Source organism: Pleurodeles waltl, chromosome 10, assembly GCF_031143425.1.
Source record: "Pleurodeles waltl isolate 20211129_DDA chromosome 10, aPleWal1.hap1.20221129, whole genome shotgun sequence".
NCBI classification, from domain to species: Eukaryota; Metazoa; Chordata; class Amphibia; order Caudata; family Salamandridae; genus Pleurodeles; species Pleurodeles waltl.
Genome location: NC_090449.1, coordinates 701,528,170 through 701,600,258, shown reverse-complemented (window position 1 = coordinate 701,600,258; position 72,089 = coordinate 701,528,170). Strand labels below are relative to the sequence as shown.

Below are 72,089 nucleotides of genomic sequence, written 5' to 3'. Positions count from 1 at the left end.
TCATTTCAGTGTCTATTTGGAAGGTTTCAGGATGATCCATCAAGCAGAGGCCAAGAAAAAGGGGGGGAGTCCCCAAAATGCTTTTTCCCCCATGCATTTTTCCATAGGGATTTTGAACAGGAATAGTGCCCGAACCACTGGTCGGAATTACACCAAATTTGTGAGAAAGGTTGCTCTTGGTCCAGAAAATGACCTTGTTGTTATTTGCTGTAAATCTGTTCAGTAGTTTTTGAGTGATTAAAGAAAAAAGAAATGTGAATATATAGAGACGCGAAGGCTCTGCAAACACTCCTGATCTCATGGTGAGATCTGATTGGCTGCCAACACTTCAACAAGAAGCGGGAGCTTTAACAGCTCTGGCCAAGTGAGAGCAAACACTCCAGTTCCAGTAAGTGAGAGCTGTCAAACAGCGCTCATTTGCTGGAAGCTGAGATTTCCTCTGTTTACCTTCCTGAAGACATGTAGGCAGGGAAACAGAAGAAACTTTTGCTCGCACAGAACGGGAGCTGCATCTTTAGAAGCCCCCTCTCTGTGACAGCAATGCTGGCTCCCACCGGAGGTGGGGAGCCAGCTAGGACCTTGTGGGCTTCAGGCTCCCCTCGCAATCCCCAACCATTTTGACTGAATGCCTTGGGGGGGGGCATCCAGATGTCACAACCGGGTCCCAAGGGATGGGGTCCCCCTCCCCCCAAAAAATAAAATGTATAGACTGGACGCTGGAGAATGGGGTCCCCAGGGCGGAAATTGGCCCTGCAATGCCCCTCCCCAGAAAAATTAATATATTAATGCCGGACCATGGGGAATGGGGTCTGTGGGGCCAAAATCAGCCAGGGCAAGGGAGCTGTGTGGCCCCTGTCTCCCTAAGAACAACTTAGAATGCTATGACCTGGGGTCCCCGGGGCCAAGATTGGCCCTGGAAGGGGGTCACCTGGCCCCTCTCCCCAAAACAAAATGTTTAGGTTGGGCCATGGGAGATGGGGTCCTTTGGTCCGAGATCAACCCAGGAAAGGCAGCCACGTGGCTCCTCTCCCCAGAAAAAAAATATATTAATGCTGGGCCCTGTGGGATGGGGTCCCCGGGGCAGAAATCAGCCAGGAGAGGGAGGCTGTGTGGCTCCCCTCCCCCCAAAAAACACATTTTAGAAGACCGGGACCTGGGTGAAGGGGTCTGTGGGGCCGAAATTGGCCAAGGGAGGAGGGCATTCAGACCTGTGGCCAACTCCTGTTACACATGACCCAAGGCCGTAAGGAGCAAACTGCCACTGTGCACGGCCTCTGGGCTGGGTGGTGTGGGGTTTGGCCACCTTGTGGCCAACCCCCACCGCCATGTGCAGCAGAAGGTTGGGTGGTTTTACAGGGTTGGCCATAGGGCCGTGCTCGTGCTGCGCACAGCCAAAGGCAGTGCGTGGCGGTGGTTGGATTTATGTATAGTAATGAAAACCATAGAAATTCACTGAAAAAACCCCCAAAGGTTACAGGGACGTTATATTTACAAAATAGAATTAAAAAGAACATAGAAATTCACTTTAAAAAGAAGGTTACAGGGACGTTATATTTAGGCACACATTTTAAACATGCAAGACCATAGAAATTCACCTGTTGGAGTTATCTCACATAACTATAACTAGTGTATGTGTCTTTCTGTCTTCTCATATGTATTCAATATATTTTGGGTAGATAATTTTGTTTGCCCGTATATGACCTTTCTATTTCAATCAAATGATAATCCCATTTTATCGTGTCAGTGCCCTCATGCATTGATACGGTTTCAGCCCAGATGACTGGTCAGTACCTCATCCAAATTTAACCCCTATAAGGATCACCAGACAGTCCTGACAAAAGGCTCTTGACCTCTATGACAGCTAAGTACACTGAAACATGTAGACTGGATCTAAGATCTTAGGACTCTCATTTCTTTTATCATCCACTTCTTGTTTTTCCATCTGAAGTCACTGAGGGGCATATTTATAATTGTTTTGTGCCGAATAAGTACAGGTAAGTATATATTTTTTTTAAGTGCCATCGGGGGCCCTGAAGTGGGCCCCCCTACATGGCACTGGGTGCAATGGCCATGCCCAGGAGACCCTGGTACCCTGTGCTGGCTACTGGGGGAGGTGGGCATGACTCCTGTCTTTTCTAAGACAGGAGTCATGTGGTATGGATGGTTTTCCATTAGAAAATGATGCTAGTCTGGTTAGAGTTTTTTTTTTTTTTACTCTAAACTGCCTAATGTAATTTTTTGCTGCAAAACCCCCTTCTTCCATACTGCCAGCCCTACCCGGCTAACATAATTTTTTTTTTTTATGCTAGCCTATCCTTTGCACCGGCTTGCACCATTCCATAAAAATGGTGCCTGGCTGGTGCTCAGAAATGGTGCAAGCCTGTGCTAAACGTTTTGGTGCAAAACTGAGTTGGTCCAGTTTTGCACCAAAAGGTATAAATCAGGCCCTGAATTAAGAGGGCCTAACACCACTTTAGCGCCACCTTCATGCCATTTTTTTAATGTTTAGGTTGTGCTAAGGTGACCTTTTCCCCCTAAGGAGGCCTTTTCCCCCCCGCCATCTTTACAAAGTGACGCAATGCATGCATTGTGGCACTTTGTAACCCTTTGCGCTACATTATGCCTGCACCTGGCATAATGTAGCCAAAGGGGGTGTTCCCCTGTGTGGGTGGCCGAAAAAATGGTGCAAAGAAATCTAAGAGATTTCTTTGCGTCATTTTTTTCAGCACTTTTTAATGCATTAAAAGGAGGCACACCATTGTTTACAATGGGCCTCAATGGGTTTGGCAGGATTAACATCAACGTTTTGTATGCTAATCCTGCAAAGCTCCGAACTAGCATCAAATAATTTGAGGCTAGTTCCCTAAGCCATGGAGCACCTTATCTTAGATTTTGCGCACATATGGTTAGGGGGGCACTAAGGGGCAGAAGAAAAGTGACACTGCACTGGGTGCAGAGCCACTTTTCTTAAATCTGGCCTAAGAGACCATAAATCTCTTCTCTAGACAACGTTAATCCACTTCCAAAACAAGTGGTACCTTTGAGTTAATTAAGAAAATCAAGAGCTCCCAATCTTTTTTGGGTTGTGTCCATTCCAAAAGGATTATGTCAGATTGTAGACTGGCTTAACAAAGAAGCATGCCCCAAAATGTGAGGGAGTGTTTTTTTAATAACTAGATTGTGTAATCAGAAATTCATCCTTAGAGCTTCAAATCCCAGCTTTACTATTTTGTGAGTGAGCAAGGGAGGAAGCAAAAACTGACCGTTGGTTCCTTCCTTCTCGCTCCTTCTTAAATGTAACCGCCTGAAATAATTCACTAGCTCTCAGGTGAAATTAATTCAATTTACCCAGAGCAGGCTATAAAACCAAGCACTTGCCTCTGTCGCCAGAGCATCCCCTCACGATTCGGCCCTATATGTTTTTTCTGTTCCATCTAAATGGAAATTTTTAGTATACTTCTATATAAGATGATTGGTACATGTGGAAGATTACAAATCATATACTGGCCATTGAAAAGGAATGTTATTATCCTTGCCTATCCATCTGTTCAAAATTTGGATGAGTAGCAAATCTACACAGGGCAGAGGTGAACCCCTAAAGCCCATACATGTTAAATACGCAATTTAAGGTGTGCCGAAAAAGACAGTCAAACAAAACGCATCTTGACTTGTTTTTCGCGCTAATGGGAAATATATATAATTTCTCTCGAATGAACATGTTTTTGCAGATAGCTCACAATAAGATTATGGGTGCACTGCAAAAAGCTACAAATACCATTCTTCATGGAAACCATGGAAGGAATGAGCTAGTCCTCCTCACAAAAGTATATTGGAAAAGCACGTAAAACTGAGCAAGACGAGCAATAGCCTGTACTGAACAACCAGAGTACCAAACAGACAACGCTGTGCAATTTCAATGCACAACCTGCACTATTTATTTCACAAGAAATACTATAAAAGACCGAAGAGAGTAATCATGTAAATCCTGTAAAGATAAATTCACTAGCAGGACCACTGCCACCAGGAAATTCAGTTGAACAAGTAACATAAAGGCATACAACTTTTTTTGCCTCACACTCGTATTCTACGGATCTACAACGTCCATATTGTGTGAAAGCATTGCTTGTTATAAAGCAAACACAAAAAAATGATTTTGAATGGAAATGGATACATAAGCACAGAACGATGTGCTAAAAAACTGTGGCCCGTATTTATACTTTTTGCCGCTAAACTGCGCTAACGCAGTTTAGCGTCAAAAATTTTTGCGCCGGCTAATGCCATTCTGAAGCGCCATGCGGGCGCCGTATTTATTGAATGGCGTTAGCCGGCGCAAGCATACCGGCGCTGCCTAGTGTGCGTGGAAAAAAACCACGTGCACCAGGCAGCGCCGGCGTAGGGAAAAATGGCGTTAGGGCATCTTAAAAATGGCGCAAGTCAGGTTGACGCTAAAAAATCGTCTTAACCCGATTTGCGCCATTTTAAACGATGCCCAGACGCCATTTACATGACTCCTGTCTTAGTAAAGACAGGAGTCATGCCCCCTTGCCCAATGGCCATGCCCAGGGGACTTCTGTCCCCTGGGCATGGTCATTGGGCATTGTGGCATGTAGGGGGGCACAAATCAGGCCCCCCTATGCCAAAAAAAAAAAAAAAAATGTATACTTACCTGAACTTACCTGAATGTCCCTGGGGTGGGTCCCTCCATCCTTGGGTGTCCTCCTGGGGTGGGCAAGGGTGGCAGGGGGGGTCCCTGGGGGCATGGGAGGGCAGCTGTGGGCTCATTTTGAGCCCACAGTCCCCTTAACGCCTACCCTGACCCAGGCGTTAAAAAGTGGCGCAAATGCAGGTTTTTTTGACCCGACCACTCCCGGGCGTGATTTTTGCCGGGAGTATAAATACGACGCATTTGCGTCGCCGTCATTTTTTTAGACGGGAACGCCTTCCTTGCATCTCATTAACGCAAGGAAGGCGTTCACGCAAAAAAATGACGCTATTTGCCCATACTTTGGCGCTAGACGCGTCTAACGCCAAAGTATAAATATGGCGTTAGTTTTGCGCCGAATTTGCGTCGAAAAAAACGACGCACATTCGGCGCAAATGGAGTATAAATATGCCCCTGTATATTGTATTTAGGGCACACACGAAATTAGTGCAATGTTATGTATGGGTGAACACTGTTAATAAGGAAGCACAGAAGTGTGTGTTGGAAATGGCCCTCTCTACAGGGTCACCACCAACCCCTTTGCCTTTCTCCTCCTAATTGTTGATGGCTTTTGCTTTTTGGCCTAAGCACTGCTTCAGGAATAATATATGCAAGGGGGGCGTTCCCCCGTTAGTAAGGCCTTAACAATGACGCAAAGAAATCTAACAGATTTCTTTGCATCATTTTTTCTGGGATTTTTAACGCCTGCTCAGACCAGGTGTTAAAAGGAGGCTCACATTGTTTTTTTGATGCTAGTCCTGCAAAGCGCCAAACTAGTGTAAAATATTATGACGCTACTTCCGTAACTACCGCCATGGTGCGCCATATTTTAAATACAGTGCACACATGGTAGCGTTAGGGGGACACTAAGGGGCACAAAAAAGTGGCATTGTACTAGGTGCAACACCACTTTTCATAAATCTGCCCCTTAGTGGTTTGGCGAGGAAGTAGAGCCTATTGGAAAGTGGTATTTTTCAAACGGCAACTCTCCTTCGCTGCCGACTGGAAATATCCACAGAAAATCAGTGTGATCAGGGACATCACTAATAGAAAGCCATGCCTAAGAAAACACAGAATACCACAAGTTATGTACAGTATGATACACAGCTGGATTTTCTCACAGAGTCACAAGATATCACAACCATCCCTCTACAAAACACAGGGCCTCATTTATGAGGCCCTTGGTGCAGGGCGGGGCAACAAGTGCCTTGCTGCATCACTGTGCTGCCGGGAAAGGGTCGCAGTGCACCATATCCACAGGATAGTGCAGTCACCCAATGCGCTGGTGCACAAATTGTTGCTTAGTGCAACAAGGCAACCCTTGCACCATGGTGAAAGGATGCCTGCGTTGCAGGAATGATTGTTTTTGTGCAGGGTGGAAAACTTTCCTGCACAAAAACAATCACAAGAGGTGTTTTCCTCTTCTATGTGTGCTGCAAAATGCAGCACACATAGTAAGAGGAAAAACAGGGAGAAATAAGGATATTTCTCTCTGTTGTGTCATTCTCATGCCACCCCTGATGTTGTATAGGAATCTGACACATTCCCAGACTTGTAAATCTGAGAATGCATCAGATTCCTTCGGGTTCCATGAGTGTTGCTTGGGAACACCCGAAGCAACACCCATGAATGCTCCTTTCAGGCAATGTTATGTGCGAAAGGGGTCCATATTTACACAGCCATGAAAAGCTAAGCAAGGTGGCTTTGCATGGTGTTGTAAATATGGGCTCGCACACTGCGCACCGGAGCGTAAAAAATAAATGACACTTCAGTGGCGCAGTGTGCCACTAGGGCCTTGTAGATGAGGCCCATGATGTCAAGTCACGGATGTTGTTTGGCATGCCCTGCCACCATCAACTAGGAGCCACAGCTGACTCAGCAATCAGAACATGACATATATATCTGAGTTCCAAATTTGACTTTTCTCAGTCTTAGGAAGTTTTAATTTAGAACTACATCATCTTCACAGATCTCTCCCCGTGTGCGGATTCTGCTTGTTTTACCTCCTGCTTTGACTATGTGAGTTTATGTAGCCTGGCTCAAAGTCGTGGACGTGTGAGTGGAGTAACTTTTATTTATTTAACTTTATTTTTAGTTTCTTAGTTGATTGTATGCTATGGTTTCAATGTAGCCCCAGGGAGGTGGTGGACCTTGGTCTGGAGGTCTGTGACAGACACTCTGTCTAACTAATTCTATAGCCCTGGGGAGGTGGCAGTCCCAGGGGCATGGGGGGTCCACAGGACCTACTTTCTTGTTTATTTAGAAGTTTGTCCAGGAGAAGTGATGGGCCCTAGGGCACAGGGAGGTTGTGTGGCCCCCTGCATAATTTATATTCATAGCCCCAGAGAGGTGGCAGTCCCTGAGGCTTTTATTAGCCCTAGATAGGGGACCCTGTTCACCACCTCTTTAAAATTATATGCCATGGAGCCTGACCCACCAGTGAGAAAAAATAAAAGCAAGCCCCGAGCTTTTTTTAAATTCACAGCAAAAATCACAAATGTTTGTGATTTTCACTGTCAATTTTAAAAAATGTTTTTCAGCCCATTAAGGGTCCCTAGGGGACCCCTGGACCGAGGGTATGGGGATAGGGTAACCATAACCTTCCCCTTTTTTCTTTTTTTCATATTTTTTAGACTCAGCTGAAGCTGAGTCTCAAAATGGTTTCCAACATTTGCTGGTTGAGCTTTTAGCAGCCAATCAGATCTCTGCACAGGATCGACAGAATTTGTGAATTTGTTGCAACCCTATTTATACAAACTTGGACTTTCTTTAATTTCTTCTGAGCTACTGAACAGATTTACACCAAATAAAAAAAGACTCATCTGCAGACCAAAAGCTAACTTTCTGCCAAATTTGGTGTAATTCTGTCAGCGGTTCTGGCCTCAGGCATGTTTAAAGAGCCTATGGGAATTAACATGGAAAACACCCTTATTTTGACCCCCATTTTTTTCAGCCCCCGCTTGATGGATCATCAAAACTTTCCATGCCCAAAATGACCCAAGAGTGTATTTTTTTGGAAACTTTTATGAAGATTTATCACATGGTGCCAACGATATAGGCAAGTAAAAAAATGCTTTTTCTATGGAAACTAGGTCTTAACTAAAAATACCTACTAGTGACTGCCAGTAGGTAATATATATTGCCTACTATATATATATACACATACATATATATATATATACACAGACAACAGTGGGTAGTTGTAGAAGGACCTAGGTGGTCATTACGACCCTAGTGGATTACTTCCGCCAGGGCCGCAGGACGCGGTGGCACCGCCGACAGGCCGGCGGTGCCCCGCGGGGCATTCTGACCGCGGCGGCTTAGCCGCGGTCAGAGAAGGGAAACCGGCGGTCTCCCGCCGGTTTCCCGCTGCCCCCAAGGAATCCTCCAAGCCGGCGCAGCTTGCTGCGCCGGCTTGGGGATTCCGACTCCCCCTCCCGCCATCCAGTTCCTGGCGGTTCTCCCGCCGGGAACCGGATGGCGGGAGGGGGAGTCGCGGGGCCCCTGGGGGCCCCTGCAGTGCCCATGCCAACGGCATGGGCACTGCAGGGGCCCCCGTAAGAGGGCCCCAAAATGTATTTCACTGTCTGCCTTGCAGACAGTGAAATACGCGACGGGTGCAGTAGCACCCGTCGCACCTTCCCACTCCGCCGGCTCGATTACGAGCCGGCTTCATGGTGGGAAGGTCGTTTTCCCCTGGGCTGGCGGGCGGCCTTTCGCCCGCCAAGGTCCGAATGAGGGCCCTAGTTTCCATTGGAAGAGCATTTTTTGTTTTGCCAATAACTTTGGCGCCGCTTTGCAAATCTTCACGAAACTTTCAAAACGTATACTTCAGTCGGTTCAGTTTCTGTCTGAAATGTTTTGGGGTAATCTATCAAGCAGGAGCTGAGAAAAAGAGGGTGGCCCAAATTGTGTTTTCCCCATTCGTTTTCCCATAGGTTATTTAGACACTCCTACAGCCAGAACTGCTAAAAGGAATTACACCAAATTTGTCAGGAAGCTAGATCCTGGTCTTCAGATTGTGCTTTTTTGTGGGTTGGTGTAAATCTGTTCAGTAGTTTCTGAGATATCAGAGGTCAAAAAATATAAATATCTATGGACGTGGCGGATCTGTGGTTCCAAATGTGCCCGTGCTGATATTTTATTGGCTACCAACATTTCAACAAGGAAGTGTTGGCAGCCATTTTGGGACTTGGCCTCAGCCAAGTCCCACAACAAAAGGTAAAAAAAAGAAGTGGCCAGGTTAGGGACACACTGAGTACCTGGTTTTAATGCAGGAGTCACCCAGGGACCCCGCCAGGGCTAAAAATCGCTTTTGCTTTAAATCTTGGGAAAATACCCAGATGGATCCATGGATTTTCCCCAAATAAAAAAAAAAACGGTCTACCCACGCTTTTCTGTTACTTTGACCCCTCCAGGTGGGCCAGTACCTGTGGCACAGGGGGCTGAAAAAAGGAGGAGAGCCATTATGGGCCCCTTCCTAGTATTTATAATAGCCCCGGAGGCCCCCAACTCCCCAGGGCTAAGGTGGAAAAATATGTGGGGGGCTACTCACCCCGCACCCCGGGGACCACCACCTTCCCGGGGCAAGATACATTATAGTAGGCAGGGTCATGCAGACCCATGTGGTCCCGGGGACTGCCAACTTTACGCTAGTAAATTTCTATATGATATTGGGTGCTGCATGCCCACCTGCACCCTGGGGAGCACCACCTCCCTTGGAGAAAATGCTTGGGGGCTTAAATTAAAGTAAGGCAGAGGGTCCGTCACAGATCCCCAGCCCTGGTGACCACCACCCCCCGGGGCTAACTTCTAAAGATGGAGAGGAGCCACGTGGATCCATGGATGGTCCGTCTCCCAGGGCAGGCTCCAGCTACCACCAGGAGGTAGCTAACATCTCCCACCAAGCAAGAGCAAACATAACTGCACTCACTGCAGTCAAACAGCTCCTCCGGGGAGAGAGAGGAGTTTACATCTGTTTCCCTGCACGCAAGAGTCACCTGTGGACTAGTAGTTAAGGTCTCAGACCCCTACACCAAAGCGTTGTTGAGGGTTCCAATATAGATGTGTCAGTGGTAATTTCCATCCATTAATTTCTTTTCAATTTCAAATATTTAAGGTACATACCAACAGGTGATGTCACTCCTCTTGCCTGACAAATACATTTTATTTTTCAATTTGTCCAGAAATATATCATTATAAGTATATCATTCATCATGGCATAAAAAAAACTCTCAGTGTCTACCTCTCTCTCTCTCTCTCTCTCTCTCTCTCTCTCTCTCTCTCTCTCGTTCTATCTGTCTAAATATCTGTCTCTCAATCACTCACTTTGTGTCACTCTCTCTCTCTCTCTTCCACCTCATAAATTGTTGTTATAAGGGTTTGGCGCAGGACTTGGCCACAGGCCAGGCCCTCAGGGCAAACCCTGCTGCGTATGTCAAAAGGTTGTGCATGGCGGTGGTTGGATTAGTGTATAGTAATTGATATTACTTTCCGTTAAAAAAAAAACAAAGAAATTCACTGAAAAAAACAAAGGTTACTGGGTTAATATTGTTAGGAAACAGAATAAAAAAACAAAGGCTACAGGTGTGCTATAGTTAGGTTCCGAATTTACTTGCAAAAAAACATAGAAATTCAGAAGTTAGAGTTAGAGTTAGAGTTATTTCAAGCGACCATAACTAATGCCCTAAAGGTAACTATAACTCGCGCCCTTGCTATGCACTGCTAATTACCCCAGATATTACAGTACTCATGAGAACTTCTGTAATGTAATTAAAAATATAAGTGAAGCATTAGCAGTCAAAATATTGAAGAAAAAACTGTGCATGGCGAGGCTGTGAGTTCTAGTTATTTTAAATAATTATAACTATAACTCCTGAATTTATATGGTTTTGTGCAAGAAAATTCAGAACCTAACTATAATGTTCTTGTAACCTTTGTACAATGCTGTGTGTGAGACCATATAATCCTCCACTTACCACACTCTCAGCGAGTCCTGGGACAGAGGAGACTACCTCTTTCTTCATTGATCCACTACAATATCATACCTTCCCCTACTAATCACATTTGCAGCAGGTCCAAAGATGAAAAGTGATTTGAAAGAGGAGATCTTGACTACAGGTATTTCCCTAGATGCCCAGGTTTAAGGGAGAAAAGATAGCATAATGTACTGTGTGGGTGCTTGCCATTGGATACTGAGGACCCATTTGCTGGATTTACCCCTTGTGTGCTATGGACTTGTTTTTCACTTCTCTAGTCTTACCTATGCTTTTCATGACTAGCTGCATCTGTGAATATAATGTGACCTTAACCATCAAGGGCTAAGCATGGCAAAGGCTGAAGTACACATTTCAGACATGTTTGGGACTGTTGACAAATGCAAGGCAAAGACTGCTTCCCTTTTCACTCCAGGATTTCTTCAACAATTTCAAGAGAAATGTGGGGGACAGAGGTCATGTGATTTTCAGGCTGCTAAGGCAATAATGGGAGATCCTACATTGGTAGAAAATACACTACTTTGCAAAACATTTAAGGGAAATAATAGGAACTCCTTGTCAATGTAAGTGCTCCAGTCTTGTAGAGTCATGCTTAAATTACAGTTTGAATTGTGCCTGTACATCCATTGAAAGGCACTCCTCTATTGACAACCGAAAATGACATAACTTATCTTTGCCCTAACTCACAAGGCATATTCTGACGGAGACTTTTTTCACCATCCATGAGAACTGCACTGAATTGTACTGAATATCGCATCACCAGTGCTTAGATATTCTTTTGGTCGAGCAATAACCTTTCATTTATATTAGCAGCGTGTATCTTGAACTATCACTCCATGGATTTATAGAGGCACAAATGTCTTAATGGTTTGGGATGTCGGCTATTCTAATGTCCTAGGAAGCTGGGGAGCAATACAAGAAATTATGCTGGACTTTTTTTATTGGCATGGTGAAGAGCCACAACAAGGCCAGGCATGCATTAAAGGCATCACATACATCTGCATGTTGGTGATTGAATGTTAGAGAAATCGGGAATAATATGAATTACCTGGCGAAATATGCCAATTTAGAGAAGGAAACACAGTGCTAAAAGATCTCCTTAGAGAAACATTACAGCTTCTTTTAAGCAGACCAGTTGGGAAATGGAAAGATTTAAGAGAGTATTATATCTGTAATGCTGCCAGGTTTGAAAGGTTCTGATTTAGACCATGAAGTGGTTCTGTAGGCAAACTCTTAGAATTCAGAGCAAGGGTTGATATCACATATACACTTCCCATCTCATATACAGCTAGTAGGACACAGGTATACAAGAAATCCATTTATCATATTACTCCCAACTGCACTAAACACTAGAAGGCAGTTGCATCACAAACTCAACAGAACACACTGACACGTCCAACATAGTTCAGACAATCCACCAGGTAACACTACGTGCATGCTTACTTTAATTGCCAGCTAACAGCCATTTCAACAGATATGTCGGTAAATAGGGAAGCCACATGGCCATGCCTTTCAAAAAGATAAATCACACAATTGCAGCTCAATAAATATGATGCTGCTACCCCGGCATCTAACATAACTTCTGTTGGCCCTTCGGTCACTGTACCCAAAATCACACCTTACTTTGTCATTCACTATGGTATGTCAAGATAACTGGCCAAACACTTGCTTTATGCTGAGAGGACATAGGTTTCTTTGTTTCCTAAAGAAATAAAGATCTCTAGAGTTTTCCTTCTTCAGGAAACAAAGAGTACTAGCTCTTCATTTTTAGGGAGGTGCTCCAAACAACTGAAATTTAGGGCCCAATGTATGATGTATTTTTGTGGTCGCAAAAGGCAAAATTCATTGTTTGCGACCACAAGAACGGCCAGGTACAATGTTCCATCCCTATTTTGTGAGTTGGTACGCAGCTACAGATTTGCAAAATAGGGATTGCGACTTGCAATTAGGAAGGGTCATCCCTTCCTAACTGCGAGTCACAGTGGTATGACTGTTTGTTTTATGATAGTGCATGTGGTCGCAAAACATTTGCAGTTACCACCAATTTCAAATTGGTATTAACCCATTCGCAAACGAGAAGGGATCCTCACAGTACCCAAGCCCCTTTGTGAATGCATTTGAAAATATATTTTCAGAGCAGGTCGTGGTCCCACGGACCTCTGCCAAGTCTGAAAAAATTAAAAGAAAACTTTTCATTTTTCTTTTTGAAATACATCCTGTTTTCCTTTAAGGAAATTGGGCTGCATTTAAAAAAAAACTGCTTTATTGAAAAGCAGTCACAGGCATGGTGGTCTGCTGAGCTTAGCAGGCCACAATCCCTGTGAGTGTGGCCATTCCCAATGGGGTTGCAAATTGCGACCTACCTCATTAATATTAATGAGGTACGACCTATCTCATTAATATTAATGAGGTAGGTTATTTGCAATCCCATTGGGACTCGCTAAATGTGTCTGAGACACATTTGTACATTTCATTTTGCAAGTCTAAAATTGAGTTTCGTACATCTGACCCCTAATTCCCAACATGATCCCAACTAAACACTTTTTTAGGGACATTCGAAAGACTGTTGAAAGACCTTCATTTATAATAATATTTTCAAGAATCATGTATTCCGGTTTCGTAGATCCAAAATAAATATATGTATGTAATTCACATAATGAAAAAGGTACTATAGTTCTGATTTGTAACGTAAGTGTAACTCTCTGTGTAAAGTTATATTATGTTGTAAAGACCTCTGGCACCCCTCGGCTGTGTTATATGCTATGTAAAACCTCAAATCAATAAATAAATCATCACATTACACAATGGGCACAACATACTCTTAGTGGTGCTCAGGAATACAGCACCCTACGCACATTTATAATGATAGGACCTTACTTAGAGTTCGGCAGTCGGCTCCCTCCACATAAGTGTCATAGTCTATAATGCACTTTAAATATAGCTGACGGTACATCCACCATATTTGTGGAGGAGTATTCCACCCACCCTCTAAATAAGGCCTTTAGACGCTTGTTGGTCAAATAAATAGATAAATAAATGCATAAATAAATAAATACAGAACAATGCAGAAGACCATATCCCAGAACCTCCACAGTCCTGCAAGATCCTAATGCAAACTCTGGTAACACAATATAACATATTTGGTCAACCTTACACCACAAGGCAGGATGTAAGGTGTGTTTTCCAGACCCAGAGAGAACTAAGAGAATCCTCACTCTGGGACTGACTATTAGAAAGGTGGGTTACTGGGTGCAAGTGGGGGCATTATTACATTTATTGTTGATTGTAACAAGCACACAGTTACAAGGGGGGCTAGCCTCGTGCCTGGCTGCTAGCCATCGAAGGTAAGTGGAAGAAATCTGCAGGATTTGCTGTTTGCCCTCAGATAAGATTTACTTACAGCATGTGTTCTGTTAAAAAAGTCACTTTGTGGTCATGTACATTGATTTAAATTAACAATATAAAATCCGCAGCCTTTGAGGATGGCTCCGTGAATGAGCAAATATAGCTGGCTTGTCACCGTTTCGTTAATATGTGATTTTAACACCACGGCTCTGTTGTAAAGCAGAACCTACTCCCATGGGTAATTAAACTGTTAAATTTGACCGGTGCTTGTGTGTACAGCTCAGACAGGAACACGACCTCCCTCTGCCTGTTCTTCACATTATAAATTAGGCTGCAGTTTCACATACTGACATTTCAAAAGTGAGCACGGATAAAAATCCACATGATTCCCAGGGATGCTGTTTTAGCATTTTTTTTTTTGCTCTGCGACCCTTTGTGTAGCGGCTCATCCTTTGAATTTAGATGTGTGTGTGCTCCAGGGCTCTAGCACCATGTTTCCCCCGAGGACTGAACAGCTTATCTCTTTGCCATTGAATGAACAGCCTATTATATACTCAATGCCACGGCTGAATCTATCAAGTGACAGAGTGATAAATCCGTCGCTGTACAAATTTGGGACATGATACAACACAATGCAACTTTGTGCCGCATCAAGGAATCGCTAAAGGAGCTTGATAAATCTGTTCCACTTTGTCAGTGCCAAAGCTGAAAGGAAATATTTAGCTGGTGCTGGTTTTCTTCGTGTGTTCTTTGTTTAGGAAGACAGTGAAGATTCAGGGTCTGGCTGGGAATGTGCAGAAAATAAGACGCTGCTCGGGGCATCAGCAGCCGTCTCAGGCCAATGAAAGTTGTTGACCTGCATGAAAGGTAATGTTTGCATTTACTGTGACGGAAAGCTTGAATATTTGGAACATGTGAGAAAAAGTTGTTTATGCCAAGGATACATATTTTTATAGGAGAGATCTTTTAATTAGCTTGCACTCCCATCACGACCTATCTGTGGGTTTAAATGATAAAAGCAAACCTCAACAGTGTGACTTTAGTTCAACCTGTGTGTGTGTGTTTGTGCGCACATAAGTGAGTGTGGGTGAAGCTAAACGCTCTATTTCGCTCCTGTATTTGTTATGTTTGCTCAAGTCGGAAAAATCCCCAACAACTGGAGAAAATATGTGGTGTGATGTGCTTGATGATTTATGAACTGCAGGGAATCAATAATGGAATCAAACGAGAAAGGGCTCTGGAAGCTCAGAGAGTACCTCAAGGCCATATCATGTGTGGGGTTTTTCAAAAGATTTTTTCCACTGTATGTTTTACTTTGTTGTCTTTGGGAGACTAGTATTTTTGGCTTCGCACAACGAATATCACAAGGCAGTGAAGTGACCGGATTTGTAACTTTTAATGAATTGGAAGAGTTCTAGCTGAAGCCGAAAAGCGACTTCACATCCACTCCTGTCTAGGTATATTCCGTCTGGAACAAAATCTTTACTTGCAGACTGGACATCTCGCAAATAATAAACACTGCTTAGAAACTGAGTAGTATGAAAAGTAAGATGCAAGGTTTTTTATCTCTTTAGAAGAAGCAATATGGTAACTGGGCGATGTAACTAGCTGACTGAAAAAAAGAAGTTGAAATAGTTCAGAGAAGGTTAATAAAGGATTGTGACAATGTAGAAGAATCTCCATCTCACCTGTTACAGCCACACACGTGCAAATTAATGGGAAATATGCTCCCAAAGAATTTGGTGGACAAACTCAATATTGTAAGAAGAGCCACGTACTCCTCAACAAATTATTCTGGGAAAAAATCGAAGATATATGAAAACGCTCTTTAATTTGCACAATGTTTAATGGGGTAGCTTGGCTGTATTAGTTTTTATATGGTCTGGTATAGGTATTTATGATCTTACTGTATGATTTTAATGTTTGTTTTGCCTTATAGGCATTCAATCAAACACAAATAAATTAAACTAAACAGTGGGTCGCTTGAGAGGTCCACACATTTATTGGCCTTCTGTTTTACATATCTTTTTTTAAACAGGAGTGCTATCTCATTACCCATAACGATCTTAGTATTGTGAGTGCTGAAAGACCATCAGAATATTACACATAATTAACATAGGAGGGAAAATGCTATAAATAGACTCCAATATTTACATTCTTTAAGACCTCAGAATAAAGTGCAAAACAGTAAAGAAAAGTGTCCTGAAGTGGTTACCGTGCACACATAACGATACAAAAAGAATATTTCCAGGAGCTCAGCCCATATTATCCCACGTGGATCAATTTGTAGTGATACCCAATACGAAAGTACTTAATTTAGCTTTAGTAATTAGCCTGTAACGTTTCATTGGAGAGGGGTCCCTTCAACTTTAGTAATTACCCTGTAAGGTTTAATTGGAGACGGATCCCTTCAACTTAACTGCTGCATTATTTATCACAAGCTAACAATTTCAAGGGGTTTCTTTCCTGGACTGTTTCTAAAATCATTCTCAACATAGAGCATAATTTCACATTTTCACATTTCATGATGTGAGTTAATAGGACTTTAACACAACCATAATGCAATGCTGTAATCATAGGCAGTATAAACAACTGCCTTTCCCGATTAAATGTCTCACAGAATAGTAGCAGGTGCATACGCCGTCCTAAGCTCATGCCTCCTGGTTGTGTTTCCCTGAATAGAAAACCAGGAAAGTGTCTCCACTTAAGCCTCAGCATCCACCTTCTGACTTACTTCGTCTTAATCACTAAAAGTTATACATGCATTTGCCATCCATAATCAGTTTTTCACAAATGATTCAACTGCTTACACCTCAAGCAAACCGCCAGATCATTTCTGACTGTAGCCTCTTTGGTCTGAGTTTTTAATCCTACTTTTCCTATGTGTAGTTGATATATCCGTGTTTTCCAAGAGAGATTTTCCTGTCAAAAGGCCCTATTATTTTATTCATATTATTGACACAAGATAATGATTTCCTGGATTCCAGGAGTAATCTGAGTGTATGATGCGAAGTCACTTCCTCTGCCTTGAGAGAACTGAGAAAACAGTTTATTGAGCACTGATAGTATCTAAACTTACTGTCTATGAAGCCCAATTCAATTCTTATTGAACTACTGACCAATCCCTTAGGAAGGCCTGGCCACCTCTTCTAATGGTGGTTCCCCCTTTTCTGGTACGACCTACAGATTTCTCCTGCATGGTCTCACTATCATGCAGTAGTAGACTGACTATTTTGAAAACCTATGTTTCCTTTAACACTACACCCCAGAGACACATCCAACCTTCTCAGCTCCTCAGCCGTCTTTTTGCCTGTTTGTTCCAGTCGATCAATGTGGCTTTTAAAATTCAAATTGCTCTTGAAATCTATTCCTAAATCCATGTATTCCCCCAGGAGCTCAAGAAGATCACTATCTAATCAGCTTTTCAGGGCCGATTTCTGCTTTTGCCTGCTTGACTAAATTATCACCTTGGTTTAAAATACATTTATTTTAATATCACTGGCAGCTCAGCATTTTCCAAAGTCCATTATTTGTCTTTGTCTATAAGATGGTGTCATCTGCATAAAATAAGTGAGAAATCGATTCTTGTCCTAAATTTGGGGAAAAGAATGGACAGATCGCAGGCCCCACTGGGTATGTTGCCATCTCATGTCTTAGAATCAACTAATGTGGGAGGCTATTAGACATACATATCATATGCTTGGGATAAAGTACCTTCTGCCATACATTATAAGGATATTGCACTAAGGAGTTCCATTAACATATAGAGAAACAAGGTCCAAGACTGAATTTTTTTATTATGTTATTGAACTCTGAGGTGACTGGCAATATCCTTATAATGTGCATCAGGGAGTCCTTTATTCCTTATAAAGCATGGTGATAAGAACAACCTTTACATAAACCTCTTAAATCTCATGTAGTGCTCTTTCGTGTTTTTGCAGACAAGAAGAATAAAAGCAAAATCTGTCCTGTGACATTAAACACACCATAAAGCAGTTAGTATTGTTTTAAAAAGATATTAGAATCAGTTTAATGTAAGTCAAGGTAAAAAATGGTGTGGCACGCTCATTAGAAACATGCAAATATTCTATCAGCAATGACCTACGATGAGGAAAAAATACACACAATGCAATACATATCTACTTTTTGCTGATCACTTTTTTCTTTTCAGAAAAATATGTTCCTGCATACACCTTTCACATTGGCTGATGGGTCTGGTAGCAGGCATTTTAGCATCAGTATTTAACTGTAATAATTCAATGCAATTGAAGAGGTATTCCATTTCTTTGTTAGAGGCATCTAGAGATGTCACAGCAGGCTCCCATCTACTATAATATGATGAATGCACTGCAGCTTGATGGAACCTTACCAAAGGTCAAACAATCAGAATATAATGTTTTTGATTATAAGGCTGCAGATGGAGTTAATTTTGTTTCTGTGAAATGTTGATAAAGACAAGATGAATCCACATTCATTCTGAAAATGACACAATATATCAAATTAATAAAAGGTTAATAAAAACATTTGAAATTGGTAGGATTACTTATATATTTGAGTTTTTTCAGTTGCAAGAGGTCTCCTGGAAATGTATAAACTTCCTAGTTGTCCCTGAGTACATACACATTGTCAGAAAGTTGGTTAACAATTTAGGAAGGTGGAACCCTCACCAACTTTATGAATACATCTGGATAGGTATAAAAACAAGTCTGGGTGAAGCTCTGCTCAAATCCAGGTAGCACACGTGCAGGCAGCTTCTAGACAAATGTGTGTTATGTTCATGCTGTACAAACAATTTTTATAAACAAAAACATAATAAAGTTCCTAAACTAATTTATAAAAGAGAGAAAAATGTAAAAGCAAAAACTACACCAAAGTAATTAATAACAGATAAGGAAAACTAGTCATGTGATTGTTTAAAGTTTCAAGGTAAAAAGCACCTAAAATGTAAAGCATCATCGAAAAATATGTCTACCGTTGATCAGGACATGGGTGCAATTTGAAACCAACATCAATAAAGCAGAAATAGATTACACAAAGTGGGTCATCCTGATCAAAGTTTTTACCTTCTGATTTAGTCTACTTCTTGGAAGTGAGAAACCTCCTGCTGCGGGTAAAGCTGGTGGGAGTATCTTGAAGGCAAATATGCCATTTAAACCTTTAATTGAGGCACCAAAAACACAGAGCGGGACATCACTGGATTCTGAAGCCATCTAGGTTGCTTTGCTGATGGGGATAGATTCATCATTTTGTCCCGGTCCTAGGTTTTACCTTTAGAATTTTTCACTTTTTTGTTTCTCAATTTCTGTCAGTGAGGTAACGCTGGAAGATGTAGCCAGGAAGGGCTTCACAAAGCTGGATTTCTTTGTGCGGTCCTATTCAGCCAGTTTTCAGTGCAGCAAAAATGTTCGACTGGGATCAACCTGATTTTCTTGCCCACTGTGGGTGCATATTCATTGGACAACCTCATCACCTTGTTCCGGTCCTATACGGTGAAAACAAATGTTAGGTTCCACTTTTCATAGATGTCTGGTACAATTCCTCTTGCTCAGATTTTAGGGTTTAGGTAACTTATTAAAAGCAATGGCTATTGTCACCCAATACTGATGTGCATTTTAATAACAATTCGCACACTCCTTTAACTGAAAACACAGAGCCCTCTTACTGAAACGGAAGAAGTGTTTTACCATGAACAGACTTACACATATGAAGACATATATGGTGAAGGTGTTCCATTCTTTTTTCTTTAAAAATAAAAAACTTTGTCAAGCAAACAAATGAAACAAATGAAACATGGTGCCACCTCAGCACATTTTCACAAGAAGGGCGAGCTCAATAAAGTCATAGAGTTCTCTATCCATTGGCTGGAGAGCTCTGATTTTGGTGGACAATCTTCAACCACGCTATCACCTCTGCCGACCGGTTGGCCATGCAAACCATCTGCCATCCTTTCAATGACAGCACTTGCAGATTTCTGTGCTCAGAGTAAAAACTCTGTAAACTTAAGTTGCCCCAAGGTGTGCAAAACCAATTAGCCAGTGTCACAAACATAACTATCACAAAAATACAAAATAAAACTTATTGAAAATAATATAACTCAGTTTAACTTAGCCAATCCTCTTGATTGCCACAGATCAATCAAGTCTATTACTTTAGTAAATTAATCCTGCATCTGCCAAACCATCCCAGACATTATCATCAATATCATCTAGATAAATATACTGAATTATATGCCCTCATAGTTTTAAAAGCAAGTTGGTTTGCCAGCACTTCACCATTCTTAGGGTACTGGACAGTGCTGCTCTTTAACAGGAAGATATCATTTAAACTTACAGTATATCATGCATGTAATGTTTCCTTTCATTTTTTTTCTACAGTGAACATAATACAGAAACCAAAAACATTTGAAATGCTCAAACGGCCATCAACTGTAGGTCCATGGCTAGCAAAATAACTGGAGGAAGATATTCCATCATGATGGCCCCTAAGAATTCCGATGAGAGTTAAAAGCAGTGTAGGTCTGAGGTCCTCACTATAAAGTTCAGCAAATGCATATCATAATATAAGTTGCTTCAAACAACACGACTTAACAAAATGCAACATAACTTAAACAAATTAGATTCTGCCTATCAGAGTCCTAGTTAAAGGCATGCCATTCTATAACTGAACTAGTAGAATGCATGCGCAAAAACAGAAACATGGATACAAATGTTCACACTTAAAAGAATTGATGACATCAAAATCACTACAGACTGTTTTAATGTTTTATTCAGAACAACATATTATCTATTGGGCAAACAATCTAGTCAGTGTTGTCAGCCCAGACTGAACATTCGCCTCAAGAATGCTGACAAAAGCTCTGAGAAACCTGCAGCCAAATGGAAGAGCATCAGGGGTTGCACAACGTATTACTTCCACACAAGATCTGTCAGAGATATTATAAGACCTGAGCTTCACCAACTTGCATTGCAGCAAAATGAACAATCTCCAAGGAGAACTGAATAACTTGATCATGGGAGATTGTATTGAAAAGTCCAGGTCTGCTGAATGAGTAAATTTAATTAAATGGATCCTGGTGTGTCTAGAGTTTACATTCCTTATGTTCTGATTATATCTGATAGATATATCGTGTGTGTTAAATAAGTAATTTTCTGAATCTTTAATTTTGAAATGAGGCATTACTTGCAGAATCAATAATTAGCATTTTACACGTTTCACATGCTGAAATCTGTCAGGGAAAACTGGGTGTTAAAAATAATTGTATAACTCAAAAGACCAATCCCTGTGAAAACTTGAGTTTGCAAAGGAATCTAGATTTACCCCCATTCCTAATCAGGGCCTCCGTGGTTCGGTAAACTCCATAGTGATAGACCCATGGCCTTGTAATCTGCCTCACTGCAAGCCACTATGTAACATTTAAACACCATAGCCTTTCAATGTATTTGCATTTTACCACCTGTTTATTGAAGTCATTAAGATCTTTTAATTCCACTGGCCTATTTTTCATAAGTATAGATATTAAATGGTGGTGTTAATTTTAATTTAGACTGCGTTTTTCCTTCGTCAACCTTTTACTGGTATTTTTAATGTTCTTTTAAAGTTTCTTCTTTACCTTCATTTGGATGAAAAGTTATTTGTCTTTTGACTGTATTGGTTCCTGTAGTCCACAGCATCTCTGGTGAGTCTACTTCTTAAACATGACCTAGTTCCTTAAAGGAACAGCCAAAGCAAGGATATCCAACATTGATCCATAAGGGACAGAACTCTCGCAGCTTTTCAGTATTTCCACAACGGATAACTGGAATTCCTTCACCTAATCAGTGATTACATTTAGAATCTGGCTCAGAGACTCCTTCCTTTGCTATCCTCTATTTCGGTGAAAAAAAAACATGCAGACATTACTTTTTTCTTCTTCCACTAACCTGTTCCAGCGTTACTCATATTTTGCCACGATCCGCCACAGTTTATGGCATGGGTCAATTTAATCAATTGGCTGTCGTACACTGTATGTAACAGGATTGGCCTCTGAAAAGAAGTGCACTTCAGTGAAAGGGCTGATGTTTATCTTTTTATATATGTACCAACTGTTTCCACTTTGCGGGTTTTCTATATATTGCATATGTTGCATGCTTGCCAAGTTGAGACCTACTGAGTTTTTGCCAAGGCTGAGACTCAGCACTCTCTTCGCCATGCCTGATTTCACTGTCTCTCAAGGTGCATTTGGTCAGATGCTGTCTGTCAAGTGCATGAATATATGTGGATTTGTTCTCTTATTCATCTGCTCTGAGAGAGTTCTTCAGAAAATGTATCACATTTCTTACTGTGAAGATAAATAGCAGAGCCACTAACATGGTCAAGATGAGCTGTCTGCCTTTTCAGGGCTGCAGCAGGTTGATGTGTGTTTCATGGGATAACATTGGGCTCTAATTCGACCTTGGGGCAGATATAGCAGTCAAAGTTTGTTGAAACATCCTCAGTTGGAATGCTACAAAATAGAACTTTCCCTTTTTAAGAAATTGAATTTTAATTTTAATTAACATTGACATTGAATTTTAACTTTTAATTTTGAAACGAAATACATCATTCTCTGACTAACCTAGCTGTCAAACATACCAAACGTCTTAATATAGTGACCAATAAACAATAAAGTAAGACCCAGATTTATACTCTGCACTGAATTTGCATCATTTTTTTAACGCAAATTCAGTGCAAACCTTACTCCATATTTATACTTTGGCGCAAGACCTGTCTAGTGCTAAAGTTTTGGAGTTAAAGTAATTTTTTGCTTCCGTGAAACTACCTTGCTTCAGTGAGATGCAAGGTAGGCGTTCCGTGCAAAAAATGATTATATGGCCTTACTGCTATATTTATCCCCCGTACTAAAATCAAGCTAACCTTTCTTAGTGCCATTATTTAACGGCTGGACCAGGGCAGGCGTTAGGGGATCTGTGGGCCTATTTCCATGGTCAGAGACCACTGAATGGGCCCACAGGTGCCCCTCCCTTGCCCCAGGGACACCCCCACCAACACCAGAGGGACACCAGAGGATGGGGGGAACCCCATCCTAGGTAAGTAAGGTAATTACAGGTAAGTACTATTTTAAGTACAATTTTACTTAAAAGTACCATAGGGGGCCTAACTTGGGCCCCCCTACATGGCACTGGGCCCAATGGCCATGCCAAGTAGGGGACACATGTCCCCTGGGCATGGCCATTGAAGTGGCGGGCATGACTCCTGTCTTTACTGAGACAGGAGTCATGTCCATGGTGGTTGTACATCAAAAAATGAAATGTTTATGCCTCTAACCAGACTAGCGTCATCCTTTGAAGTACAACCTCCTGTTCCCCCTACGCCCTCCCCACCGGTCTAGCGTCATATTTCATGATGCTAGCCAGGCCTTACTGCTAGCTACCGTCATTCCATAAAGACGACACCCAGCCAGTGTCTTGGAATGGTGCTAGCTGGCAGTATACCTTTTCATGCAAAACTGAGTTAGCGCAAAGTTTGCATGAAAAAGTATAAATATGGGCCTTAGAGCCATGATCTGCAAAGCATTTTTCTGTCCGGACATTTGTGACTGGAAAAATGCATTTTCAAATGCACAAAATGGGATTCAGCAACTTATTATGAATCGCATTTTGCTTTTGCATTTTGGTATTTGGAAGGAGCGTGTTTAGGGCGTCCCTTCAAAAAATACTGAATCCTTATCGTGATAACTCATTCGCAAAGGGGAAATGGTCCCTTCGGGACATTTTCCCCCTTGAGAACGTAAATAATATTATTTTTTAAGAGCAGGCAGTGGTCTCAGGGACCAATACCTACTCTTAAAAAATGAAACTGCAAACTTTCATTTTTTTCTCTTTAAAAGCATCCTGTTTTGCTTTAAGGAAAACTGGGTGCATTTAAAAAAAAAAGATTACTCCATTAAAAAGCAGTCGTCACAGACAAGGTAGTCTGCTGAGCCAAGTAGTCCACCATCCCTGTCATGGCTGTGATTCGTAATGGGTCACAAATTGTGACCTACCTCTTTAATATGCATGAGGTAAGTCTATTTACAACCTATTAGGAATCCCCCCAAAAATCCGAGGAGTTTCATACATTTCTTAATTGCGGTTCGAAGAGATTTACATTTAGGAAATCGGTATTCCTAATGTTAGTACATCTAGCCCTGATTTACTTACCTGCTCCATTTTGTACAGAGATAATTTGGTCGTATTTATAATGAAGATTAGTTCTGTATGATTGGTAGTTTTTAATTTGAGCCGGTGGGTACCGGTGGGGGCCACCGGACTTCGTTTCTGAGAAATGGTACTTATTTTGCTGCATCATCAAAAAGGTACACTGTTCTAAAAAATACAAGGTAACACAAAAAATATCTGGGTGTATCAGGAATTAATAAGTTCAGAAGCAAAGGCCCTCATGTATCATCATTGGGCTTGCTCCACGTCAGACTGGCACTGTAATGTCTGACGGGACCCTTGTGGGGGCCACTATGCCAGAATTTCACAAAGAGATAAAGGGTGGAGCGTAGGTGGAGAGAAAAGAAAAAATATTAAAATCGGCTCTGGCACTCCCTTAAAAAACAATTTTATTAGGACGAGGAAGTGCTAGTCGAGGTTAAAAACACAAATAGAGTTATGGAAATAATGTTCCTTTGCTCTATCGAGCGAGTGGCCAAAAAGACATGACTTTTTCCACACCAAAACGTCAACATATTTTGCGCCATCTAACGTCCCTACGGATCACTTGGCGCTTCATCAGGACTAAGTGAAATCTTCTCCAAAAATAGTAAGGAAACTATACAATGTGTTCAAAACTTATAGAACAACATAAAGCAGTGAGACTACACTCACAACAGTTCTCATCGATTTAGAGGAACTGCCACATACCTGTAGTCAAATGAAAAAAAGACACAAACATAACACATTTCGCTACTCTATTCAGGGAAGTAACACAATTAGTGATAATCAATTAAAAAGAATATGGTGATCATGGTCATAATGACAGTGGAACAACAGGAAGATTTACCAAATAAATAAAGATATGCTTACCATCCTTGATTTAGTTTTCATAGGAGGTGCAAGTATACAATCAATTGTTGTTTCTAGAAGAACATGTTAGAGACACAACTTGCATAATAAACTCGTCTACATTATAAAGATTAACAAACAGCAGAACCCAGGTTTTCACAAAAGGTAAATGGCCAACAGATCACTAAATCTGTTGCTAAACTGAGGATCTGTATAATGACTACTTGTGACAAAATCAATAGTAAAGAAAAGCAGAGACTATCCAGTACGGGGGAGCGAATAGCATAGAATGGCAGGCATCGGAAGGCTTAATATGGAAAAGAGAAAATAAATAGTGTAACTTGCTTGCACATTGACTTAAAGTACAACATGGGGAATCAATGTTCAATATCAGAAACGTGTCGTATCGGCAAACAGAAAATGTCAGAAAAACTGACCGTAACCGCGTAGCCGGAATGCAGGTATTAAACTGGAAGGAAATCTCTATGTGAAGCCGAACTAACATTATGCAAAAGCCCTCCAAATGGGGAAAGCGATTCACTCGGGTGACAATACCCCGAAGTGATAAAAGTGAAGTAAAAGGCAGGCTGCGTTCCGGGGGGGGGAAAACGGGTCGCGGTCAAAATATAGGTCTGCCAACGTGCTAATAAGGGTACTTAAAAAGGAATAACTTACTTGGACACTCCTCGGGACCACATTTTGTTCTCTTCGTGTGACCACTAAGCTGCACTGAAGCACGGTCATCAAAGACACTAAGGACGCCAGAAACTAGGGGCCAGATGTAGGTAGCAAAAAAATTGCGAGTCGGGAATTGCGAGTCCTTGCGACTCGCAATTTTCGACTCGCAAACAGGTATACAACAAGAAGAAGCGACTTCATTTTGCGACTCGCAAATTAAGTCGCACCGCAGATTGCGAGTCCACTGTTTGCGAGGTCCCTTTTTGCCACCTCGCTAAAAACGAACACGCAAATTGCGAGTGGGTGTCGCAAATTGCGAGTGGGTGTCGCAAATTGCAACTGTGCCGCAAATTGCATGCAGGTGCAGCAGAACACTCTGGAAAACACTTCCTGGCTCTTGATGATGACATCACAGCCAGGAAGTTTACAAATACTCCTGGGAGGAGGGAGGACCGCACCCATTTCCAACTGCTGAACAACCAACAGGAGGAACAGCAGCAACAATGGAGGAATCAGGCAGAAAGAGGAAAATCAAATTTTCTGAAAAGGAACTGGAGGTGCTGACAGATGAATCCTGCCAGCACCATGATCAACTTTTTGGAAGAGCAGCCCTCAGTGTGCCTGAGTTGGACAAAAAGAGGATTTGGACGGAAATCCAGGAGAAGGTGAATGCAATTGGGGTGAGCCACAGGAGCGTAGACGAACTGAAAAAAAGATGGTATGACCTGCGCTCCAGGACCAAGGAGAGGGTGGCAGAGCGCCTCCGGGAGATGAGGGGTACTGGAGGAGGCCCATCTACCGTCCCACCACCCACACCCATGGAGGAACGAGTGCAAGAGACCCTGGAGCCAGAGGCAGTGGCTGGAATAGGAGAGCTGGACACATCAGCGCCAGGACCATCAACCAGTGAGTACCATGAAACATGCATGTACACCCATATCTGCCATACCCCCACCCACCTAGTACACAGCAGCATGCACAACCAAAATAGCTCCATTTCAGAGTAGCAACCACCAGAATGGTGCATTATGGGCAATGTAGTCCAGTAGGCAGCTGATAGGCAACATTTTATTAGGAAGCATACAACAGATGGTAGATACTGACAGTGTGTTCCCTATGTCCCACAGGTCTCCCACAAGACACCACCACCAGCCAAACCGTCCAGGGTGCAGAGGTCAGCCACCAGGCAGCACAGGACCCAGGAGCAGCCACCACAGGGACCTGCACCACCCAACCACAGTCCCCTCTAGATGCACCAGTGGCCACAGTGGAGATTGACCCAGCACCCGGTCCCAGCCACAGTGCCAGCCAACAGGACACTGATGCTCCACTGCATCGCAGACGATGTGTCCATTTCCCTGCAGTGTCCCAGGGAGATGTAGGGGACTCCTCCATGTCCGCCGCCGAGGCAGCACTCATCAAAGGTCAGCACCTGCAGACAAGGCAAATGAGACTGATATCAGGGGCCATGCGGCGAATGGAGAGGAATCAGACAACAGGGCTGGCACAGGTCCACACAGACCTTCAAAACCTGAACAGTCATGTAGGTGACCTTGCGCTCTCCATCAAGCAACTAGTGACTGAACTTGTTACGGAGAGAGAGAGTGCAAGGCGCCGTGAACGCCAACTAATCCACCATTTAGACCGCATGGCTGCCTCCATCATCCGCCTGGCTGTGAATACTACAGGGCTGTCACGCCGCACAGTCAGTTTACAGGTCGACAAAGGCCACTTTGCCAGCGATGTGGCTCGCAGCCTGGGACGGATAAGCCACGCTGTGGACATGATGGAGGCAAGACAGGTGGCTAGGGGCACCCGGCAGACACGCCGCAAGATAGTGAGGAGGGCTCTACTATCAGTAGTGCATCTGCCATAGACACCAGGGTCTTGCGTAGTGGCAGTGCACGGCAGGGATCTGCAGATGCTCCAGGCACTAGCCATGCTGGGCGTCCCAGGCGTAGGATTTGAGCTACGCACTTACGAACAATTGAGGCACATGAGGTTAATGTGTCCTCATAGCAGGTGGACATTTACAGCCCCTGATCAATAGTTCAGTTCTATAGTTTTTTGGTTCACTTCATTAAAGTTCTTGTTTGTTCCACTTCACACCTGGGCTCTTTGTGTGTGACATTCGTGTGTGTGGTGACAGGCAGCACATACCTTCCAAAGTATTGGTTTGCAATGTGGTCCTGTCTCTGTCTGCCGTGATTTGCAATGCTTCTATCCCCATGATGGCGATGTGGTAGGTCTTGCTCGTCATCCTCCGAATCTGGGTCTTCAGGGGTGAGATGTAGCCCACGTCTGGTGGCAATGTTGTGCAGTATAGCGCATGCGCCAACGATCTTGAATGCTGTTATTGGGGCATACTGGAGGGCACCTCCACTTCTGTGGAGGCATCTGAATCTTGCCTTCAACAGTCCAAAGGTCTCTCTATAACATTTCTGGTCCTCCTATGTGCACTGTTGTATCGCCTCTCTGTCTCATTGCTGGGTGTTAAGTATGGGGTAAGTATCCATGGTCGTAGTGCATAAGCACTGTCACCTGTTTGGCAAAAATGAACAATGTTAGCTGGGCATGGATGGGTTCCACATTGACCTGTGTGTATGTCTGCAAGGTGTATTCAGCTATACCTAGGAGATATCCGTCTCCAAACTCCCCATGTTCTAGGCGTTGGTGTATCCCACTGTGTCTGAAAATGTAAGAGTCATGTGTACTCCCTGGAAATTTGGCTACCATGTCAGTAATGACATAATGGGCGTCACATACCACCTGGATGTTCAGTGACTGGGTACACTTCCGGCTGCGGAACAGATATTCCAGATTTGCAGGAGGGCAGATTAGTATATGAGTCCCGTCTACACACCCTATTACATGAGGGAAGTTGGCAATCCTGTAGAATTCCAACTTGGTGCTGTTGATTTCTGCCTCATTCCTGGGTAGGTATATGTATCTGGACATGTGTGTGAGTATGGCATCTAGGAATGCTCTGAAGAACCGTGAGAGTGCACTTTGAGATACCCCACCTGCCACAGCAATGACCCCCTGATAGCTACCCGAGGCAAAGAGGTGCAGTGAGCATAGCACTTGCACATGTGTGGTGATGGCGCTGCCGTGCACAGTCTGGCGTTGAAGCTGCGGATTGAGTAGATCTATTAATTCTAATATTGCTGCACTGCTGAGTCTGTATTTATCATATATCTCCTCCTCAGTTTGTTGGAAAAGTGTCTGTCTGGTTCTGTATATCTTCTCCTGTCTCTGGCTCCTCCTCCTCATCTGCTGTGCGGCGTGGGCTCTCCTCCTCCTTGCTGTCACATATATCTCCGCCATCTTGAGTAACCCAGGTGCCTTCTGGGTCTCCTTTTATACTTTGGTTCTGGTTACCACCTGCTCTGAGTTAGTGGTAAATTGGGTGTGCAAAATGGGCTTTTTGCGACTAGTCGCAATTTGTGAGTGGCTTTTTCATATGGTTTGCGACTCGCAAATTGCGACTTCCTATTTGCGGGTCGCACAATGGGGTCTCAATTTTTGCGGGGTCGCAAATTGCGATTCGGGCCATTTGCGACTCGCAAAATTTAGCTACATCTGGCCCTAGGTGCCTAATCACGATGCAATTTGCCACCGTTGATACTAATGGTAAGATCCAAGAAAGAAATACCTTCAGTGGATACTGTGGAGGTAAACCTTAAAAAAGGGTCAAGGCTGTTAATCCAATTGGTAAAATGAGGGACCAATTGAGTATCTCCCTGCCATATGATCAGAATATCATCAATGTATCATCACCAAAGTCTGATGTTATCAGTGAAGGGATTGGTACCATTAAGAATACAGCGCTGTTCAAGCAAGACTAGGGGCAAAGGTACTCCCCATGGAAGTCCCGCGAGTCTGATGATACAGCTAGCCCTCAAATTGAAAACATTTTCCATTAAGTGCTAAAGTAGCACATTGTACAATAAAAGGTACAGGTGTAGTTGTATTTAATGGTCTGTTTAAGAGAACAGTCTCTTTTTGTGGGATATTGGTATAGAGAGATTCTACATCAAGGGTGATTAATGCTTGTACTGTCTCTGTCTCATTAATGGACTCGATCAAATTGAGGACCTCCTTAGTGTCCTTCAAAAAAGTAGATGATTCTCTTACAATGGGTTGTAAGAAGAAATCACAAAAGGTAGAAAGGGGTTCTAATACTGACCCAATGCCCGAAACTATCGGACGTTTTGATGACAATGTGGTCACAGCTATATTGCAGACTCCTTCCATATTGGGAACATACGGTGCAGGCTCTTCTGGCAGTTTAAAGGAAGATTGGGATAAACTTACATCTTTGAATCGAGACTTGATCAAGACCATTCTACATGGCACTATTATGACTGAATATCTCAGGGCGAATACAGCCCCAAATGGGTTAATTGTGATGAATGTATTGAGAATCTTCTTACAAGATCTACTTTTCAGAACTGACTGGGTGCAAATAGCCTGGAAATGTACTAGGGACTGGCTGATGCTTATTATTAACACATCAAAATGGCTGGCTGAGTCTATTACAGTTCAGATCAATTTAGCAGAATCCACTTTAAGAACAACTTTCTCTTTAGCTTCCTTTAAGAGCCAGTTAGCAGAGATCAAATCCAAGCTCAATGAGAATAAGGAATACTTGACCCAGCAAAAGATCTCCAAATTACAGAAAGATATAATGAAATTCAGCAAAGAGTAAGTCTATCCCTATATCAGAGAAGATTTTGAAATAGATACTGCATCACGATCCTCAGATAAATCATTACCTTCCAGAAAAAACAACTGGAGGTTCAGCAACAGCTCCTCCTCAGATGGTTTGAGCACAGATGAAGGGATTCCACATCCATACTATGGCTTCCCTCATTTTCCTATGCATCAAACTCCTTCTTGGCAATCTCCATACCCTTTCTATCATCCACCCCTGATGTCTCTCTATGGACCTTTTTTAGGCTGAGACCCGGGCAGAGGAAGAGTCAGGCAGAGAGGAAGAGGAAGATACATCCACTGGGCACCACAGGAACCACAGATGGTAACCCGCAGCCAAGGGAAGAATCCTCCAGAATGAATTTAGTTGTCAATTTGTCAACAAGACAACTTACTGCGGAAGAAACCACAGTTCTGAACAAAGGTTTCGGCTTTGTTCCCACCCCGACAGATGAATTTTTTAAAATTTATTGTGAATTGACTCAATTTTTCAGAAAAATCAGACTACATTTTTTATTTGAAGATAAACCTACAGAGTCTCAACAAGAAGACACAGGACTTAGGACTCCATCTACCTTCATTCCTCCTTTAACATCTGTGCCTCATGAGGTACTTGCCTTCGAAAGAGCAGTTATGATGGATGTACAGCAGTTACATCCTAAACGTGCTTTTTGCAACATCACCACAAGGGAGAGAACAGCTTTGAAAAGTCTCCGACAAGATCAGACTATAGTTATTAAACCAGCACATAAGGGTGGAGCAATTGTGATTCAAGACTCACTTGCATGTAGATCAGAATGTCTTCGATTATTGAGTGATTCCACCTATTACACACCGATTTCACGTGACTTGACTGAAAGATTACAGCTACAGATTCAGACTTTGATCCATAAAGCTGTATCTAATTCATGGATATCCCGAAGTGCAGTGGATTTTTTGGATACCATTAATCCGCATATCCCCTATTTTTACTGTCTTCTGAAAATCCACAAGGGTATTACACCTCCCCCTGGACGTTCGATAGTTTCGGGCATTGGGTCAGTATTAGAATCCCTTTCTATCTTTTGTGATTTCTTTTTACAACCCATTGTAAAAGAATCATATTCTTTTTTGAAGGACACTAAGGAGGTCCTCAATTTGATCGAGTCTTTTAATGAGACAGAGACAGTACAAGCATTAATCATCATTGATGTAGAATCTCTCTATACCAATATTCCACAAAAAGAGACACTACGGGTGATCGAGACTGCTCTCTTAAACGGACCATTAAGTACAACTACACCTGTACATTTTATTATACAATGTGCTACTTTAGCACTTACTGATTTTTTTTTCAATTTGACGACCAGCTGCATCATCAGACTCGCAGGACTTCCATGGGGAGAACCTTTGCCCCTAGTCTTGCTTGTCTGTATGTGTACAGTTTTGAACAGCGCTGTATTCTTAATGCTACCAATCGCTTCACTGATAACATCAGACTTTGGCAACGATACATTGATGATATTCTGATCATATGGCAGGGAGATACTCAATTGGTCCCTCATTTTACAAATTGGATTAACAGCCTTGACCCTTTTTTAAGGTTTACCTCCACAGTATCCACTGAAGATATTTCTTTCTTGGATCTTACAATTAGTATCTATGTTGGCAAATTGCTTCCTGATTAGGCGCCTAGTTTCCGCCGTCCTTAGTCTTTTTAATGACCGCGCTTCAGTGCAGCTTAGCTGTCACACAAAGTGGACAAAATCTGGTACCCAGGAGTGTCGAAGTAAGTTATTCTTTTTTAAGTATCCTTATTAGCATGCTGGTAGATCTGTATTTTGACTGCGACCCGTATATCCTCCCGGGAACGCGGCCTGCCTTTTACTTCACTTTTATCACTTCGGGGTAGTGTCACCCGAGTGAAGCGGTTTCCCCATTTGGAGGGCTTCTGCATAACGTTAGTTCGACTTCACATGGAGATTTCCCTCCAGTTTAATACCCACGTTCCAGGTACGCGGTTTCGGTCAGTTTTTCTGACATATTCTGTTTGCCGATACGGCACGTTTCTGATATTTAACATTGATTCATCGCGTTGTACTTTAAGTCATTGTGCATGCAAGTTACTCTATTTCTTTTCTCTTTTCCATATTGAGCCTTCCGATGCCTGCCATTTCACGCTATTCACTCCCCCATACTGGATAGTCTCTGCTTTTCTTTACTATTGATTTTGTCACAAGTAGTCATTAAACAGATCCTCAGTTAAGCAACAGATTTAGAGATCTGTTAGCCTCTTTACCTTTTGTGGAAACATGGGTTCTGCTGTTTGTTAATCTCCTATGGCAAACGTTTTGATAATAGTTATACTGTAGACAAGTTTATTATGCAAGTTTTGTCTCTAACATGTTATTCTAGAAAAAACTATTGATTGTATACTTGCGCCTCCTATGAAAACTAAATCAAGGATAGTAAGCATACCCTTATTTAATTGATATATCTTCCTATTGTTCCACTGTCATTATGACCATGATCACCAAATTATTTTTTATTGATTATCACTAATTGTGTTACTTCCCCAAATAGAGTAGCGAAATGTGTTATGTTTGTGTCCCTTTTTCATTTGACTACTGGTATGTGGCAGTTCCTCTAAATCGATGAGAACTGTTGTGAGTATAGTCTCACTGCTTTATGTTGTTCTATAGGTTTTGAACACATTGTACAGTGTCCTTACTATTTTTGGAGAAGATTTCACTTAGTCCTGATGAAGCGCCAAGTGATCCATATGGACGTTAGACGGCGCGAAACATGTTGATGTTTTGGAGTGGAAAAAGAAATGTCTTTTTGGCCACTCGCTCGTTAGAGTAAAAGACCATTATTTCCTTAACTCTATTTGTGTTTTTAACCTCAACCAGCACTTCTTTGTTCTAATAAAATTAGTTTTTAAGGGACTGCCAGAGATGATTTTAATATGTTTTCTTTTCTCTCCATCTACGCTCCACCCTTTATCTCTTTGTGAAATTCTGGCATAGTGGCCCCCACAAGGGTCCCGTCAGACATTGCAGTGCCAGTCTGACGTGGAGCAAGCCCAATGATGATACTTTAGGGGCCTTTGCTTCTGAACTTATTCATACCTGATTCACCCAGATCTTTTTTGTGTTACCTTGTCATTTTTGGAACAGTGTACCTTTTTGATTGATTCACTAAGATGAGGGAGTTTGTACACTGGGCCAGTTAATCTCCCAGTCCCCCCTTTTTTTACAAACTTATTTTGCTGCATCAGACATTAAACATGAGCAAGAGAGGGACAAGCATACTAAGTAGAAAGATGAAGGAAGAAAAGGATGGAAATATAGTTACAACAGGAGCAAGCAGAAACCAGGAAGAGTGAGGTAAACGGACAGGGAGAGTCTGATAGTAGGTTAAAGAGGCCAGAGATGGATGAAAAACTACACAGACTTGATATGCGGTGCACAAACATATAATTGCAGCGGCTGTGGGCTTCTGTGCAGGGTTTTGGGAACTGGCACTCATTGTTTAACAAGTTAACTACTAATGATTGGTAGTGTCCCACAAACATGGGAGAACCAATCAATGGTGCAAGAGGTACCAGAGAACCGATGCCTATTGGAGGGTAAAGGTCCTGGCTGCCCTGCTCTATTTGTAGTTACTTAGGAGGCCGCACACTCATGTTTTTTTACCCACAAAGCCTACCCGGGGTGTGCTTTGTATTTGCTTCTAGGGGTTTTTTGGTGAGATATAGGGGAGTAAGTGAAAAGAGATAAATGTAGATTAGTGAGGAAAAGGATGAAAGGATAAGGTGAAAGATTGAAGGAGGAAAAGGATAGAAACATGAATATAATGGGAGAAGAGAATAATGATATGACAGATGGAGAAAGAAAATAAGGATGAGCAAAATAGGCAAGGATGTTAGGTAGAGTGAGAAAAAGAGAAGGGGAAGAAAGACAGAAGAAGAGGATAGGGAAGAGAGAGTGAAATGAAGAAAAGTGATGACCGGTGAGTGGAAATGAAATAGAGGAGACAATGAAGAAAGGTAGAATAATAAACTTGTAGAACCATAAGCTGGAGCACTACTATAATTACTGCAGAAGGTGCAGCAACACTGTAGTCAATGGTGGAAGGGTCCTACTGCACCCTCATCATGTTTGAAATTTTCATTTCACACTGACAGAGGGGTAAGGCTTTTTTCTTGGGTTGCATTAGTATCCAAGACATTCAAGCTACACCAATGTCATGAAAAAGAAGTATTAGTTCTTAGAGTAAAACAACTGTCTTGAAATCTCCATGTCCATACCCATTGACACCAGATGTGGTGTCTCAGTTAATGAAAAATAAAATCCATTCAAAGGTATTTTCTGAGAATGAAGTTTGTGGCCAGACATGTAAAAGGGGGTAGAGTATCATGATTTTCTTTTTAAAATAGGGTCACTCTCATGAAAGAGCTAGAAAGTCTTTGTCCAGATATTAGAATCTGTGTTTGCACAGCAGGTCCTAGGTAAGCAGCCTTATGTTTTAAACAAAGGCACTCACATGAGAAGCTGTGGTTGCTGATGTTTGGCTCATATTAAGATGGTTAAACAATATTTCTAATGTGATATGGTGCAAGAAATGCCAGAAACAATTATCCTTTCCCTCAGTTTACATCGATCATTATAACCCTGGCGTGAACCAAGCACTTTTTTGTTTTTTTAATACCACTTTCAGTTCGAATCATAGGAATTCCTCAAGGCCTATGTACCTTAAAGCAGTACGGCTATCTTTAGGATACTTTAGCTGTGGTACAAAACAACCGCCTAACAATGAGGAGCCCATTGGATTCCCCTAATATCTGGGAGTGGTGTTCTCTCACCCAAAGGAATAAATACTACGGCCCATAGTTATACTTTTTTAGTGCCGCATTTGCTCCACTTTTTGATGCAAAAATGTCGCAAACTTACAAAATACAATTGTATTTGGCAAGTGTGCACCGCTTTTGCGGCAAAAAATGATGTAAATGCGGCGCTAATACACGTCTAAATATGGGCCTAAGTTTTAAAGTGGAACTTTGTGGCACAGAGGTATCTTGTGCTATATTCCCTATCCAGTAAAATCAGATGTAGAAAATCCTCAGGAAAACCATAAGACCTGAAAAGTGGTAGATAAGGCTACTACTGCAAGCTCTAAACTAACAATCTCAATTTCTATGTCATAGCCACACAAGGGCCCAGATTTACTAATATTGGATGCAAGGCAGTGCAGCAACCAAAGCTGCTCCTCTAGCTTGCATGAAAGGAAGCAAAAATCAATGCACCATATCTACTGGTGCACATTTGCTTTCCATGCCACAGTGCAAACACCCTTGGACAATAGTTCAGGGGTTTATGCAATCTCTAAAGTATAGGTTTTGTACTAAATGGGGATCCTTCCCGTAAAAAACTATCCTTTAAGACCTTTCTCACTTTGTATGTGTACTGTACAATGCAGCACACATGCAAATTTGGAAAAATAAGAGAAATTAAAGATTATTAACCATTACACTTGCCTAAAGGATGCATAATATATTTTGCCCAAATCTTTGTCTACAAGTATTAGTAGATACTGATTTGTGGCAAATCCTAAAGGGGGTTGCACTGGAACCCCATCTACCACTCATGGAACATCTTGTGATGCTAAGAAGACTATAGTAAATGGTTGCATTACTCTGAGGAACTTTCCAGTGCAAATATTGGTTTGCACTAGATTGTAAATCCCAACCCAAATCCGTGCACTGGGTTTGTGTCACTTTTGTGACGGAAACCCAGTGTAAAGATTTAACAAATCGGGGGCAGGTGGTGTCTACTAGCATTCAATTCTTAAATGTCAGAATTTAGCAGGCTACTGGTGTGGGCAGAGATAGGGATAACACAATATTAGAACTATCCCCACTGCACCACAAAGTTGGATGAGTGGCAGGGAGTAGTCTCTTGATGATGAGAGCCTATCACCATATGCTTTCATAGTGGAAATAGCGACCTTTGTATCACTCTGCTGTGTCACATATCTCCTTAAAACATTACAATCTTCTCATGAGGACCAACCAAACACTCCCTCTGGTGCTAATTAGCAGGAATGTAGAGCCTGAAGTCTCTATAATTCTAGGTTAGAAAATACAGAAACAGTTTTAATGGGGGGACCGAAGGGTTTTGGTCATGAGTAAAGGTCCTGGGTCCTACTGCACCAATACAACCAGTGATTGCAAGAGGAAAGAAGAAAGCTTGAAATTGCACCCATCTCATTAAAGCAGAAGAAATCTAGAACTAGATTAACAGAAAGCCAAAATAATTTTCCACAGCACTTTAGCTATTGACAAATATTATGCCTGTGATCTGTTACTGTTAAGTAACGGGGTCTGTAAAAAAAAGGCATTTAAAAAGTGATGAAATCATATGCTTAGTTTTCAAAGAAATCTTCATTACTGTACTTTGGAATGAGTCTGCAAAGTGTATTTATTAGAAATCTGCAGTAATCAAACAAAAGGTAGACAGAAGTCTCCCAAGCATATGTAAGCAGGTCCCAATGGGGACTGTATACACACACATGTACATACACACACACACAGACATGCACACCTTACACACACAGACACACACACACACACATATTATACACAGTGGAAGTTGCCACTGTGCAGTCCAAATAAAAAAAACTTTAATTGGATAAAACCATAAAAGTACAAAGTACAATGTAATTCAGACATAATATAAAAAATACAATAAAAAACTTTGAAAGTACACATCTCTAGCATGTGAACTCATAAAGGGGCTTGCAACGGCCTCCCCTGGTGTACATCCACAGCTCCTCTACTGCCTTTGGAGGTACACTATCTTCTCTCCTCGGGCCTCACCCATCTTCACATCCAACCACAACTACAGCTTCCCAACCCATATGTGGTCACTCCTTACCTCTTCCTTCCCAGAAAGACTCTGGCCTTGATGATAATCAGGGGAAACAGGAAACGCATATCAGATCTGTCCGATGAGCCACTTATTTCACTCCAACTACAATTCCATATGGCGGTAAGCAACTATCGAGCCATAACATTGAAACTGTCAAAATATCCAAGTTCTCCCTTCTAGTTTGGAATGTTGCTGTAATTAAAGGGAAAATCAACAATCATATGTGGTTCGACTTCGTGAGCTCTGTTTTGATTCAAGATCTAACAGGAAACAAGTCTCACCTGCTCACATCAATGGGTTCAAAATGTTCAATTTACCAGCTATCACATCTCCATTCAATTCGCCAAAATGGGGCCTGGTGACCTACATATTGACCATAGGAAATGCAAAACTTTTTTACTATTTTGCACATTTTTACCAGGTCTAGGGTTGGAATTTGCCTCAGGCTCACAAATGGGTATAGTACATTTTCTAAACAACATCCCAATTGTCGATAGAGACTGCATCTTGTCACTGTTAGATCACGACCTGGGCTCCCTCAACTCCAGAGGTGGCAAGGAACTAGGCCTGATTTCGGGAGGCGACTTCAGTGTTCTTCTTTGTCCCTCCCCCTTTAAAGATGCAACATAATAGACTGTGAAGGTTTTAGCGCGGAAAAATGTCCTCAGATTAAAAGCCTGAGAGGAGCTTCAGGAAGCATGCCTTAGGAATGACCAGAAGGCCTTCTGGAACATGATCAACCAACTCTTTCTAAAAGATAATGGTGCACCTTTGATTGATTCTGCCATATCTGAACATGAATGGACCACCTTCATTGGGAGGGACTACTCCACTAGTGATGACCCAGGCAATGCCAGGGACTCCTCTATAACTGCAAAGGAATGCTTTCTCCCCAAGTATTGCCCCTTATTGGATGGGGTGATTGCGGCTATTGTGGCTATTAAAGCAAGCCCTAGTGGGAAAGCCCCCGGATGGGGTCCCATTGGAACTATTTAAAAGCAACTTGGATCTGTGAGCCCCTTTGAGAGCTAACGTTCTCAGAGCAGTGAATTCTTCTACTAAGATTCCTTCTTGGTCTGAATCGCTCATTGTCCCGATCCTTAAGAAGGGCAACTAGGAAGACCCTAGTTGTTATCACCCAATCTCCCTCCTGGACTCCATTGTGAAGGTGCTGGGTCAAGTCTTATTCTCCTGCATCGAGGCTTGGGAAGAGGAAAGTAGCTCCCTCTTGGACATCCAGTATTGGTTCAGGAGACGGAGGGGGACGGAAGACCAATGCATCAATCTCTGTCTTTTTCTGGAGAAATAAATAATTGAGAAACATGATATGCTCTACTTGGGCTTCACGGACCTGTCCCCTGCCTTTGACCATGTGTCCTACTCAAAGGCAGAGGCATCATGGAAGTCTTGTGCATTGACAGACCAGTAATTAATACAATAAGGGAAATCTACTGTGACTCAATTGCCATAGTAAGGTTTGGGTTGGAGGGAGTGTCAAGGGTGTGTCCTTGTGCCTGCTTTATTCCCCCTCTACATTAATCATTTAGTGGGGGAGTTAGTTTTAAGATTTGGGGACATGCCCCTGATTGAAAAGTGCCCAATACCAGCCTTATTGTAGGCTGGTAACAACTCCATCATGGCAGTGTTTGGGAAGGGGCAGGGCGACACAAGCGTGGGTGGGATAACAAACAAAAAAAGTAATAATAAAAAAATGTCCTTTCTTTGCGGCCTCTGCTGCGCCGTGCTGCTCCTTGGTCCTCACAGAAGGAACATGCCCCCAAGGTGCCCTGCAGCTAATCTTAATGCTGCTTTTATGCTGCAGCAGTTAGGATTGGCTTGAGCAGCCTGACTTTGCACTCTGAGGCACAGTGGGAGCCTCTGCCTGCTGTCTCCAACCCGGTAACACTGTGCCAGGTTGGGGAGAGCCCAGTGCATATGTCTGTTTTGCCGGTCCAAGACAGCCGGCCAAACATACAGGCGCACTAAGGGGAGTGCTGTGCACCCCCCGTCCCTGTCATGCATCATAGCCGTGTCCCTTTCACAATAAAACAATAACAAACGTGAAACAAGAAATGCAAAATGCTTTGTACAAAAATACAGATTTCCTAATAGTGATTCCGATGAAGTAGGAATCACTATTAGGAAATTGGCCAGTTTTGCATTTTCAAAATAGTGATTTGTTATTAAGAAATCACTGTATAGGAAATGCAAAACCAGGGGTAGCAATGGGGAAAAGGCACACCTTGGAGCACCCCAATAATAGGGGTGCACTTATAGAGCACACATATGCCCTATTGTAATTTTAGAAAAGTAGCCTGGGGTGCTTATTGTTTTCAATTGCACCTGGTGTAATTGCATCTACAAAATGCCTAAATCACATTTTGGAAATGCATGGTACAACAGAATACAAAATGCAAATTGGAAATCCTTATTTGCATTTTCTATTCTGAGAATTGCAAATTGCGATTTCTATAAGGTAGAAATTGCAATTTGCGATTTCTTCAAGGGCTTTGTACATTAGAAAAGCCCAGTTTGTACTTCTTGATGTCCGGAAATACTGATTCGGACCGTTGAGAAATGCAAACAACCTTCGTACATCTGGCCCATAGTTTATGATCATTTCATTGTAAAAGCTTTGCAGCTGCTGCTACTGCTAGCGGCGGGGTGAAGCTCCTCCACCATAGTGGAGGAGCCACCTCTGCATCATGGGCTCTACACCTGTAGCACTACAGCACCATTTGGATGTTTTTGCATTCTTTATGGAGGGGCTTGATATGGAGATCAACACCACCAAATTCTTTGTAACGTTCTGAGGTTACAGGGTGGGCCCGAGACCTATTTTCAAGCTCCAGGCTGTCCCTCAAACACATGATTAATTAACTAGTGATTACTTTTAATTGCAGGAGGGTCCTGGCAACCAGAGATAGAAAATAGAAATAATCAATTAGCAAGAAGTATCAACAAAGTATTTTCCTTTGCTACAAATTCAGCAAATATGTTTTGGTCTGGCTACATATGGTGCTTGGGTCTGGTGATCACGGGCGGCATTGCCCATACAGGCTACAGTTAACAACTTTACATTTCACCCACTAGCCCTTCCACTGTCAAGCATCTCTTTTATCAGCCATTGGGAGCTATAGCTTATCCATCTTGAGGACATCTTAAGGACATGCCCACTGCTGCTATGGCATAGAATTTGGGTCAAGGCCCTCACCTTAAATGGCATGCTAAACGAGGACTGCCTGCCTCGCTTGCTGTGGAAATTCCGTTGCTGAGGGGTGTCAGGGACTTGGCAGTGATCCTGGGCAGGAAAGACTTATTCGAAGACCGTTTGCGCTCCTTGTCCATAATGCCCCAAAAAAACAGATGGATGCAAGTTAAACATTTTTGGAGGATGAGAGATAGTCTGCATTTCCTTCTGTTGCCCATTATTCATGGTTCAAGCTCCTCAGGAGTATTCAGCTATTCCTGTTGTACGATGCACAGCGCTATCAGCACTTTATTTTGCTCAGGTTTCTCCTTAACCAATATGTGCAAACATTGGCTGCACAGTCTTGTGCCCTGTCCATGCAACTAGAAATCAGCTCAGAGCACTTTATATGTGATGTTTTTCTGCGCCTTTTACTCAGTATCTAGGTTGGGGTCCATGGTTTCAAAACCTTGTGTAATTAAGCACTCCCTTCCCCATTGCACAGACGTTCAGAGGAGATTGTTTATACCAATTATGCCTTTTTTAAGAAGGTGCTAAAGGCAAGGAAATCACTTGGATAGTTTTCTATATAACAATGAGCCCACCTACATATCTGGGTTTTAGAGTCATTCCAGTCTCATATTTGTATAGATCAAACATTCTTCTAATTGTCATGCCTTATTTTATTTCCTTTTTCTCCAGCATTTTTATGGCAGGTGTTTTATGCTTGCATAAAATACTTAATTTTTGGTCTCCTTGAACAACCCCTCTTACAGAAGCCATAGGCAGGTTTTAATTTAGTGGTGTTACTTGCACTGAATTTGGAAACTGTACTTTGCCTCCTTTTAGATTTCACCCTTTGGGCTTAGTTTAAATTTGCTCGGCTTTATAATGGTTTGGTATTGTTGTCTGTACTTTTATGGTCTATATCAAGATGCCTGAATATGGTTGATTTTGACTTTGACTTTGAAGTAAGTCAGACATAACATCAAAAACACATAATAAAACCTTAAGAGTCCAGCGTGCAGAGTGCAGCATTTTCATATTTATCATCATAAGCTCACACAGGTCGTACAGTTCGTAATCACAAGGAACTTAAATAGACATTGGTTTTTGAAACACCAATAATACAGTCAACTCCAAAACATTAAAAGGCAAATTTATTAAAATATTAATATCTTCCCTTATGTAAATTACATAGCGTAAACCGGATAGGCAGAAACATCTACTGCCAAACTCAGCTCCTGTGAAAAAAGATGAGCAGGAATATGATTCTTACACTGATATCTAGCTTCTAATTATGACAATTTTGCTGCCTTCTCCCTGGGGTAATTATTCAAATGACATATATGCATAGTGGCATTTTTTGTAGCGTACGCCATAACCTAGGCCTTGCTGATATTCACTCCAAGATCAAGACCTTTAATAAATTCAACAAAGTTGTCCAGAAGAGATTTTAGGACCAGAGGGGCATGAGCCATCAAGCCCTCATCAGCGTAAAGTAGAGCTGAAATCTGGCGATGTCTGATTTGCAGCATGTCACTCCACCTCTCCACCACCAGCATCCCCTCCAGATGGTTAGTATAGAGAGTGAAAAGGAAAAGGGCAAGAACACAACCCTACCTCACACCCTGGTTGGCCCTGATAGGCCAAATCTCACCTTTGCCATGGTCACTTGATAAAGGTCCATTATTGGATTAATGATATGGATCTGTCCACACTTACGACTTCAATGATGAACCACAGACTGCTGCATGGAACACAGTTGAAGACGCTGGCCAGATCAATAAAATGTAAAAAAATAAGGCTTGCTTTCTGATTGATTGATAATTAGGAGGGAAAGATTGAGGCATTGATCTTCCTTCCCGAACACCTTTTTAAAAATATACTGTATATCTGCAAACACCTGTCTGTCCACTCCTCCAATCTATCCAGCACTACGTGGTCAAAAACCCTAAATAATGAATCTAAGAGAGACATGGAAAGATAACAGCTGGGATCATTGCAATCTCCTCTTTTAAAGATGAGGATGATAATAGATTCTGACCATTTTGGAATTTACCCTCTCTTCCCTACCGACCTCAACACTGGATTAGATTTATAAAGATCCAAAGGGATGCCACTGGGCCAGGTTCTTTGCCGTTGGCACTTTACACAATGGCCATATTTATTTCAACCAGGGAGAAATTAATAGGTGAACAGGTAACAGAAGAGGGGTGAGAATCTTCACTAACGACTGTCCCACTTTGCTGGCATTGAAGTAAATGTTACTAAAAATGCCACCCAATTATGAGGAGGAATTGCCTCCTCTATCATAGGATAACCTAAGTCCTTCAGGAAGGTCTGGTTAACAATTTGCCAAAAATGAGTAGCATCTTTCCTATGACAAGTTTCCTTAAGCCCTTCCCACGCTCAAGTTTTAAATTCTTTTTCCCTATGGAGCACAGCAAGTTTGCATTTTTTCGCATGGCTAGCAATATGGGTAACACATCTTTTCTTACTTTTCAAAGCCCTCAAAAGTGCTTTGTGTGCAGTTTAGCATGTATGGTCGAATCACCCCTTTTGTTTCCCCAAACTCTTATTCAGACCTTTAGTTAAGAAATAACAAATGCCCTGCTATATCACCCTCATTCACTTTTGCATCTAAACACACTCAAAATGAATCAAAGTTGACACTAATAATCTGAGATAAAAAGTCTTGTGGATAGACACAGTCCCATTTGGTTCATGAACCATTCCTTCTATTGATAAGGTTGTTGATTACATGAGTTGGGACCCAACAAGTCAGAAAATTAACTATGTTATTGGACAAAGTTTCTGAGGATAATATAAAATCTATTGTTGAACCATTACCCCTGCCCACAAAAGCATTAGCAAAGGGGATATTTAATTCACCAGTTTCATTCCCAAACACAAAGTTATATTTAACCAAAAGATGATTAGGAATACTACCCAAAGAGTCATGGAACAAAATGAGTTAAAGAGTTGCACTCAGTGTCTATTATGCCATAGGGCAATTAGACATAAGTGGCCATTAAAATTCCCCCACAAATAAATGTAAAGCATGAACATCCTTATGTGTGAAGTAACCAAAAGCCAGATGTACAAAGCCATTTAGCATTTCATAATGCTCCAAATCTCTATTTCAGGCGGATATGAAATGCTAAATGTGCTTTTCATATGTACAAAGCTCTTTAGGAAATCACAAATTGTGATTTCTACCCAGTAGAAATAGCAATTTGCAATCCTCTAAATAAGAAATCACAAATAGGGATTACCTATTTGCGATTCCTATTCGGATGCACAAAGCATTTCCTAAATGTGAATTGGGCATTTAGGAAATGCAGTTATCATTGACTCCAAGTCAATGGTAACCATGTGCAATTTGAAGAAATCACTCAAAGATGCTTTTTTTAAGTGCAATAGAGAACACACAGGTCCTCAGGGCATATGTGTGCTCTCCATGTTCACCACTATTTTTGGGGTGCATCACAGAGGACCTTTTGCCCTTAGCTATCCTTGGTTTTGCATTTCCAAAATTGCTGTTTCCTAATAGGAAATCGTTATTTTGGAAATCCAAAACAGGCCGATTGTAACAAATGGCATGGAATTTCTTAAATGTGATTTCCTAATAGCCACTCCTACTTTGCAGGAATGGCTATTAGGAAATCAGTATTTTGGTACATATCATTTTACATAGTGATTTTTATGGAGTCACTATTTAGGAAATGCAAAATTGCATCTATGTACATCTGGCCCTTAGATCTTTATTTAAGTTCATCAAACCCTGACCTCAGTTGAAGTTAACACATTACTATAATAATTAATGAGAATCAAATCAATGCTTTCCTAAACTCCAAATCTATAATCTGATAGATAGCGGGCATCAACTTGCCTAAAAGCCCTACAATTTCCTTCATCTAGGATATGAATTGAATGCCCACCATTCCATCTACCTGAAGATGAGGGTAGAGAGGGCAGGTAGAATGTTTTGTACTCATTAATATGTGGCTGCTCTACAGGCCAAGATTCTTGAAAGCAGAGAACAGTAGTGTTCCTAACAAATGCAACCCATTTCTCTATATAGTGTGTAATCAGATGGCCTCCCATATTGCAAAAAAAAAACTAAATTTTGATGGTACTTCCCTATCCACCTCTGGCCCTACCCTGTCTTTTAAATTACTTGGCCATTGATGGAGGCAGTACTACCATTAACAATAATCCAGCTGAAGTGTCTTCCTGTTCCGTTATATAAAAGTGGAGACTTTGAATTTAAATTTGACAAACCATCATTTAAATTCTCTTTGGCCACGCTCCCAGCCTCAATGGGAGCTCTGCCACCCAAGAGCCATTCTGGGAAGGTACCCCTGCCAAACAGCATACCCATTAGCGACAACACAGGTATCGAACTACTTCAGGGGAACAACCGTACAGTTCAAATGATCCTGTCTACAATTAGTTGTGCTTAGAGGCTTATAGATGTAACCCAAAAGGAACAACTTCTATGTTGATAAAATGTGGGTAAAAATATTTCACCTTTTGGTTGCCCTTGATGAGTTAAAATTAATGATGACACAATCACCCCAATATTTCTTAGGTCTATTTCCTATCCAATGAATTTGCTAGTCCATTAAAATATCCTTGTACAACCGATGTATATTACTGGTGTATTTCCCCAACAAGTGGACAGTTTTGATCATCAATTGCACCTAATTATTTTGGTTTTGGCTATAATCTGGGAGAACATTAGGCACTAGAACAATATGTGGGGTCACTTGCAGAGTGAGATCCAATACTACAGGATTTTCAATCCTCTTGTTTTTATGGCTAGTAGTCCCTTGCTGCTTTGGGCATCACTGTCAACCGTGAACATTGGGCTAGTAATAGGTTCCGTAATAACTGCCTCCACATATGATAAAGGCCTAATTGAACCTGGAAATTGCATTGGCTCTAAGTTAACATTATGATTAACATTTCCCGTAATTTGAGCACAATTTCCCCTTATTAGGTTGTTCTAAATTCTTAACAGTATCAACACAGGAGACAACTAAAACTTCAAAAGCTTTAACCCAGTTACATTGATTATCTAAGGTTTTTTTCTGATGGCCTAGAAAAGCTTCAAGCACAGCTACTACTCGGGTATTAAGAGCCATTTTAAGCATAACAGTCAATTAACTGTGGCATATCATACACCATAAGCCCAGCTCTACTGTCATCCAGAGGGCTAACATCAGAAGATAGCTGAGATGATGAAATGGATGACATGAGACCACCTTTCTTTTTCTTAGCAGAGAACTGGGACACACAAGAAAGTTGAGAAAGGAAAGGACAACAAAGGGTGGGCCATGGGATCTGACTTCAACTTCAAACACACCAACATCAACACATGTGTTCCCCATCACCCACCTTTTCCTTGTAGGGACCTTCTTAGGTCAGTTTAAGGCAGGAGGATAACTAACAGTGAGGGGCTTCGCTAGATGATTGTTTGTTTGGACTGTAGCCTCTATTATATCTTCGTTGGTAATCATTTCTCTATTTCTCAATAGTGAGGTAGGGCATTCTTCTGGTGGATACATTTTTACAGGGCCTGCTAAAATAGTGGGGTATTTACTTTTGCCCATTATTATTATGATTAAGGAAAACAAATAAATACATAATACTTAACAAGTTCAAAGTAAAGTGCATATGATTGAGCAAGAGAGGTGGTCCACCTCGGCCTCTTCCAGGCTTAGATGGGGTGCAGACGGGACCGCTCTTGGACCTTTATTCTTCCAGGGAGTGCCTGGGTTCACCCCGCACTGTGAGATGCTGCTGCCACTTTTCATGCACTGGAGGGTCAAGATCCCAACCCTTCCATGAAAAAACTAGTGATTATGGTCAGCATGGTGCTAAAGATACAAAAACACTTTCCCAGTTATCATGTGCATTTTTCAGTTGCTGAAGGATCAAGCCCCTTTCCCTCCTGGAACAATGGATTATGGTCAATGTGATCTCAAGGACCACAAAACAACTCCCCAGTTACCCTTCCACTCTGCAGTTATTGTTAGGACTTAGTTACCATAGGAAAAACATTTTTTGGTTTGTTAATAAATTTAGCACCACTTGTCAAATCTTCACAAAACTTTCCACAAAAAAGTTCATCCACTTCAGCTGCTTTCTAGGAAGTTTTGGGGTGATCTGTCAAGTGACATCAGAACATAAGGGATGTTCCAATATACAATTACCCTATGCAATTTTCTATAGAAAAATTGGACAATGATCTTGTAAAAACAGCTGAAAAGAAATACACCAAATTTGACAGAAATATGATCACGGTCCAGTAAGCATGCTTTTGGTGATTTGGTGTAGATCCATTTAAAAGTTTTTTAGAAAATTTCAAAGACATTGTACATCTGGACTGTTGGGCATGCAGGAGGACTATGAGAGTCCTACTATCTCCGCCCATGCCACTTTACCCAGCTCATCTGCGAAGGCGGGTTGGTACAGGTGTACAGCAGAGCAGCAGGGCTGTGGAGGTGTCAGGAAGTGCAAGCAGTTAAGTAGCCGAGGAGGAACAAAAAGAGAAGTCACGGCTGAGGCTGATTGTGACCGGTTGCAGATACTCAGTGGAAACCTGGTGGATACCTAGCAGATACCTGGTGGATTATTCAAATTCATTGAATAATCATTGAACTATCATCTTTGTAGTGTGGTGAGGACTGTGGGTTAAGGCGGCGGCTTTTCAGCGAAACCAGGGGAAGGGTTAAGTGGTCACAGCTGCTGTATTGTTGCTGGGTCTCTGTTATACTGTTTTTGGCTTGCCACCCTAAACTTTTTTGGCCATTGTTGGGGGCAGGGCATGTCTTTAAAAGTACTGCCTGGGCAATTTTGTCCATCGGGGTAAGGCAGGCCACCAGTGACTATGAAGAAGGAAAAAACTGAGACCTTGGTTATTAAAAGCTCACGACTAGGAACAGAACTAAGACAACTATTGAAATTGTTTTGGAATGGGCTGTGGATTGTGTCTCAAATGAAATAAAATTAGTGTAGTGAAGTCTCTCTGTGACAGCCGAAGACTTTGCTCCACTTTCGCCACTGGGGTTATTAATGTTACCTAGACTGCCGTCAACTTTCAATCCAACAGACATGTCTACTCAAGCTGTTGCCCAAATCCCAATAGTGTTGACATTGTTGTAGCAGCTGAATATGTGGTCTGGAGAATTGAGGGGGCAAGAGGTCTGGCTCTAGATTTGGTTGAAGACAGGAGACCTGAACCTCCCATTTGCTCACCTCAGCTTGAATCAAAGAGAAGGAAAATTACCCAAAAACCTAATCCTAGAAGTATGAGTAGTACCCAGGTAAATTATGTTCAGCAGTCAGCTGATCAAAGTGTGGAGCTATGGGCTAGTATAGGCAGGTATCTAAGCAGCATAATGAATCAAAAATGAAGCCCCATACTTGAACGGCGTGCTGCCATTGAGGAAAACATAAAAATCTTGATAAGCTCTGAGAAATCTTAAATGCAGCACCCGCAAGCTCTTGTGCAAATGAAGCCAATAAAGACAGTGGACGCTTCTACCTCAACACAAACTGAGATCCTGCCCACTGACTGTACAAATCAAAAAATACCGGCAGTAAATGATACCAACAGCACCCAGCCATTCAGCCCAGTTGCAGGCCCAGCCCCAACAAATGCTGACTGAGAGGGGGCATTGGCCTGCCGTACCACCAGCTGAGCGAATCTTTAATAGAAGAATAACTGGATCTGCTTCTCTCCCAGTGATTAACCTTCCACCAGCGGCTAATCCCTATGTAGTGATTTTAGGCAATGTGCCCCATTTGCAAGCTGGCATAGCGGAATCCTCAAAATCCTTGAGAAATAAGGTGGCACACTGGTTGAAAATAATGTAAATAATCAATGGGACCCTGTTAATAAAATCATAATTGCCCGATGGGTGGGAGGCATCGACCTAAGGAAAAACAATTTCAAGGTGATACTGTTATAACAATTTTTAGAAACCCAAGGGCTGTTAGCGAAGTCTTGACATTAGCTAGGGTGGGTATGAGAAAATCAACCCTAATAAAAAATCTGCCTTTGGGATTTTTCTACAATCACTTACCACTTTGTAGGAAATTGATGATCAACCCTCTACACATGGTGGAAATAGGTGGTTTCCAGAATTTCAAATGCTGATGAGAAATAGATTTTCTCCCCTTGTTGGCATGGAAGACATTGACTGACACACTAAAGGGGGGTCTGACCACATCTCTGATGCCGTTGACTGTCGGGTTGTCCTAGGTGATGGTAACAGCCCGAGCTCTGGTGTGATCACTCCCTACCTCTCAATCTCATTGATCATAGGGATTACTGTGCAAGTTGAAGGGAGCTCATTATCCATGTCTGGGTTCTCAGACATATTACATGATTAGAATATGGTAAGTTCAAAGTTAGAATCTGAAGTAATAGGAAAATCACTAACCCAGTGATTCCCACGTGGAATACTCCAGCCACCCGCCAAAAGCTGACAAATCCGGACTGGTAAAAGTTGGTCTTGTCTTTTGATATCTTCTGCGCCCAAAAGACTTGGATGACCAACCACTTCTATATAGATTTTTTTTCACTTTATTCCAACCTGCACAGGCATCACCAGCAGGAAGGCCACAAGGGGGTCTCTCCACGATTATTTCTGTGAAAATCCCAAAAGTTAATGTCGCTCTTTAATGGTCCTCACCATAGTTCTTGGTTTCTTTGATATCTAAGCGGGAGAACAAGATATTTTGTTGATAACCTTCTATAAAAACATTTTTAACCACAAAGCATGCAAAGGAACTGATGATTTAGATGAATTTCTAGATTTCTTTTTTCTTCAAATGATGAAGAAAGTAATTCTAATATAGCTTGGGGATTTTAACATCACCTTGTGTCCTATAAGAGATAATCATGTGTGCGGTATTACAGTGGGCGAATGTGTGACCAGGGTACATTTCAAACACAATGGAGTGGGGGACACTTTGGTCCTGAAACATGATTTAGGAATTTTGAATGAGACTCAGTCAGCAGATGCCATTTACCTGGCTCCAGAATATGATATTCTGACAAATTGTCTGAGTAACCATAACTCAGTTTGCATTACATTAGCAAAAAAAACTAGTAAGAATCCCAGAGCTAAGAAGTGCAATCTTCCCTTTACAAAGAATAAGGGTCTACGGATTAAATGGGCAAAAGTTGATCCACATACATTTACTAGGAAAATCGTCCAAGTCAATATGGAATCTATTATGGTGTGCCTAGAAGAAAAACCTAGTCATGTTTCTATCCTAAGGGAATTTAAAAGGTTATATGAGTTTATCTCAGATAACCTGGTCACCCAGAGATCTATTTCAGAGACTGCCCCACATTGATGGTTTAATACAGACTAACCTGTGGATCATAGACAACTAAAAGAGGCACTTAAAATAACCCCACTTAACCCTAAGAATGTTCAAAAGGCTAGGTGTGAGTACCAAAGAGTTGTGGAGAAAAGAAAGAGCGAAATACAGAAAGAGGCATGGGAAGATTTGAAAGTGACCGTCTCTTTAAGGGATAGTACTAGCTTCGGGGAGGTCATAAACCATCATTTTTTCTCTTATTACGGCACGTCTAAAGTGGAAGTCATAATTCCAGAAGCTCAGTGGGTATCCCACTTTGCAATTGTTTTCCAAACTATTGAAAGAGAGCCATTACAAACAGGAGATTTAGATAATTCCTCTTGACTACACCTAGCACCAGCATCTCTAGACATCCGAATTGAGGTTGCTGAGGTAGTTCTAGCATTAATTAAATTAGCCTTTGGGAAGTGCCCGGCCCTGATGGGGTCCCAGTTGATCTTTTTTAATCAAAAAACCAATTCCTCTGCGGACCATTGTTAACAAATGTCATAAGAAGCGCAGTTGAGGATGAAATCCCTGAGTCATGGAAAATGCTCACGCTCATCCATATCTTTGAAAAGGGAGCTAAATTGTCCCCAGCCTAATGCAGGCCAATTTTTTTCATTGATGCAACCACAAAGATCCTGGGACTGGTGATTTTTGGCCCAACTAAAGACATGGGCAGAAAATAACAAGTTCCTAACCCCCGTCCAGTATGGATTTAGGCCTGACATAGGCACTGTAGGACAAACACTAAACTTACATCTTATCATTAGCAAATATGTGAAGGCAAAAAGGGGGCCATTCACTGGCCTTTATCGACCTTTCAAGTGCCTTTGATTTAGTCAACAGGAACAAATTATGGGAAATAATACAGAAAATGGCAGTGGAACCACATTTACCTACCCCAATAAAATGCCTACATCATGACCTCAAAGTCCTGATCTGATATGGCCCACAAGGGGAATTATAAACTCAAATACAGTCTCAGAGAGGCATCAGACAGGACGCATTTTAACCCCTTTTTTGTTTTTGATTTTTATTAATGGAATTATAGAAAGTTTATTATGGGCAGGAGTGGATAGCCCAAAGATAAGCGATCAATCTGTGCTCAAACTCTTATGTGCAGATGATGCAGTTCTGATTGCTCTCATGCCGAACACATTGCAGAAGCTGTTAGATTACTTTACAGAGTATCTGGAGGGCCTGTATTTAAAAGTGAGCTACTCAAAATTATACGCTAAGGAATGTAGGCCGTTATGCACTAAACGTAAGCATTTGAGAATAGGGGGTACAATTTTAAAATGACCAAATTAATTTAGCTGTTTAAGAATTGTTTTTAGCTCATCTCTAAAATAGGAACCACACCTCCATATGAAATCACAACATATGGGAAGGAATGTGGAGGCTATTTTATGTTTTTCCAGGAGGTTTAAACATAAACCCTTGGCGGAGATGGTAGCTTTGTATAAATAGAAATGTATCTCTGCTGCCCTATCTGGGACAGGGGAATGGAGGTACCAAAAAGCGGACATGCTCCAAAACATGCAAAACAGATTCACATGTAGTTTTCTTGTTGTTCAAAGAAAACTGCAAATGTTATATGGCATGAAGAGTGGGGCCTACCTTATATAGGTGAGCAGATAAATATCACACCACTCCTTTTATGGATTAAATGCTGGCAAAATCCAGAGGCAGACTTGGTGAGAGCATGTATGCCAGACTGTTTATCTTTAGATAATGTGAGTAAGATACTCTTGTTGATGTATGTTGTAGGAAAATGCTACTGTTGACATGGATACCCTCGCACTTTTTGCCCAGTGTTGATGCCAACTTTGATGGAAAGTGTGCTGGGACTCTGCTAACCAGACCCCAGCATGATTGTTCTTTCCCTAAAACTGTACCTTTGTTCCCACTATTGGCACAGCTCTGGCACACATGTAAGTCCCTTGTAAAAAAGTTCTGATGGTACCAAGGGCCCTGTGGCCAGGGAAGGTCTCTAAGGGCTGCATGATGTATTATGCCACCCTGGGGACCCTTCATTCAGCACATGCACACTGCCTTGCAGCTTGTGTGTGCTGGTGGGGAGAAAAGGGGTAAGTTGACGTGGCACTCCTCTCAGGGTGCCATGCCCACAAGTCACTGCCTGTGGCATAGGTAAGTCACCCCTCTAGCAGGCCTTACAGCCCTAAGGCAGGGTGCACTATACCACAGGTGAGGGCATAGCTGCATGATCAATATGCCCCTACAGTGTCTAAGCCCATTCTTAGACAGTGTAAATGCAGTGTAGCCATATTAAGTATATGGTCTGGGAGTTTGTCATTAGAAACTCCACAGCACCATAATGGCTTCACTGAATACTGGGAAGTTTGGTATCAAACTTCTCAGCACAATAAACCCACATTGGCCAGTGTGGGATTTATTGAAAAATGCACACAGATGGCATTTTACAGATCCCCCCTGTATGTTAGCCCAACTGCTAATGTAAGACGGACCTGTCTGTGCCAGCCTGCCACGTTCAGACGAGTTTCTGTGGTTATAGAAGTGGTTCTTTGTGCACTCTGTGGTCAGAAACAAAGCCTCTTCTGGGTGGAGGTGCTTCACACCTCCCCCTGCAGGAACTGTAACACATGGCTGTAAGACTCAAAGGCTCAAGCGTTGGATAACAGTGCCCCCAGGGTACTTCAGCTAGTGGAGATGCCCGACCCCCCACACACAGCCCCACTTTTGATGGAATGTCCAGCTCTCTGCGGAATCCTCCATCTTGGTTTGGCGGGCAGGGACCGTTAGGGATTGGAATGTTCCCCCCTCCACAAAGGGAGTGGGTCCAAGGAGGGTGTAGCCACCTTCAAGGACAGTAGCCATTGGCTCCTGCCCCCTGACCCTAACACACCCCTAAATTGAGAATTTAAGGACCACCCTGAACCCAGCTCACCAGATTCCTGATGAACTCACAAGAAGAAGAAGAACTGCTGAGCTGAAAACCCCACAGAGAAGAGAAGAAAACAACAACTGACCCACCCCAGCTCTACCAGCCCGTCTTCTGCTTCAAAAAGCTGGAAAAGAAGAGCAACACATTCTACAGGTCCAGCGACCCCTGAAAAGTCTCCAGGGGACTGCCTGCATTACAGCGGACCAAGAAACTCCCATGGGCAGCGGACCTGTCCAACAAGAAAGAAGAAGAAACTGCTTCTAAAGGACTCCCACCTCACTCCAGAAGTGTGAGTCCTAAACCACTCTGCACCCGACTCCCACAACCCATGTCCAGGTGGCCCAAATAGCCAGAGAGGATCCCCAGGCAATTCTAACTGAGTGTCCACCCTAGGCTGACAACTCCACCCCTCCATGTTGACGCCTGCAGAGGAAATACCAAGGAACCCCCTGACCGCGACTGCCAGGGATGAAGATATCGGACACCTGGAGAAGCACTGCACCCGCAGCCCCCAGACTCAAGAGAGCCCGACCACCAGTGCAGCTATGACAACCAGGCAGCCCTCCACCCTATCCAGTCGGTGGCTTGCCCTGAAAGCCCCCCTGTGCCTTGCCTGCAGTACCTAAGTGACCCCCAGGGGCCCCTCGTAGAGTTTCATTGAAAATCTGATGCCCTGTTGGCACTCTGCACCCGGCCGTCCCTGTGCCACTGATGGTGCGGGATTGGTGCCTACTTGGGGCCCCTCCAGTGCTGCTCTAAACACCCTTGGTCTGCCCTCTGACAACACAGGTACTTACCTGCAAGCAAACCGGAAGCAGAGTACCCCCTGTCTCCATAGGGGCCCACATTATTTTGCCTCTTGTTTGACCTCTGCACCTAACCGGCCCTGTGTTGCTGGTGCAGGGTGCTTGGGGTTATCTTGAACCCCCAACGGTGGGCTACCTATGCCCAGGAGACTAAACCTGTAAGTTTGTTACTTACCTCAGAAACAGTACTTTACTTACTTCCCCCAGGAACTGTTGAAAATTGCACTGTGTCCACTTTTAAAATAGCTTTTCGCCATTTTTAATGTATTATTGATTTGTTTCAAAGTCCTGAACTTACCTATGCAAAGTACCTTAAATTTGATGTACTTACATGCAAACTGAATCTTGTGGTTCTAGAAATAAATTAACAAAATATATTTTCCTATATAAAAACCTATTGGCCTGGACTTAAGTCATTGAGTGTGTGTTACTTCTATTGCATGTGTGTGTACAACAAATGCTTAACACTACCCTCTGATAAGCCTAACTGCTCGACCACACTACCACAAATAGAGCATTAGTATTATCTTCTTTAGCCTCTGTGAAGCTTCTGGGGAACCCCTAGACTCTGTGCGCACTATATGTCACTTTGATATAGTATATACAGAGCCAGCTTCCTACATATGTCAATTCCTGTTTTTACAAACTAGGCCTAATAGAAATGTTTAAGTTTCCTAATCACATTTTACCCAATGTTTAGGCTTTTGTGAAATCTCAGCATGTGGATTATTGTTTGGAGGAGAGGTTACAGTGTGGTTTGGATATGAAAATAATTGTGGATTATGTGCAAATCTCAACAGTTAAATCAATTGAACCATATTTGGGATGGACTGATAACATAAATTATTGCTTTTATTTAACATATTTTAGATTACATTTAATCCATTTTAAAGTTGCTTTCCTGACACAGTGTGCCTGGCAGCGTGACTTACCCCCATGTCACTGTGATAATGCCACAAAACAGAGCACATCATCTTATTTTATTTTCCCCACTATATTCAGGCCCAAGAAGGACTTTCTTAATTCCCTTGTTGCAGCAGTCAGGGATTAAGCATTATTGGCCCCAAAAGGAACTCTACAAACATTATGATAGACATGTTCCACGCAGTTTTATATGTTATTAAAATTGCGTTGGTGATTAGAAACTGCTATGAGTTTGTAAGCTTTTAATGGACCCATTAATTTTATTGATAACTTTGCTTTTATGTCATTACCATCTTGGAAATTTTAGTCCGTTATTTAATGTAGGCTTTTTATTGTTTATAATGTCCAAAATGCCCTTCTTATTTATGTTTATAAATGTGATGTTTTACATGCTTTTTATGGCATATTGCCGAAATAAAGATGATGACTGACTAACTGACAACTAAATGCCTATTATAGTAGTTTAATGTCTTTGAGTCTTTTTTTAAACACATTCAAGCAACAAAATGCAGCCGTAGAATCAACCACAAAGGGGCTCAGCACTCCAACTGAAGAACATACAGCTCTAGATAGGAGTGCTGTATTACCTGCAGCCTCCCACAACATTTAAAAAATGAGTAGTGCCCCTGCCTCTTCTAGGGGCACCGCAGCAAGAAAATAAGTATTTTCATAACACCTTAGGGCATTATAGGGAGCGCCTTCTTCAGAGTAGTGAATAATAAATGAGCAGCTCTGTCCGTTCATTTATTATTCACTTGTTCCTTTCTTAACAAATTTATGTGGGTGTCCCAGTCCCGCCCATGACACCTTTACATTAAGATTTCGTTAGGGGCACCAGTGAGTCCTTAGGCCACTGCGGCCCTGCTGGCTCTCTGCAAGTGACTTTATTCCAGGGTCTGCTCACGAGCTGGCACATTTTCTTATTTTATTTTATTTGTAATTCTGCAGTGCACTGGTGCCTACCCGGAACACCCCACAGCATATTCTATGTTGCTGGCTGTGTGGGCATTATCTGCACCCATCCTAGGTGTGGCAGTAGCTGGCATTGTTCCCACACTATCAGAGCAGTTTTTTGTGCTCCCACAGGGTGGGGAGAATTCTGTGTTTTTCCCTGCCTGCAATAGCATGGCAGAGTGAAACATCTGTACTCCCACCTGGTGGAACTGCTTTCTGCTCCCATCAGGTGCAGGCACATTAGTCTTCCCTACCTACAATCTTGGGAATAGGGAATTTATATTTTCCCTTGGGTTGGGGTACCCCTGGACACCACAACTAAGCTGCCCCCAGAGGATGGGATCCTCAGGCCGATAGGAAAGCTTGGGGAGAGAGGCTCTTCTCCTTCATTTGAAAAGTGGCCATGAGGATGGGGTCCCTGTGGCCTTGGAGAAGCTGGAGGAGGAGAGTAGCATACACTCCTCACCTTCATTGAAAGATGGCCCCAGAGGATGGGGTGCCTGGTGCCTCAGAGAAGCTCAGGTGGGAGGCCATTTGCTGCCCCAATATTTTAAAGATGGCCCCCGATGGATGGGTTCCAAGGGACCACTTAGATGCACAAGAATGGGGTTGAATGCTTTGTCCCCATAATTAAGAAATGTGCTGCTCACATGGGCCCTGACCCACGTTGGGGGCTATGTCTTTAAAGCACAAGCTTGCACTTTTCTTTTTTAATCCTAATGCAGATTTGAGATATCTGTATATGTTATGGTATTAGAAATAGGGTCTTTGGTTGGCAGTCAGGTTACCCCCTGTCCAAACAAGAACCCTCGCTCTAGTCAGGGTAAAGGAGAATCACCCTAAGTTAACCCATGCTCACCCCCTTGGTAGCTTGGCACGAGCAGGCAGGGTTAACTTCAGAAGCAATGTGTAAAGTATTTGTACCAACGCACATAGTAAATCATTGAAAACACTAAAAAATGACACAAAACAGGTTCAGAAAATAGGTAATATTTATCTAAACAAAACAAGACCAAAACGACAAAAGTCCAACATGCACAAGTGAAGATATGAATTTTTAAAGAATAAGAGTCTTAAAATCCTTTAGAAAACAGTTAGAATGTTGTTAGCATACAAAAGTACATGGGTAGCGTTAAAATAACAATACACGGGTGAGTGTGTGTAAGAAAATGCCAGCTATGCGTCGATTTGTCACTCGCAAGTGAGACTGTGCCTCGTTCCTCCTCCGGTCGGATCGGCGTGCGTCGTTTCTCCTCTTCCGCAAGAGAGTGATGCATCCATCTGGACAGGCACCTCAGGTCCGGGCCAGCTTTGCATTGTTATTCCACGCCCAGCGATGTTTCATTGAAAATCCAGTGGGACGGTATCGTAAAACCACTCTGTGTGGGGTTTGCATCATTATCAGCCTCCATTGGCGGATGTTGTGCATCGTTTCTCCAGCCACGTTGCGTCGATCTTCCAGCCGCGATGCAGGTGAAGGGTTGATTTTAGGTTGATTTCAGCCACGAAGCCGACGGTACATCTTTAAACTGGCGCATCATGGAAGGTGCATCAAAGGTTTCCCTGCATGGCGGACTGTGCGTGGATTTTCAGTCATTGTCTGCCAGCTTCACCTTTCAAGGACCCAGGAACTCAATAGGGCACCACTTGGCAGGGCAGAAGTCTCAGCAGAGAGTCCAGGTGCTGGCAGGGGAAGACTTTGATGTCCCTGAGACTTCAGCAACAGGAGGCAAGCTCAGTTCAAGCCCTTGGAGATTCTTCACAAACAGGAATGCACAACAAATGCCATTCTTTGTCCCCTTTCACAGGCAGAAGCAGCAGCTGCAGGATAGCTCCACAAAACACAGTCACAGACAGGGCAGCACTTCTCCTTCGCTCTTCACCTCTTCTCCTTCGTAGAGGTTCCTCTTGATTCGAGAAGTGATCTAATTTTCAAGGGTTTGGGTCCTCTTCTTATACCCCTTTCTGCCTTTGAAGTAGGCCTAATTCAAAGGAAAGTCTCTCTTCTTTGTGAGATCCTGCCCTGCCCAGGCCAGGCCACAGACACACACCAGGGTGTTGGAGACTAAATTGTGTGAGGGCAGGCACAGCCCTTTCAGGTGCAAGTGACAACTCCTCCCCTCCCTTCTACCAAAGATGGCTCATCAGGATATGCAGGCTGCACCCCTGCTCCCTTTGTAACACTGTCTAGAGAGGAGCAAACAGCCCAACTGTCAAAGCAACCCAGACAGGGAATCATCAACAGGCAGAGTCACAGATAGTTTAAGCAAGAGAATGCCAACTTTCTAAAAGTGGCATTTTCCAACACAATCTCAAAACATAACTTCACTAAAAGATGTGTTTTTAATTTGTGAGATCAGAGACCCCAAACTCCAAATGTGTGTCTGCTCCCAAAGGGAAACTGAGGGCCATATTTATACTTTTTGATGCAAAGCTGCGCCGTCGCAGTTTTGCGTCAAAAAAATTACCGCCGGCTAACGCCATTTCGATGCGCCGTGCGGGCGTCAAATTTATACTTTGACGCATGGCGGCGCAACCAACAGGTGGGAGTCATTATTTCGTGACGCACACAGCTGCGTCAAGTCGTAAAGGAAACCAACGTTAACGCGACGCAAATGACTGTGGGTCGATTTACGACAGCGCAACCCGGAAAGCGCTGTAAATTTGGACGCAATAGCGTCAAATTTACCCGCGAACACTGCCCTTTCAGAAGAGGAGAGCCAAAATGGATCCCAGATGCCCCAACATACCCCAGGAAGATGACAGCAGACCAGGAACCAGCCAGGATAATCCATACAGGAACCAGGACATTTTTAGAAAAAAAAGAAAGTGTTGCTTCAGTGCAGAGGAGCAGGAAATCCTGGTTAAAGAGGTGACGGAACACCAGCACCAACTGTTCATCACCTCTAAGTTGCCAATCAGCAGGACAGAGGCCATATGGCAACAAATTGTGGACAAGATCAAAAGTGTGGCTGAAGAACGCAGAACAGTCACCGAGTGTAAGAAACGCTGGCATGACTGCAAACGTAGGACAAAGGAAAAAATGGCCAGGAACAGGAAGGCAGCACTGCAGATTGGAGGGGGGAGTCCAGCACAACAGGAGGCCCTGGACCACATGGAGGAGATGGTCGCAGCCGTCATCCCTGAGGAGATCGTCACAGGGATTCAAGGACAGGACAGCGCAGACTACCAGGACACAACGCACATGCAGGGTAAGTCACATGGGGAATTATAATGCAATAATGATAACTGCAACCGGGGTGGGGAATACCAACTACACAATGCATGTAAGTCAGCATATATATGAAGTGGCATGGGTAAAGGCGCACGGCAGGGGGGCATGCCCAGCACAGACAGAAGCTGTGGCACGACAAAACACAGCACCAACACCAGTCCCATGGGGCCATCCTGTCATGACAACAATGGAGCTAAGGGAAAGCAGCGACAGGTGAGAAGGCCACTACGTCAAACTTACATCCAGGCACTCGACAGTCAAGATGTATCCTACATCAACTAGGTCTCTATCAGTAATCCAGTAGCCCAAACAACAACTGCAATGTAACTGCAACAACAGTTGACACCAACACCTCTGATCTCTGTGCAGCTATAGTAGCAAATGGCAGGAACCTCCCCATGGAACATACCTACCTAAATTAGGGGGTGAGGATGACTTCTGCAACTATTTCTAGAAATAAGACAAAGGCACCAGTACACCCAAATGCCAATGCCCATAGTTGACAGATACATCAGCCAAAGTAAACAGCAATAGGAGCCACACAGCACTAAGGACACACACATGCTGCATACGTCAGGGTCCCTCACGTGCCTGGCTAACAAGGCAACATCACTAATGTCATATTGCTCAGACAACAACATTGAGGAGGGGACACATGCAACTGGTCGCTGAAACACACCTGCACAGTCTGAGAACCAAATAGGACATTGATACGATAAACAGGGCAATCCAATTAAACACACATTACCCAACATCAGCTGGAAACATCAACAATGTTTAAATCCATATCACATCCTAACATTGCCATGCATAGGATATGTCACATAACAATTACATTTAGGTCAATGTGAATAAAAAGATTTTGGGGCAGGTCCTGAGAGGCAAGTGTGCTGGCAGGGCAATCACAACACCCACAGCCACTGAAAGTGTAGTGTGGTAAGTTTTACCTATCCTTTGCGCATTAGCTTCAGGCTTTAGGCCTATGTGCACTTTGCCCTGAATGTATTTTATTCATTTGCTGACAGCTTAGAGCCTCTGTGCACTTTGCACTAAATGCTTTTTAATAGTCATCGTACTGCTATTTTTCAAATAGCCAGTTCTACGGTCTTGTTTTGTATTAATTTCACACTGTTTTGCCTACTTCAGCACTGGAGTTCTCCATAACATATTCACTCTGTGCTTCAGTCAAGGATACAGTCTGGTACATTGCCGATAGACGTGGTAGGAGTTTAGATGTCGCATTCCTGCGTAGGGACATTTTGTGATCACAATGACATGTTAGTTATAAAATCACTTCCTTGTCCCAATACACACAAGAGGGAGTTTCCGAACAGAGAACCACAACTAGACGCTGCCTGCCTTGTTGCAGATGCTGAACCAGATCACAGGCCTTTGCTCAGGTATGAGGTCTGATGTCTCCCCAGTGATTCGGAAAGGCAAGCTAGAAGCTGAACATGCTGTGCTCTAAATAGAAGAAGCAGAGGGAGAGTAGAAACTGTTAGGCACTATGATAGCTTTGTTCTTAAGTTTTACTCTCCTGGTGACTATTTCAATTCTACTATGTTGTATTGTTCTGGTTATTGCGGCTCACGCCTTATTATCTAAAATACAGTTGTTTAATGAAATCATCATATAAAACTCATACTGTCTTTGTCATTTGTATATGAGATCATACTGGAAATGAAAGAGTTGGTTTGGATCTGAGTGACCACCACTTCCCTGAGAAGTTGCAAAAATGTCATGCGCTCGGCTGCCTAATCATTTATTCCCCGTGGGAGACATGAGGCACTGCTAGTTAGCCAGAGCCATAAAAAAGATTTAGGGTGACAGAGTTCTTTACAAGTGGGTCAGACTCAGGCCCCCACACCGTTATCGATCCTGCTGCCTAGAAATCCAGTAGTCTCATTTAGGATAATGAGAGCCCACGCAACAAAATGTCTCTCCATAAGAATAGATATACACGGAGGGACGAGTAGGACAAAAAGATGGCAATTCCCTAATTGGTACAAAGCAAAACCTAGAGTCAATTAGGCAGACAAGTCTGATAACTATATATCATACATGTGACACAAAGGTGGGCCATAGGCCTTTAACAATGCTCATATGAAGGACAGCAGATACCAATACCAAACCAGAGCACAAAGTAAACTCAGCAAAAGGCTTGCATGTTATGGCAAAATTGTCACAACACAGACACACTAATTGTACCCTGTTTCATTGCAGAGGAACATGGATCTCCTGCTGATATGCCTGTCCCTGATTTCCCTGATGACATGGATGACGAGCCCATAAACATTTCCCAAGAGACCATCCAAAAGGTCCTTGAAACCCTCCAGACCCCACCTTCAGTCACAAGGAGGAGCAGAGAACAAGCAGCCATCACAGAAGACCCACCCACCACCCCAATTGTGAGACCTGCCAGCTCCTACACAGCTGAGGACTCTGACGACACTGGCACCAGCTTTGAAAGAACTGTAGTTGGTGTACAGCGGGAGCTGGCCAAGGATGTGCGGGTGGGGAATGCAAAACATGGCAGCCAGCCTTGAGGGGGTGCGTTCGTGCATGACGTCATTTGCAGCTCAGGCAGCTGCAATGCAAGCCCTAACATCTCTCTTGCAGGAACTTGCTAAAACACAGAAGGAAATCAGCACAGCTGTCATCCAGTTGACACAACACCTACAACTGCAATCCAGTCAACGTGTGCACGAATGCAACATTGAACCCCTCAGGGCCGACCTGGCTGCCTACCATTGTGATGTGGCTGCTATTCTCAAAAACCAGCAGGGCCTCCTTGCAGCAGTACTGCCCTTAAGAACTTCACAGGGAGCAGCCCCCAGGATGTCTGCCTCCACATCTTCTAACACTGAGGTGTGTGTTGCCCCTTCACAACCAACAACAACAAGGACAAACCAGGCAACACACACATCAGAAGAAGAAGACATGGAACAGATCACATTCTCACGGAAGAGTACCCGGAAGCACTAGTCCCTGCACCATGGCCTACTTTGACCAAGGTCCTACGTTTTGTCAAATGCCAGTCTCACTACAACTACACTCAATGACTGTTCTGCAATCCACTGTATGACTTGTCACCATTGCCAGTGAATGTCTCTCTCCTACTATTTGCCAATTCCTCTCCCTCTGCACTGTCTGTGACATCACCCCAGCATGTCAGGAGCATCATCCACACCCCTTCTGTAGGATCACCATGTAAGAATGCACCATAACGGACTCAGCAAACATGGACAATGGACATTTTGCACTACAGCACCTATCAATAAATAGCACTTGCACACCTAATATGTCTCTGTGTGATTTGACACATCAACTGTGCAGTAGATAACTCTAAAGTGCCTGTGTGGCAACCATGTAGCTTGTCAATACAACTGTCCTGACATCATGTAGTCTGATACATCTGTGCAGTGGCCAGGATTGCATCATAGCCTTACCATCCTGAGGAGAATAACTGATGAAGGGACAAACCACACACAATCATGCTGTGTTGGACAGAATAATGCTCCATCTATAGCAATTCTAGTCAACTAATGGTGGCTGAGAAATGTAGGCACCATGCAATACTAAAACATGAAATAATGCAGCAAAATCTAAGCAAACAAAAAAAGAAAACACTGCATCAATCACCCTTTCTGAGTATACTTCCATAAAGGAAAGTCATGCTGACTTATTATACACATGATCTAGGTCAGCAATGAAGGCAACAAGACAAGAGTGTTAACAACACCTCATCTAGAAAGATCTCCCTGAACATCACACTGCAGTCCGACCTATTAAATTACCCACAATAACAAGTCTGGAAGCACACTTTGTGAAGTAGAATACCTACTCATCAACATAAAACCTTGGTGATCGATGCAAACTACCAATGGTGGGTCTCCCAAATGGTGGATACTTACCAAGTTAGCACACGGGTAGCTGGCATGTTAAACCTCAATTTTCTGTGGTGGGTAGCATAGGACACTAATGTCATAGAAAAACATTCACCTACACTGATGTCAAGGCCATGATAAAGTAGCACCTAACGCATCATGCAAAGGGTTAACTATATATTTATTACTATTTATTCACACAAGAGGCAACTAAGGGAAAAGTAATACCTACACTAATCTAACCTGACTACTACTAACCCACAACTGTCCCTAACTAACCTAAGCTAAACTTACTCTACACATATAACGAAACGATCTAAACATCAACCCCCCACCCACCATTATGAGACAGGACACATGCAGGACAACACATACTAACCTACACACATACTATACTATCCTAAACAATCATATATTTTTTTGTATTTTTTTTTTATATATTTTTTTTTTTTAAACAAACAGGAATCCCAACATTGATCCCCACCCACCCACCCACACAAAAAAGAAAAATAGAAAGAATAAGGACCCTCCACCCTCTTCCCTAACACTAACTAAGCTAACAACCTATACTAACCTAATACTAATCCCCAAAACACAACTATCAGTACAAAATAGGAAAGAGGAGAGAGGGGAGGGGTAAAAGTAAAACATGGCAAAAGTCCTAGAGGTTGGCCCTCCGTAGGGTCCGCCTGATGGACCGAACCCTTTTCTTGATATATGCCACATCCTGGCTTAGCTTGTCCACCTTTGTAAAAACTTTGTCCAATTTACGGCTTAATGCCAGGAATGCGGCTGGGTCCACAGGAGGGGCTGCTGCAGTCTGTGTGCTGGCCGAGGTGGACCTTGTGCCAGTAGTTGAATGCCCACTGGACTGTCCTGGGTGTTGAACATGGCTGGGTCCAGGTCTTGATGACGAGGCAGGGTAAACTGTCCCCGCCGTTGCTGGGGCCACTTGGGGAGACCTGGTGGATGTGGTGGTGGTGGCTGTTGTGGGCAATGTAGGGCCACCCTGTGGTGAGGCCCACCATGCCCCGGAGGCCCAATCTGCTTGGTATTTGTGGGCCATCCTCCTGTACCCCGACTGCACCTGCAGGATGAGCCTGTATCGCATGGCACACCTCTCAAACTGCTGTCTATCTGCGGCACTCATGTTTGCAGCTGTGAAGAGATAATATGGCAAATATTTACCATGGGAAATGCATTGGGTGGAATAGCACAATGGGTCATTTGCACATTACTTGTACAGTATTTGTTACAGCAATTGTCACAACATAGTTCATTGAAAGTCTCAGAGGAAGTACATGTGAAGCCTGCATACATAAGGCCATCTCACACCTAGCATATCCATGTCTCTACATGATGGGTGACATCAGCCTAAACTTCTCATCCAAATAATGCCTAATGCAGCTGACATTATGGCTGAACTCTTCCGCATACTGACTTCACTACATATGTCACTCTATGTGATAACTATCACAACCCTCACTCAATGCCATTTGTAAATTGTTGTTTGCAAATATTGAACCCATGGGCCATAACCGAATGTGTACACTAGGTTCTAAACTAAGTTGCAAAAGGTCACAGGTATGTGTAACATACTGGTTGCTACAGTCCTAGGTACCCTATTCCAAATCACATGGCACTCTTTGAGGGTGGGGTGGGAAGAACAACCAACAATCCCAGATTCAATGCACACCCAGGAGTGTATAGAAAGGTCAACAAGTATTTGGCTCCACACACAACACCAATGAAGGGCTAGCAACACGTTGGAGTCAGCCAAACATTGTCCTAGCCAAGGTCCACACATGTCAAAATGCACTGACTCAGGCCAACATAACATACTACCAGTGAGGCATGTTTTACCACACACACAGAGGAGCAAGAACACCCATGATCATGAGTCGACTGAACACCTAGGCCATTGCACTCTAGTCACACACACTTCTAGTTCAACTTGTGGAAGTACATGCCCCCGGAAGATCCAACCTACAGTGTACACAGTCCATCCTCAACTAGGAAGCTGCATATTTTATACAAGCCTTTTGCCAAAGCTATCTGGGAGAATGTCAGTCTGATATTCAGACTCAGTCCAAGCCAAGTCCCAGAGCAACTCTTACATTAATCAGTGTATTCCACATGACTCATCCCACTCCCCATAGCAGGCCGACTGGAATGACCTACAGCCCCTAAATCTGAGAGATGGCTAAGTATTGGTCTACAGAAACAGAAGTGATATTTGAAATCCCACTAAAGCAACAATGCCAATGAACGGGCAGCCCATCAAATCTTGAATTCTGTTGAACACACAGTAGTTCATCATGCATCACTAGCAAACAATAAAAATAACACTCAGGCCACACTCACTGTAGGTATCGGGGTCCTTAAAATGTGCCACCTCTCCCACGGTGTATGGTGCAGGTCCACCTGTAAAGCATGAAAGGAAGAATATACTCAGACTCCGTGCACTGACAAATAATTGCAGTTACTATGACACTGTGTGAATATGACATGCGTAATGATACACTTTCACACATGCTCATACTTCATGGATGTATTTTTAAGCAACATTTACATTGGATGAGTCTCCTGCTACAGTTACACACCCTACTACACACATGCAGTGGCCAGGACAGTCATGTGGTGTCAAAGATACACCTCCATTAGTATGCCCCAACAATATTGGGTTGCATTCATCTCATCATGTGCATCCCAGAGAGACATCCAAAAGCTGGTTACTTGAGGACTGCATGACCCCTCAAACTCAAACAGGCTATGTGGACATTTTCAACACACACCAACCAGACACACATGTGACATATGTGTGGACAACATAGCTAACTTCATGTGACATGAAGGCACCACACATTTATAGCATCATCATGGGTTTACAATTTTCTGTCTAGCTATGGCGTCTACATATGTAGGTATGATGTTTCAACATCACTTTTTCACTGGCAATTATGACCTGTAGAGTTCAAATAGAGGCATTAACGTGTCGCTTGTCGGACACAAAGGCAACAACACATTACATACAGCTACAGGCATCCGGTATGTGTTGAAAACATGAGCCATCTGACTGCTAGCATTGGTCTTCCTACACATTGTGCAACAAATACACATTAGGTTTCCCTAGCATTACACACAGTCAGCTACTTATCTAGCAGATTGGGTAACAATCATCACATGTCACCACAGAGCTTTCAATTATTCACATGTAATTGATTTGTACTCACCAACATGGCCACCAATCCTGATTCCCAGGTGGTCCAGCAGATCCTGCTCCCTGGATATCAGATCAGCCCAGCGGTGCTTGAGTTGATGCTCATTCCTAATGCTGCCGTAGACCCGGACCAGGTGATGCCGCACCTTCCCTCACCGGACTTTACGTGCCTCCATGTGATACCCCTGTATCACACGCCCCCAGCATGAGTGGGAGGAAATGGCAAACAAGCCAAATGAATCCCCCCAATTCCTCCTCACCTATCCTGGCAAGCCGAGGCCTACCTGACATATTTACAAATTGAGAGGTGAAAAATTAGACAAAAAAGTAAAAGTGGGAAATTGGGAAAGGTAGAGTAGTGAAGGAAAAAGAAAACTTTAGAAAAATAACCCAACTAACCCCAAATTTAAACTACCCAGAACAGACTCCCACAGACAAAACAAACAAACACAGGATTTGACAAAAGTATACAAAACAGACTAAGACAATATTAGACAACAAGACTATGATCACAAAAGCACAATATACAAGGTACACAGGACACAAAAGCAGTAAAACACAGGACAACACTTTTCACACAGCCACACAGTCTAGAAGAATCTGAGACTGCAAAGTGAAAGTGAAAGTAAACTCACAGTACAGATTATGTAAACAGGATATCCTATTACATCACTTCCTGCAGAAAATGGCCGCCGTTTTTATTTTTCCGTTATGCGTCATATTTTCACGCCTACAGATTGTGCGTCATATTTTTTGACGCATAACATTGCACATAATGCAGAGTCAAAACTAATTTCTTCATTGTTCCCTTACATTTGTGTGAGGCTGAGTTTACAGTTCTACAGTAGATTTGTAATTTGCTGGCAAATATGAGAACCAAATATGAAAATTATATTTGACTCTGCATTCTGTGCACTCCTGTACGTCAAAAAATGATGACGCCCATGCTGTATGCGTGGAAATATGACGCTTCGTAGACAATATGGTGGACATGTAATGTACCTTATTATTTTATTATTTTTCATATAATATTTTTTGACTCTGCATTCTGTGCACTCCTGTATGTCAAAAAATTATGACGCCCATGCTGTATGCGTGGAAATATGACGCTTCATAGACAATATAGTGGACATGTAATGTACCTTATTATTTTATTATTTTTCATATAATATTTTTTGACTCTGCATTCTGTGCACTCCTGTACGTCAAAAAATTAAGACGCCCATGCTGTATGCGTGGAAATATGACGCTTCATAGACAATATGGTGGACATGTAATGTACCTTATTATTTTATTATTTTTCGTATAATATTTTTTGACTCTGCATTCTGTGCACTCCTGTACGTCAAAAAATTATGACGCCCATGCTGTAAGCGTCAAAATATGACGCATTTTGACAAAAATGTCTACATTTTTTCAAGTTGTGAAAGGAACTTTGTCATGGCCAAACGGTGCTATGTGATACACATTTGTGGTTAGCTATGACACATGTCCCTTATTGGATGTATAGAAGGCATTCACACTGTAATATTTATGATTGCTCAAATTGTTTATTAAACATATTTGTACACATATTTTGGGTAATTGCTGATGGCTATTTGGAAATGATGAATGGGATACCAGGATGTATTCCTTCTCAAAAATGTGTCCACATTTATCATGGTAATGCATTTATCTATAGTCCAAACAGGGAGTGCAATAGTCACTTACACTTTTTATGAGGCTAACCATGTCCTAATAATGATTTTGTGTATCTGATTTGTGTTTGACTTTTGACATGTAGGCCAAACATGCGCCTTATGCATGTGTTTACTTCACATCTACCTAATTCTTGTATATTTGGGGGGCGGTAGAGGTGGACTTAGGCCACCAGCACCCTAGGTTTTGCCCTTCCAGATTTGCTAATTTATCCAGGTCTTTCATTTATGCTGTTATGCTAAACCTGAAGCAGCAGGCTAATGGAAGGCCATAGGGTATGAATCACTGTTAGCCATTCAATCATCCCATTTGCCCATTTGACGTTTGCCCTATTGATTATTTGGAGCAATCTGACATACCATTTTGCACTGACAATGTTTGCTAAATCTCGGCGTTCCTCATGTGCTGATGACAAATAGGTTGTTGATGTATGTGGCCCTTTATGCATTACCTGGTTTAGTGGCATGTTACATTCTTCCTGCTAGGTTCGAACTGGGACACTACTTTGATCGGCTGCTTGCAAATATTTGGTTGATTGGATGACATATGTTTATATGTAATTGTAATTGTAATTGTAATCGTATTTATATAGCGCTTACTACCCCTGACGAGGCGTCGAAGCGCTTTTCGATGAGTAGCACGCTACTCCGGTACCCAACAAGAATTAGTGATGGATTAGTATAATTTAATAAGGAGTACAGTTTTAGTATTATTATGAGTTAATTTGAGTTGCGGATATGAGAGTTTGTTAGTTAGATTGACTTGAGTAATGGAGGGGTGGAGGAGGAAAGAAATCCAGAAGTGTTAATTGGGAGTTTATCCTTCATTTACTCAATCCAAAGGCTTGAGATGAATAAAAGGGGAGCGGAGGGGAAAGAGGATGTGGAAGGGTTAGGGAGAGCATAGTAGCAGGGTGAGATGAATGCAGGAAAATTTAGTAGGGTTGTGTGGGGGGTCACAGAGGTAGAGTGAGGTTTGGTGAGTTAGATGTGGTGGTGGAGGGAAGAGCTTAGGCAGAGATATTTAGGAGATGAAAGTGGTCGAAGGGATTTGGGATGAGTCCGAGTGAGAATGGAGGATAGTTTGATAGAGACATGACATAAGAGTGATGAGTAGATAAGTGTGATAAAAGAGAGCAGAAATTCATAGATATCTAGTATAACAACCCAAAAAAACAGGAGCCATGCAATGATCCACAAACATGCCAGGCACAGAAACAACATATATACATACATACACATATATATATATATATTTATACACACACACACATGAATACACACACATATGCACATACAATACATAATTAGAATCATGGGTAAAAAATACTTAGTCAGACAGGTTTAAAAGAGTGTGTGTATTTTATTGTTCTTGGTTTAGTTTCTGTAAAATGAGCATCGTGGCCTACCCAACCGGAGTATTTTCTACGAGTATGTCAGTAAGCGTTACCTAGCATGTTTTATACGCCCCGTTTATATTGTACACTAAGGGTACGTGATGGACCACGGGGTAAATATCTCCAGCAACCTTGTGTGCCTTTGGCAATGTGATTGTTACTAGTGCGTCTTTGTGGAGATGTCCTTGTGCTTCTGAGCATCAGCAACGCACCACCGGAATCGGCGGTAAACGCATTGGGGTCGTTTTGGAAAGCTGTCCATCATCCTGGTAAAAGGCGGGAAATTCCTTTACCTACTTCGAGGGTGGACGGGGCGTGGCTCAGCGGGCGGAGCTTACATGTGCTTTATAAAGGGAGAAACCTTCTACTCTGTGTCTCCAGCAGAGGAAGATAGAACCCGCGCGTCTCAGTCAGATACAGATTACGCTCCAGTACATCATCAGTTCACCTCCAGGATGGATTCTAGATCTTTTTCTGCTATGGGATCTCTGAGCGCACAGCCTTGCTTTATCTTTGCCAAGCCCAAGAGTTAGGGTGGCTTGTCCTTTCCAGAAGCTGAGCTTCAACTGCGGCACCTGCTACGATTATATTTGTAAGTGCTTCCTTTGAGGTTTAGTTTCTGTAAAATGAGCATCGTGGTCTACCCAACCGGAGTATTTTCTACGAGTATGTCAGTAAGCGTAACCTAGCATGTTTTATACGCCCCGTTTATATTGTACACTAAGGGTACGTGATGGGCCACAGGGTAAACGTCTCCAGCAACCTTGTGTGCCTTTGGCAATGTGATTGTTACTAGTGCGTCTTTGTGGAGATGTCCTTGTGCTTCTGAGCATCAACAACGCACCACCGGAAACGGCGGTAAACGCATTGGGGTCGTTTTGGAAAGTTGTCCATCATCCTGGTAAAAGGCGGGAATTCCTTTACCTACTTCGAGGGTGGACGGGGCGTGGCTCAGCGGGCAGAGCTTACAGGTGCTTTATAAAGGGAGAACCTTCTACTCTGTGTCTCCAGCAGAGGAAGATAGAACCCGCGCGTCACAGTCAGATACAGATTACGCTCCAGTACATCATCAGTTCACCTCCAGGAAGGATTCTAGATCTTTTTCTGCTATGGGATCTCTGAGCGCACAGCCTTGCTTTATCTTTGCCAAGCCCAAGAGTTAGGGTGGCTTGTCCTTTCCAGAAGCTGAGCTTCAACTGCGGCACCTGCTACGTTTATATTTCTAAGTGCTTCCTTTGAGGTTTAGTTTCTGTAAAATGAGCATCGTGGTTTACCCAACCGGCGTATTTTCTACGAGTATGTCAGTAAGCGTTACCTAGCATGTTTTATACGCCCCGTTTATATTGTACACTAAGGGTACGTGATGGGCCACGGGTTAACGTCTCCAGCAACCTTGTGTGCCTTTGGCAATGTGATTGTTACTAGTGCGTCTTTGTGGAGATGTCCTTGTGCTTCTGCGCATCAACAAACGCACCACCGGAATCGGCGGTAAACGCAGTGGGGTCGTTTTGGAAAGCTGTCTATCATCCTGGTAAAAAGGCGGGAATTCCTTTACCTACTTCGAGGGTGGACGGGGCGTGGCTCAGCGGGCGGAGCTTACAGGTGCTTTATAAAGGGAGAACCTTCTACTCTGTGTCTCCAGCAGAGGAAGATAGAGCCCGCGCGTCACAGTCAGATACAGATTACGCTCCAGTACATCATCAGTTCACCTCCAGGATTGATTCTAGATCTTTTCTGCTATGGGATCTCTGAGCGCACAGCCTTGCTTTATCTTTGCCAAGCCCAAGAGTTACGGTGGCTTGTCCTTTCCAGAAGCTGAGCTTCAACTGCGGCACCTGCTACGATTATATTTGTAAGTGCTTCCTTTGAGGTTTAGTTTCTGTAAAATGAGCATCGTGGGCGAATGTGGATCCACTATCAACTGTCTGGGTGTATGTTGTCACTGTAATTTCAAGGTCTCCTCATGAGTTAGTGGCAGCTAATCTTGTTGCAATTGGGTATTGTTTATATCAAAAATTGATACAAGCCATTAAGGACATGGTCACGTACACATGGATGGTCCAACCCTGTCACTGAACACGTGTAATGAGACTTTCAAATGAGCTACATTTTTGTGCTGAGTGAGAGACTGTCTCAGGTGTCTGGATCCGGCATGTGTCATTGCCACATTTGTACTCCTGTTGGCCTCTGTGGATGGTAATGTATCATGAAACATCATGGCCTCTGTGCAGACATTTGTGGTGTATATTTTTTGTGTGATGAGTGTTATGTCATTATTGCACAATGAGACAACATTCTTCTTCAGCAAATTCAAACTAAAGGTGGGCAGAAATGAATAGGCCAAAGCATGATGTGGTGTTTGTTATCTGTGTTTATTTACAATTGTGCAATAAGTGTTGATATAAGAAATTATGAAAATAAATTATTTACAAGCTGTTGGCACCTACGCACTCCAGCAGCCGTGTTTGGTTGTTCCCCATCTTGTTGCAGGCCAGCATCCTCCTCTTCGTCGTCTTCCGGCATGTCTGGGTCTGGTTCAAGGAGGGGAATGTTCCTTTTTACACAAATATTGTGCAATATGGCACAAGTGAGTATGATCCTACAGACCATCTCTGGGGAATATAGTAGGCTACCGCCAGTGATGTCAAGGCAGCGGAACCTTGACTTTAGGATCCCAAAGGTCCGCTCAACAATGCTGGTGTCCTCTTATGGGCGTCGTTGTATGCCCGCTCTGCAGCAGTAGTCGGGTTCCCAGATGGTGTCATTAGCCAAGGCTGGATGCCATACCCCTGATCAGCTGAAAGAGAAACACAGAATGGGATCAATTAGATGTAGGAGGCACTCTTGTACAGACCTTTGATGGCAGTAGTTGTGTTGTGTTGTCTGTGACTCTTTTGTGCACTAATGTGACAACCTATACTTGTAGGAGAAAAGTTTTGCATTGAGTTTTTTCCTTGGCTGAGCAAGTGTTTGTTAGCTAACCGTATGTCAGCAGTATGTATTTGGATTTTCAGAACAGTGTGCCCTCCCTTGCATTGTGACTTGTGATACACGTGTCCGTGTGTCTTCACTGGGGGTGAGATGA

At 42.7% G+C, this 72,089-nt stretch overlaps 1 long non-coding RNA gene across 1 annotated transcript; it reads left to right on the top strand.

Moving 5' to 3' along the window:
* Positions 1-14,839: 14,839 nt before the first annotated feature.
* LOC138260808 (uncharacterized) lies at positions 14,840-62,103 on the top strand. Its single transcript, XR_011199002.1, has 2 exons — positions 14,840-14,910; positions 61,027-62,103. It is a non-coding gene; the product is annotated as an uncharacterized lncRNA (long non-coding RNA).
* Positions 62,104-72,089: the final 9,986 nt, after the last annotated feature.